Raw genomic sequence first — 72,089 nt, 5'->3', positions numbered from 1 at the left:
AAATAATTTATTTTCTGTTACTAATGGACTAGAGCAGTGAGGAGCAAAGAAAATAAAATATCTTTCCTCCATCCACTCTCTTCCACCTCCTGTCCTCAAGAGGCACAGCAGAACAGGGGGATGGGGGCTGCAGTCAGTCTATAGCACCTGTCAGTCTATAGCACCTCTGCAGCTCCTTCATGGTCGCTCTCTGCCCCTGCTCCATATGTGGTCCCTCCCACGGGATGCCATCATTCCCAAAATGAGCCTGTGGGGGCTGCCTACAGTCAGCAGCTCTTCAAGAACTGCTCCAACATGGGTCTGTACCATGGGGTCCATCTGTCTGGAGCAAACTGCTCCAACATTGTATGCCACAAGCTGCAGCTGTGGCCCAGGGCCTGCTCCTGCAGGGGCTCTCCATGGGCCAGAGCCTCATCCAAGCCACATCCACCTGCTCCACCCAGGGCTCCTCCACGCAAGCTGCAGTGTGGAGATCTGCTCCATGGGGGACCCGTGTGCTTCATGGGGACAGCCTGCTGCACCAAGGTCCTCTTCACAGGCTGCAAGGGAACTTTTGCTCCGTGCCTGGAGTACTTCCTGCCTTCCTTCTTCAATAACCTTGTTGTCTGCAGGGCTGTTTCTCACTCCTATCTCTTCCAGCTGCTGTTTTGCAGCATTTTTTTTTTCCTCTTTCTTAAATACGCCCTCACAGAGGGCAAAAACAATATCACTTAGTGGCTCAGCACTGGCCAGGAGCAGGTCCCTTTGGAGCCAGCTACAAATTGCTGTTATCTAAAATGGGGCACCTTCTAGATTCTTCTCACAGAGGTCATGTCTACAGTCCCCCCACTACCAAAACCTTGCCACAGGGAATCAGATTATTATTTAAAACAATTCTACTTCTATACAACCAACACCCAAATAATATACTAAATGACATTAGCAGTCAAAAAGCAAATACTATTGTTAGCAAGCAATAAAAGGAAAATTTCTCTCTATCACCAACACACTCGAGGTTGTTTGCAGAACAGGATTCTTCCTATTAGTATGTTATGACATTATCACAGACTAGCAACAGTCTTTTCGTCAGTTAATAGACTTGAGTTTAGAATGACTCATTCATTCCACAAATATCCCATAATGAACCCAAAAAAATCACCACATTGAAATACAATTATGTTTGAGAGTTTATGCATTAATTTCAGCACGTATCTTTAGAACCTGAAGTATGTTCACACTACAAATATAGCTACCTAAATTAATCACCTCACTCAGATACCTTGCTGTTCTAAGCTTCTGCTATAATCACTGAAGAAAGAGATCAGTCTTCTGATCTCTGCCAGTGACTAATTTAATCTCTTGCTACTTCTGGAGTCTAAAATGCATATTGAAAACACTTTTATCTGTTTTTCTTTATGGTACAAATTTCACAAACACTTACATAGCTTGACTTGAATATGAAACCTACAGGCATGGAGTGTTGCTCTAATCCCACTAACAACTCCTGGATCTCCTAGTATCTCCCAGGATTTAGCCTCCAGTGTGGAAAACATATTTCCCAGAATTTTAGAAGTCAGATTTATCTGGTGAGAATTCTTTATGGCCAACTGCAAGGTGACTGACAATAATGGGTGAATGCTTGGCTGTTATAAATTAGTGTAATTCTTTTATGTTCAGTGGAATTTATTTAACTGAGCCTGTAGTGGTAACAGGGTAATAAGGATACTGAAACATGACGTGGTAATTCTGTGACTTTCATGTAGAAGAGAAAGAACATTTTCCATCATATCACTTTGTAAGAAATGCGTTTCCCAAAAATCAGATTTTAATCTGCATTACTGCATAGCCCAAAGAAATATATCTAACTTGGTTTTGAAAAATAATACATATTGAAACCCTACAATCTAAGAAGCATTTTTATTAAAAGCAAAATATAATCACATATTATCACAAATAACACTAAAATTTCAAGAAACAATGTTCAGATTATTCCAAAATTCAGTTCCAATTAAGACATCCCCTAATGTAATTTTATTACAAATACAGATATTTGTAAAAAAAAAAAAAAAAAAGCCCATTTTGTTGCAATAATCATAAAAATAAATCATTGCAAAATTCCCCTTTGAAAATGAAAAAAAAATGTGCTACAGAATACAATATGATGATAGACATTAATTCTGTTTTGAGCAAGGAATCATTTCTATGTGGTGCAGAGTAGTACCATGCATGCTTTTTTATGATTCAGTCCCAGTAATACTATATCCCTGTTTGCATGATTAATCAGGCCAAACAGAATACTGCTTGGATTTAACTACCCTGCTGGTTGCTACAAACCTGAATCAGTCAGGGCCAGTTAAGGAAATCTGCACTTTCTTCTGTTTCACAGTATGGGCATGACCTGCAACTCTCTGCTACGATGCTATAATATTATTTCCAAGACACTATCTAATTACCTTTCACACAGACCATTTTTTTGTTCACAGCAGAGGGTGTTGCAATGTAAGAATGTGTAGTGCATATCTGTTGGTTTTACTGTTGCTCCAGCTCACCAACTGAAATCCAGATGTTTTTGATGATAATAGTTTTCTTTCTGAATACCTGTTCTAGACAAGCAACAGACATAGATAGACAGACCTCTGGGGTCTTTTGTCATCACAAACTGTCTGAGAGTATTTGCTTTTAAACATAATATTTAAACAAATTACTCTAGGCCTAATACAAGAAAGAGCTGTGGGGGTTGCTTTGTTTTGATTTTCCTTTGTTTTGATTAACAATATCTGTGGGACTTGAACAGGTATGTAATCCTGGAGAAAAAGAGGCTCAGGGGCGACCTTATCACTCTCTACAGGTACCTCAAAGGAGGCTGTAGCGAGGTGGGGGTTGGCCTGTTCTCCCACGTGCCTGGTGACAGGACAAGGGGGAATGGGCTTAAGTTGCGCCAGGGGAGTTTTAGGCTGGATTTTAGGAAGAACTTCTTTACCGAAAGGGTTGTTAGACATTGGAACAGGCTGCCCAGGGAAGCGGTTGAGTCACCATCCCTGGAAGTCCTTAAAAGACTGTCCTGGTTTCAGTTAGAACAGAGTTTTTTCCAATTATGCCTATTTTTCTATCTTGCAGGCATCAAATATAATCTGCATATAATATATTAAGGAATAGAACATAGAACATCTATTCCAGTATCTCTGACTGTCACACATGCCTATTATATGTGGGCCGGCCATGCATTGTCTAGTAGCCAAGATTAACATGAAGAGTACTTAGAGATGAGAGTTAAGAGGCAGGATTCCAAGAGAAATTGTCTGAAACTCCCTGTGTTTAATGTTAATTGTCTACATAGCAATCTCATAATATATTTCTACATGCTCTAAGTTAAAGCAAACACAAAGTAGTATTAAAGCTCTTTTTAATTTTTCCGTACTTAACATGACAGATCAGGAAGTGTTGATTTAAATAGGTTTTCTCAATATAAATGTCTTCAAATTCAGCTGTATCTCCCCTTTAAAACAGTGGAACTGAAGTATTTTGATTTTTTTTTGTAAATGTCTGAATGTTATATCCACCTGTAGATTTGTAGATTTCTATTTCCTTTTTTTTTTTTTTTTCTCTTTAACATTCGTGAGCTGTTCTTTAACACCAGCATCTGAGTTTAAGATCAGTTAACACCAAATTCATTGTCATTCTGATGTCATTTGTTTTTGTTAAGATTAGCCATGTGAAATTATGTGAGAAACACTTCGTAGCCAATAATTTAGGCTCAGGCAAGGATCTCAGTGAAGTAGTAATTTATTCACGATTGCAATGGCGGACGCCCCACAAGCAGGAGAGAGCACATCTACTAGTTCCAAAACACAGTTTATATACTTTTTGATGACAGGACCCTCCCCTGTTTCCCCACTGAGTGGGTAATCCAAGTTCACAATCTATCTGATGCTTCACAAACAATGCATGGCCTTCAGTTGCCGGCCTGTTAAATTTCAAATTTCTTTTGACATTTTTACTGTTTGAAGTGGTAATGTTTCTTCACTTATCTGACTTGACTTAACACTGTGATTTTCACCTAATTGTCCTAAGGAGTCTGGTTGTCTGCATTTTACAAGGTCACCTGCTTAAGCTTTCTTATCACTGTAAGCATATCTCAGCACCACATTCCTTCCTTCTAAACAACGTAACTCTGCAAAAACAACATTTCTATTCCCACAATTAGTAAACTGTATGTGTTATTCTCCTCTGAGTTTTTGAACAAAATGTAATTGTCCGTGCTTTTGTATTAAATACTTGTTCAGTCTATAAGGAGTTACATATTGAGAATTAAATATCAATCTCTGATTGCATGAACAGCAACATTAGTAGAAGACATGTTTGAAGAGACCAAGTGTTAGGCCAATACATAAAGTTATATTTACTGTTCAGGTAGGAGATGGATCTGCCAAATATAGTTGGAGGAGATCCTGTGTAGTAGCAGTCAATATTTCCTTAGAAGATATGACAAAAACAAATAGCTTGATTAAGTATCAAACATATGAATAATGCAAGACCTTCAGAGAGAAGCGTCAATAGTGTTTATTCCACATGTGATTTAAGGCTACCTGGAAAGTCACAGGCTCTCTCTCCATTTCCAAGGTTCCACAAAACCATGAGAACCAGTCTCCTCTCACAAGGGCTGCAGATCCAACAAAAAATTGCTGAGGCAATGGTAGGTTCCCAGCAATACCTCACACAGATTAATCCTAGGAGGAAATGTGTAATGTCAGTTTACTAAGATGTTTCTTCACAATGACTATTATTAGAATATTTTTGATATACACTGCAAGGGTGAAGAACTACCCAAAATTATTTCCTCCTGAATTTTATAACTATATACATTCCTAACTCAATTGTTTAGATAGCATTTCTTTTTATTTAGTAGCTCATAAATATTTAATGTCCTTGTATGGTTTGCCCCCAAATATTATGTTAGTGCATCTTTATAAATAGAGAATGCACTGAGTGTCACTTCAAAAGACACACATGCTTCTTTCTAAAGGAAAGCCATTCTGATGATAAATCATAAATTTTCTTGTATTAGTTCAGGGGGCTGTTCTAGATTATAACTACTAGGGTTTCTGTTACTGAAGATCAGAATTTATTTAGGAAGAAATATAAAAGCCTTTTTGCATAAAATAATATAAAAAGTCAAAAGAAATATAAAGGTCTTTTTGCATATTTTTGCGTAAAATAATTACAGACAACCCAGTCAGCTGCACAGTCTGCCTACATCTCCAGCATGCTCCAAATATGACTTGACCGTGAAAGGGGGCAACAGAGAGTTTCTGTGTCCTTTATATTATCTATACTCTGATTTTATATAAATTCCCTTTAGTTGATACAATGGTTTAAAGGAATGACAAGGCTATGTGATGTATAACATCTGATTTCATTGCCATTTCTTCCAGAAAGCATCTGTAAATCACCTGGCTGGAAAGCTCCCCAGGTATCCTAGAAAGGCAAACACTTTGATTAGAGTGTAATAGGAGATGTGATACAAGAAAAGAAATTACACTGTTTACAAGTTACAAGACTCTATTTACATAGCAAGGATATAATGAGTTATGACTTAATATAAGTACAATTGTTAGCCATCTGTTAATGCTAGTACTTTTATTTAAAATACAAAAAAAAAAAGTTTAAATTATAACTTCAGCCCTCTTTTCCTCTTTTAAACCATTCTGTCACATCCTCATACATTTTGTTCAACCATATAAATGACTTACTCTTCTAACATTGCTTCCAATATTTACCAAAAGCCTGTTGATCATTTTTTGCTTCTCCAACTTAATATACTTGCAAATATTTTATATTTGTCAGCCTGTATATAGCAAGTAAAATCACAAAGTGTATCCACTTCAGGAGCTTTCTCTCCATGGACAGGTCCATGATGTCTCACAGTTCATCATTTACAAATTCTGTCATTACAATGGTATATAAATTCACTGAGGGTAAAGCTTTCAGGATCTTTATGGACTGCCTGTGAAAGGCACAATGTACAACCAAATACCCATGTATCATTAGTATTTTTCGAAAAAATAATTCCCTGCATGGAACAGGAGCTAGGAGGCAAGGATTATCTTTAGCTGACAATCTCCCAGAACTATCAGTGTGAAATGGTGGAAGAACTGAAGTTAGGTAAAACTGATGTGAATGCCAATATCTTGTTTCATGACTGAAGTGCTGCTGATTGTCAGAAGACCTCTATAACCACCTTAACATGCATTGCATACCTTCTGCTGAATGAGTGTTAAAGGATGGAAGACAAATCACAGAATCACAGAATTGTCTAGGTTGGAAGAGACCTCAAGATCATCAAGTCCAACCTCTGACCTAACACTAACAAGTCCTCCACTAAACCATATTGCTAAGTTCAACATCTAAACGTCTTTTAAAGACCTCCAGGGATGGTGACTCCACCACATCCCTGGGCAGCCTTTTCCAATGTCCAAGAACCCTTTCCATAAAGAAGTTCTTCCTAATATCCAACCTAAAATAACCCTGGCGCAATTTTAGCCCTTTCCCCCTCGTTCTGTCACCAGGCACGTGGGAGAGTAGACCAACCTCCACCTCTCTAAAGCCTCCTTTAAGGTACCTATAGAGAGCGATAAGGTTGCCCCTGAGCCTCTTTTTCTCAAGGCTGAACAATCCCAGCTCCCTCAGCCGCTCCTCATAAGACTTGTTCTCCAGACCCCTCACCAGCTTTGTTGCCCTTCTCTGGACTCTTTTGAGAACCTCCATGTTCTTCTTGTAGCGAGGGGCCCAAAACTGAACACAGTACTTGAGGTGTGGCCAAGTACTAGAGCCATGTACAGAGTGACAATCACTTCCCTAGCCCTGCTGGTCACACTGTTTCTGATACAAACCAGGATGCTGTTGGTCTTCTTGGCCACCTGAGCACACTGCTGGCTCATATTCAGCTGACTATCCACCAATACTCCCAGGTCGTTCTCCACCTGGCAGCTTTCCAACCACTCATCAGCCCATCAGTCTAGCCTATCGAGATCCTCCTGCAGAGCCTTTCTACCCTCAAGCATATTGATATATGCACCTAACTTGGTGTCATCTGCAAACTTAATGAGGGTGCACTTGATCCACTCATCCAGATCATTGATAAAGATATTAAAGAGGACTGGCCCCAGTACTGAGCCCTGAGGAACACGACTAGTGACCGGCCTCCAACTGGATTTAAAAGTGACATTGGAATTCCCAACTCTTTTTAATATTGTCTTTCAAAGGAGCAGGAATAGTTGGGGGAAATCATGGATATCAATAATGGAAATCAGGAATTTGAAAATATATATGTATAATTGATACTTATATAAGACACTAATTGTTTTTGAGTATCTTAATAAAACTTAGAAATAAGTAGACTTTGCAGCACTTTAAAATAAATATCTAAATGGTCTTTTTGAGAGTGGCAGGCCCAAAGAAAAAGACTTTTTTTCTCTTTTAATTGGTTTTCTTTTTTTCTCAAGAGAAAAGAAAACCAATTAAAAATACTTTTAATTAGTTAAATTTACTATACTAGAAGAAAATCTATATAGTTCCTTTTATACCAAAATAGATGTTTTCAGTGGACTGATAGATGCAGTTTCACTTCAACATAAAAAGAAAAAAAAAATGTAATAGCTGAAATTAAAAAAATAAATAAATAAAATATTTATTAGTGTATTCTCCAGAGGTGGTAAATTACTCAAGCATAAAGCACTTGAACAAAGGCTTTTATCCCATTAGGTTGAGTCAAGCCATTATCACTTAAAGTGAATATATGAAAAATAACATTTTCTCTATATCATCTGCAAACCTATTTCATAAAAAGATTAAATAATTTATGGTTTAAAAATAAAAATAAATAAACAATAGTCCCCCAAATCTTTGTTTGTTCACTTTGAGAAACTAACAAACAAACAAAACTGCCTTTCAGTATGATTGTCCATTTGTCTGCTTCCATTTGTTGTGAAGCTCAAAGACTAAATGGTTTGCTTTCAGAATTTATTACCTAGATATTTTGTAGTTTTTCTTCAGGTCTCTCCTTAGTTACACTGTTAGGACCATAATGGAGATGAATTAAACTATTTTATCAAAAATGCAAGCTGCTGCTCAACTGAATCTGTGTTAAAAGGTAAGAAGAATTAGTGAATGATGGTTATAAGCAAGAGTTGTGCTAAAAATATATCCTTTTCTGTCGAAAAAGAAAAAATAATATTTTGGAACTGTAGAGATTTGTGTGCATTATATGTATATACACATATACATGCTCACATTTGGATGCCTGTTTTAAATGTACATATGTAAATGTACGTATGTATGTTTTAAATACAAATTTATGTATCTTTATGATATAGAAACTCTGTTAGGCAGCTAAACACCAACTTAGTTGCTCACTTACTCTCTCCTTCCTCTTGGTGTGATGAGGGAGATAATAGGAAGAGTGAAAGTGGAAAAACAACAACAACAAAACTATGGGTTGAGATAAAGACAGTTAAAGACAAGGGTGATGCAATGATAATCACTCACCACCACAAGCAGATTTATGCCCTGCAGTTTTCTGAACAATAGCTACCTTGGAAGACATTCACCCCTCACATTTTTTATTGCTGAGCATGGCAATATCCATTTGGCTAATTCAGTGACCTATCTTGGCTCTGTCCTCTCAACTTCTTGCCTACATACTGTAGGGTGACTACAGTGGGAAAAAGAGAAAGCCTTGACGTTGTGGAAGTGCAGTTCAGCAACAGACAAAACATTGGTGTGTTATCACCACTGTCTTATTCACATGTCCAAAACACAGCACCATAGGTGCTGCAATGAAAAAAGTTATCTGCATCCCAGTCAGATCCAATAAAACTGTGGTTGATAGAAAAATATTATTTAGACGAAAAATACTTGGGCCATAAAGTGGAAGAAAGAGCTTTCCCTGAGTACATGAAAATGAATGACATCAAATATAGAATCATAGAATCATAGAATATCCTGAGTTGGAAGGGACCCTTAAGGATCATCAAGTCCAACTCTTGACACAGCACAAGTCTACCCAAAAGTTCAGACCATGTGACTAAGTGCACAGTCCAATCTCTTCTTGAATTCAGACAGGCTCGGTGCAGTGACCACTTCCCTGGGGAGCCTGTTCCAGTGTGCAACCACCCTCTCTGTGAAGAACCCCCTCCTGATGTCAAGCCTAAATTTCCCCTGCCTCAGCTTAACCCCGTTCCCGCGGGTCCTGTCACTGGTGTTAATGGAGAAAAGGTCTCCTGCCTCTTGACACCCCCTTAGGAGGAAGTTGTAGACTGTGATGAGGTCTCCCCTCAGCCTCCTCTTTCCCAGGCTGAACAGGCATAGTGACCTCAGCTGCTCATTGTACATCTTCCCCTCTACGCCCTTCACCATCTTAGTAGCCCTTGTCTGGACACTTTCCAACAGTTTCATGTCCTTTTTGCACTGTGGTGCCTAGAATTGCACACAGTACTCGAGGTGAGGCCGCACCAGTGCAGAGTAGAGCGGGACAATCACCTCCCTTGACCTACTAGCGATGCCGTGCTTGATGCACCCCAGGACACGGTTGGCCCTCCTGGCTGCCAGGGCACACTGCTGGCTCATATTCAACTTGCTGTCTATCACGACCCCCAGATCCCTCTCTTCTAGGCTGCTCTCCAGCGTCTCATCGCCCAGTCTGTACGTGCAGCCAGGGTTTCCCAGTCCCAGGTGCAGGACCCTGCACTTGCTCTTATTGAACTTCATGCGGTTGGTGATCGCCCAGCTCTCCAACCTATCCAGATCCCTCTGCAAGGCCTTTCCACCGTCATTCGAGTCCACAACTCCTCCAAGTTTGGTGTCATCAGCAAACTTGCTCAAAATACCTTCTATTCCTACATCCAGATCGTTTATAAAAATATTGAAAAGTACCGGCCCTAAAATGGAGCCTTGAGGGACCCCACTGGTGACCGCCCGCCAGCCTGACACAGCCCCATTTACCATAACCCTTTGGGCCCTGCCCGTTAGCCAATTGCTCACCCATCGTATGATGTTTTTATTTAGCTGTATGGTGGACATTTTGTCCAGTAGGATCCTATGGGAAACCGTGTCAAAAGTGTCAGTGTCGTATGAAAAGATGTATGATAGGCAGTTCTTCAAGAGTAAATCTTGTGACTAATCTTGTTGAGTAACCTAGTAACAGTCTTGAAACACATAAAGATTGACAATCTTTCAGAAGGATGAATATAAGACAAAAAATAAATAAATAAAATCCAACTATTTTTGAGAAGGGTTCTGTAAATTTCAGCAAAGACTGCATAATGTGCATAATTTTAACAACTGAGGAACAGCAAATGGTTAGAAGTCTTCTTCCAGAACCCTATTCACAAATATTACAAATAAATATGTTAGGTAATGTTAACTAACATACATAAATTGCTGTGTAAATCAAAGGAACTACTTGCAGTGCCTACATCAACAAAATGTGATGAAAGATAGCTTTATTAATGAAAAGAAAGCTGAAAAATCACCCTTCCAAAAATCTGCTTTTCTTTTTTTTTTGCTCATTGAGGTTGAAACAGTGATCATTTCCTGCTGTTTAGAATCTGACTGCATCAGTATCACTACACGTTTCAGTTCCTAATTGAGTTCATTTATTTTTTGCTCTTAAAACAGCAGAGTGCTCACATTGCTTAATATAGCAACTGATTTCCTGGATGATTTTGTTCTGGCTGCAAGCACAAATTCTTTATCAATGGCATCTACAATACTATAACTCCATATGGGAAGATCTTCACATTGTAAACGAGAAATTAATTTAAGTCAGCTTGTTTTGTATCATTTTTACCAGTTTTTGTTCCTTAACTGAGACATATCACTTTTTTATTGTGCTCATGTAATAATATTAATGCTGTTAGGTGTGATAAAACAAATATACTGCATTGCATGTAATTTATGATCAAGAAAGTATAAATAAATATTTCTGTAACAAACAAACAAACAACAACAAACCATTTAGCTACAAGAAGTGGTTATAACATCTGACTAAATATGCTGGCAAAATATCACTATTTGTTTAAAACAATTTGTTACTATTTATGATTAGTAGAAGTTCATCGATCAAGTTTAAATAAATGCTTAGAGATTAAATTGTTTCTTAATCTGATCCAGCTCTTCAGAGAGTCTACTCATTTGGTGCTTCACTGTCTGCAAAAGCCACAAAGGTATTAAGACTGATATAAAACTTCTCCTGTTCTGTTAGATACAGATCAAAATAGCAGCAGTACTGAGGTTTTGTTTTGTGAGAAACAATCTCCAGCCAATAACACAGGCTTGGGAGAGGATCTCAGAGAAGCAGCATTTTAATTTGTGATTGCAATGGCAGGCATTCTGCAAGCAGGAGCGCACAGCAAAAGTATATCATAACTATATATTCCCTATTACCGACACTTAATTCCTCTCATTTCCATATTGGCTGAGTACTACAGATTCACAAACTTATTACTATGTAGAATTTTTAGAATTATTCTATTCTATGTAGAATTATTGCATGTAGAATTTTATTTGACCAACTATTAATATCTTTTTTTTTTTTTTGTCTTCTCTCATGACTAGGGGGACTGTGATTTTTTGTTTTTTACTGACTTTACACTGCTTGTCTTGTTTTTCTTAGCTATCCTCATTATTTTGGGACAGTGGGACTATCTGCTTAATACATTCCCCACTGTTATGCTACTGTATGCTTGCACAATCACTTTTGAATATGCAAGGTTAGTGGAATTTTCCACTGCAAAAAACATAACTTTATTTCTCACAGTTTGGTAAACAAAAAGTGATTTTCTCTAAAGTAAATCTGTTCCAATATTTTTATTTATGAAGTTATACCTTGAAAACATTTACAATCATACATACATTTCATTATTCTTAGATTTTCTTAAAAAAAAAAAAAAAAAAAAAGTGACAATTAAAAATATTTCAGAAAGTACTAACATTAAAATAATGTGATTAATTATGTGAAATGCCTAAACAAATTGCAAAACTCACTAAGGATTTGTGCAGTGTTGCAGCTGAACAACAAGCTTCGTAAAACATACAAACCACTGAAATAAGTAAATGAGAGTAAGCATTTTTTCCTGATAATAATTTATGTCAAATCAGATTCAAAAAATGTGGAGCCCTGACTAATGTTGGATGGGTTAGAAATCTAGCAAGAGCATTAACTAATTTTTCTGTTAACTTACATGAAACATAAATATAGGAGTTAATAAAAAAGTTTCTCCATGCTCTCTGTAGGCTTCAGATCTACTCTTCTCCTATGTCATATGATTTTTACACTAAAATCAAGTGAAGATAAGTTTATCTGTGAAGATAAGTTTACCTCATTTTTCTGTTCTCTATATGAAACATTTTAAAATATATTTTTAATTACTGTTTCATTTGTTACATTTTTTATTCTTGTTATTATTATATATTTGTTAGAGAATATTAATTATATCATTCATTTAAAACACTTTTTCAGTGAATTTAATTCACAGTCTAATCAAATCAGGACCTAAATCTTCAAAATAGTTCCAACTTTAAAATCCATGGACTACCAGTTTTGACAAATGTAATCATCTGTTTATTGCTACATAGAATCAAGTGTTAAAGAGTAGTAACTATCTAAAACAAAAAAGCTATGAAAAGATATTTGTCTTTCAAGCAAACATTAGACAGTCTTCACAATATTTTCAGAAATTGAATATAATTAGATGAAATTGTCCCTTTTGTGTCAGAAAGAAACATTATGTCAATTATGTCAAGATATTCATCAATTCACCTTGCTTCTAAATGCATGTGCTATGTGAAGCTAAGTTTTTTCTAATACTTTATTAGAATTTATTAGAATTGCTTTGGACCTAAAAGATGTAGAACAACATGTTCATTAGCTTACTTCATCATTCAAATGTCATTCATCTGAGATACCCTATTTTTGGTTAAATTCTGTTAAATCTTTTGAATAGTTGGTATGTAGCTTATTTCATTTGTAGGAAATACCTATAGAATGTGATCTGTTCTTTTGAACTCACATCCTAAGTCTTTAAAACCTTCCTAATTGTCCTCCATCTCTTAACTCTTTTAACTCTTTTTTTTTTTTTTTAATAAAAAATAAATAAATAAAACACAAATAATAATAAAAAAAACTAGATTGTTTCTTTGATGGCTATTTATATTGTGCCAGTCTTGCTTGAGACTTTAGCCCTGTACAGTAGAGGAGTGTTTGGTGGATAATTCCTTGCCTGAACCTGATAATTACACTGAATAAAATAAGTATTTGAACTCTATATTTTGACACATTAAATTCAAGTAGGCTCAATCTAATTACTTTGAGTATTATACTGTCAAATTTATTTCATCACTTAATCTTTAAAAAATAAACATATAGATAAAATATGCATACATGTACGCATACACATATATATACATACATACATGTTTGTTTTTATTATATACATATGTTTGTATTTTGATCCTGCCTGTCTTTTCATAAATACCTGATCCATGTACCCCCCATCCTTATTTTTCTGTATTGTTTCTCTTCTATTAATGAATTAGTTTTCCTTGTTTGTATCTCTCATTTTTAAGTAGCTCATTAAATAATTTATCTGTGATTGCATACCTTGGAAGATAAAATATTTCCTCTTTAAATATATGTATATAATCAGTATAATGGAACTCTTTGCTGTATTCATAGTTCCTCTACTGCTTCCAGCGGAATATTGCTATCATGAAGTATTTTCTTAACAGAACTACAGAACTACTCTCTTTAGTGCTGTGTATATTTTATCTCATTACCTAGCATGAAAAAAAAAAATCTTCTTTGCTGATAGCAAATAACATGCATTATACGTATAATCAAAGAGTTGTTATTAGTTTGTTTATTTATTTATTTATCAGTTTTCAACAATTGATCCTAATTTTTACCTTTTTATCATTTGTGGTGTATTTCAGTATGTCCCTGATCCAGATTAGATGAACAGAGGCAACAGCCTCAATAGATTGCTCAGAGAGGTCATGGAGTTTCCATCCTCAGAGGTACTCAAAAGCTGTCTGTACATGGTCCTGGGAAACCCGCTGTAGGTGTCCCTGCTGGAGTAGAGGGGTTGGACCAGATGACCTGCAGAAGCCCCTTCCAACCTTAACCATTCAGTGATTCTGTGAACAGCATGTTACAGATGCAGAAATTGTCTTCTCTAGTACTGCAGTTATCTGGATCAATGCTGAAAACACATTTTAGAAACCTAGCACATGCAGCTTCTTCACAGTGCACCTTGTATTTTTGCTTCCACATTTTCACTGTGAGAACACAAGGAAAAAAAAATATGTCTACTTATCTCCAGAGAATAATAATTGAGATCATTTTAACCTAAACAAATACTTTATTTACCCCAAATTATTTGATGTCAAATACACTGTTATGGTACATTTACTTATAGGATAGTCTGGATAATGACAACAAAGCAATCAAAATTTAAGATAAATTACATTAGCATGTAGTGCCTTAGTTAAGGCTAGTGTTATGTGCTAAGTCTTAGTTTTTAATCTTAGAAGTCTCAGCGCTTTTATACTTGTTTTAAATTTGTATCTATCTCATCGCTGTCCCTGTTTACATCTGAAAGGAGGTGAAATTTGAAGCATCTCATTCAAGTCTTTTTGTCTGTTATACAGATCGGTTATGTTCAAATATCCAAAAGGATATGAATAATGTTTTCCTAGGGAATAGAAGGTATTTTGTTGTTCATCTAGATCTCTGTATTTCCTGTTAAATAAAAGTTAAATCCCAAGAAAATACCAGTTGATTTCAGATCACTTTACAAAGCCTAAGTGTGTTTGCTTTTCCTAGGCTGTATCTTTGAAGAGGTAGAAGAGGTAAACTTTAAATTAGATCAAACAGATCTCAATAAAGATTGTGCTCAAGAAGTTATTGTATGCTCAATCAGATTTGCAAGTTACTAAAGCACATAATTTTATAAAGCAAAGACTCTAAACAAAGAATATTTAAAGAGCTAGAGGAAAGAATGGCATTTCAATACAGGTGAAGAAACAACTGGAATCACTTATCTCCATTAACCATAGGACCACAGCCTCTTAAAGTTGTAGAGGTACCCAAGATGACTGCGTGAAAGCAAGCATGAATCAATATGGGCTGATTTCATATTTCCATATGTATTGATGTGTTGATTCCAGTGTGATTCCTATGTTCCTAAACCTTCATAATATGTGATTCATTTTCCCAGTTCTACAAGCAAACAAACATGCAAAGGAAACAAAAAATAATCTTTATAAAATTGTAATTTTAAGTTTTTGTCAGCACACTGACAAAGGTAACTCTTTTCCACTCTCAATCCCAAAATGATTCAGTAATAGCTATGTGCCTAGCCCTACTATATTATATTATGCAATATTGAGGAACAAGGTTTTCTTTGTTGTTCCTAGAAGTCTTTAAGTTAAAGGTTAAAACACAGAGATTAGGAAATCAGAAAATAATAAATTTGTACTTTTAGTGGGTTCTCAAGTTTTATTTCAATATTGCTATGGTAGTTATTGCATTATGTATGTGTTTCTTTCTTTTTGATGTTATACTACTCATAACTGAAATAAATTATTACCAGTCAAAACTTTAGAGGCTTAGAGATTATATTTATTAAAGGGACAGGGGGTACAGACTTTGCTGGAGCTTGCTTCTTTTGTTTTAAAATGTCACCTGCTGTTTTTAAGTTACAGTTTCACAAATGCACTACATTGTATGTTCTCTGGTCAAACAAATTGAAAGGACTATGGGTTGCTATAGAAACAACATCAGGGCACGTCAGTGATCATGTTAAAAGAAAGCAATAGCTGAAAAAATCAGATAGTGCTTGAATCACAAAAACAGATGAAATGCTGAAGAATTCATTCACTTTAGAAAGGGCAAGTGTTTAAGGATTAGTCAGTGAGCTGCTCATCAGAGATTCATACTGTGGCAAATAGGTCCCTTCAGACTCTCTCACAAAGCTTCCAAGCACATGCCAAAATTTATTTGTAAGGTACACAGAGGTCTAGACTGGAAAGAATACATTCCAAGGTATTGACTCTGCATGGTGGGGCAAGTAAGTTAAAGGGTGAAAAAAAAGCGTACAGTAGCCTAAGTCATGACTGCAAAAACAGAATGGGCATAACAAAAAAGAGAAAAGGAATCATGAGACTGATGAAACTGAAAAAGGGAATAAAAATTGATACATTTGTAGAATATGGTCAGATGAGAAAATGAAGCAAGACTGTTGTCCAAATATTTAATAGCATTCCTACTTCAGAAAAGATTGGGGAGAAATGATGGAGAAGACTTATCCATCGGAATATATCCTATAATATGTAAATTGTGAATTAGGTAAAACAAACAGTAAAGGAAAGCAACTGAAGGAAAAGGGAAGGGGATTGGGAAAAGGAAGGAAAAAGAGGAAGGGGGAAGAGGAAAAGCAAAAATGACTTATTCTACTCTTAGTAGTCTTCAAAGGAAAGCATAATTGGAATTAAGAACTATTTCTCAGCTTCTTTTTCAAGTATGAGTTGATCTGCCCTCACTGTAACCTCTACTATAGACAGAAGAAGGATCAGCACAGTGCAGAAGGCCTGAGACTGCATTCAGTAAAATATTACTAATAATAATCAAAAAAGCTCCAAAATATTCATGTCTATTTTATTTGACTGAACACATGGGCACTTAGAATACTCTTGAGAGCTGCATGTAAGTTTGTTTATAGGTCAGTATATAACCTTTAAAGTTTCTTCCATGTGTGAATCTGAATAAATCATTTATTAAGTATAAATTTGCTATCCCGCAACAAAAAAAAATGTTTTGTAATATCAGAAGCTGTAACGATATATCAGGCTCTGTACATGCTAAGAAGTGTTCACTCACGGTGATAGTCTGACATTCTCACTTATCTTTCTTTTTAGCTTTAATGTACCCAGAGTCCACATTGGTTTCTGATGTTCTTTGGACAAGATGTTGTGATTACTCCTGACATGAAAAGTTTTCTGTGTGTTATTCTTCAAAGTGATACTCTTACAAAAAAGGAAGTAATAAACTGCTTTAAGGAAGATGAAGGTTAACATCAAATAGATGACTACATTGATACCACCTCTTCAAATTTTCCTAAATTATTGTTATAAAATATATGTCAAAATACTTCATACATGTTTAAAATATTCAGAATTTCTATTTAGATGACCACTGTATGGTATCTCCATGGCCTTCTCTTCTCTAGGCTAAACAACCCCAACATCTGTCAGCCTGTTTTCACAGGAGAAATATTTCCGTCATCTTCACGGCACTCCTCTGGACCTGGTGTAATAGGTCTAGGTCTCTCTTATGTTGGGGGGGCCCTCAGAGCTAGATTCAGTACTCCAGGTGGGGTTTAATGGCAGGGGAGTAGAGGGAAAGAGCCATTTCCTCAAACAGCTGGCCATGCTTATTTTGATATAGTCCAGGATACAATTATTTTTCTGGGCTGCAAGGACACATTGCAAACTCATAAATAGCTTTTCATCTAGCAGTATCAAGTCTTTCTCCACAGGGTTTCTCTCAATCTGTTCATTGCCCAGTCTATATTGGTGTTTGGAATTGTCCTGACCCAGGTGCAAGACTTTGCACCTGGCCTTGTTGAACTTCATGAGGTTTGCATAGACCTGCCTCTTAAGCCTTCATGGTATCCCTTCTCTCCAAAGTCAACCAACTCTCCAAACTCTCAGAGAGAGTCAACTCTCTCTAAACTCAATCCCACAGTCCATATCACCAATGAAGATATTAAACAGTACTGCTCCCAGTACGGATCTCTGAGGGACGATTCATAACTGGCCTCCATCTGGACATTCATCCATTGACCACAACTTTTTGGATGTAAAACACCAGCCAATCCCTTATCCACCAAGCAGTCCATCCATCAACTCCGTATTTCTCCAATTTACAGACAAGGATGTTGTGTGGGATTATCCAAAGGCTTTGCACAAGTAAAGGCAGATGACATCAGTTGCTCTTTCCTTGACCACAAATGGTGCTACTCTGTCATAGAAGGCCACCAAGTTAGTCAGGCATGGTTGTCTTTTGCAAAGTCATATTGACTCTCTCCAGTCACCTTTCTGTCTTCTGTGTGCCTTAACATGGTTTCCTCTCCTGATCTTATCAGTCACAGAGTTGAGGTCAATTGGTCTGTAGTTTGCCAGGTCCTATTTTTAATCATTTTAAGAAATGAGTTGTATTTTCCCTTTTCCAGTAACTGGGGACTTAATCTCACTTCCATGCCTTTTCAAATATAATGGATAGTAAAAATATATAAACCTGATGTAAATATGTATTTTTTCCTGTCCCATGGAGAAGCCTAAAAAATAGTTTTTAGCCTTTGAAGGAAGGAATTAAATATATATATATATATATATAAAATAAATATTTATGTGGGAGAAACATCTCTTCATTAGATTTCTATTTCAAAGGAAGGATTTCTTTAAATGATGTCTTTGGTCAGATACATAAATAGCTATACTTTAAAAGTTTCTGAAAATAAAGAGCGTATTATCCAACAAAACAACTTAAATTATTAAAAGAGGATGTAATAATTTACTATATTGCTAACGCATAATCCTAAATTAAAGCATCTGCTTCCACTTCAGTTAACATTAAATGTTTAGAATTAATTTGTAAAAAGTAGGTAGCAGTCTAAGTGTCTCATCATCAAGAACCTGATTACTATTTCTTTCTAACACTGATATTAAAAGACTCATTTGCAATTCCTGTGGTGATCTCATTTATTTTTACTGTTCTTCAGTCTAAAAGCTTCCATGGTGTAATATATATTTGTAATTTTGCAACATTCTTTAATAATGCAACTCAATAATATTGGTACTATTCCCTGATTGTCTTCAGATTCTGCTTAGAGAAACAACATGTTGCCTATGCACCAGATTCTTATCTGTAAAATGGAAAAGGTTTGTTTTGAGGACTGTTTTTTTGTTGTTGTTGTTGCTGTTCTTCTTTGTTTGTTTTTAATATATATTAGCTAAGGATTGACCTATATAATTGCATCAATCTGTATACTTTTTTATACCATTCAATAAGAATGAAACAATTAAAAGATAACTTTACTGGAAAATGGAAACAAATAAACAAGCAAACAAATAAGTGGGTTATTAAAATGTATGCTTTCACTCCGCAGTCTAGGTGCGGCATTGTAAGAAGAAAGAGGAGGGATGTGTCTCTTGTAGGAGAGATTCATTAGATTAAAAAAACAAACAAACAAACAAACACTATACGCTAAAGCTTATAGGTTACATATTGTTGCATACAAACTAAAACCAGGTTTTAAAAATAGAATATAAGTAGAATATAAGAACACAAGATCAGGTGCAAGCAATAGATGTAAATGTCCTTTTAATGATAACATAGCAACTCTTACATACATAGTGCTCCAATATAAAGTTTACAAGAGATCACTTCTACCCATTTGTAAATAATCTGCCAATTTCATTCTGAAGAAAAGAGAGAAACTGCACATCTCTGCATGGTTAGCTACATACAGTCTTATATACCTGAGGCAGCTCCATCTGTGTTAAGTTACAGCCAACTTTGTGGCTCCTCTATGTTCTAAAAACATATGGTCCCTAAACAAAGTTAACTGGTCTTTCCCCTGAACACTCCTGCTTTCTTAAATTTGGTAACATATACATTCTGATAACATTATGATAACCTGTTTATTTCTGAGTAATATATATATATATATATATATTTTATTTTTTTTTCTAGCTAGCATGCTTATCTGTGGACTGCAGAAATAATCAGTCTTAAACCACGAGGCAAGATAGTGTTTTTCCAAGTGTTCAATACAGCTGTAGCACATTTTTAAATACATTCTTACTTTACGTTCTTACTTTAATATTTTCAGATTTCCAAGGAGGAGGCCTTCAAAGTCAGTTTACACACCCATACTAAGAAAATAAAAAAAAAATACATGTTTATATATGTACATACAAAACATTGTTCTATTACTTACACCTGAATGTTTGCCTGATTGGTCTGCAAACTCTTTACTTTTAAGCCCATTTAATTCTCTTCAGGCTACAGTAGTACTCTTGAACACCTTTTGTTTAAACATGCTAGAACCTAGTATTTATTTTGACACCTAGCACATTCATACTAATCCACAATTTTCACAGTGTGTTATACAGTGCTAAAGAATTCAGCATTATACTCAAACCATGTTGGAATGAAGGCTAGTATAACGTCTGTTAGGACTAAGTTACTTCTAACCCTTTTGTTTCAGACCAAAGTTACAATATTCTCTGATACCCAGTTTAGGTCTTTGAAATACCTTGATTATCTAAACAATTCAGTTGACAGTGTGGCACCAACAGAACTGAAGAGGTGATGATTTGCAGAATGTGTAAAAAGATGGAAGACGTTGAATCTTAATAGAATTCAGGATTTTGGTAATGAAGACAGAGGGAGGGCAAGAAACAACAGTGATGAATACTTTACAGAAGTTGATTCCCCTACCCAGTATTGTATTTGCATAAACATTCCTCTGACTGCATCCTGGACTATATGTTAGATTTAGGTTGTTTTGTAGTTGTCACTGCAGAAGTAAGACTCTGCAGTGACAGATCTGAAGGTTCAACTCCTGGGTAGATCTGAAGCTTTGACTCATCCCAGAGAAATCTTACCTTTGAGAAAACCTGGGGAGCAAATGGCATCTGGTCCCAAGATGGCAATGACACAGAAAAGAGAATTTTAGGCACTACCTTGAAGTAAAGTTTACACTTCTAAGAGAATACCCACTATTACAGTCTCTCTGTGCATAAAGGCAACAATAGCCTTTCTTTTGTTAATATTCATAAAGCTACTTTCACGAATAATATTCTAAACCACTTTCATTACTTTTAACAAAGCATCTGATTTTAAATTACAATTCTGAAACACCACATCTGAAAACCAACCAAGAAATTTCACTCATATTCTGTGTACTAAGCTGAAGGGCTAGAATAAGGTCTATAATGTTCCTCTTTTGAAAAATAAATTAATAAATCTAAATTATTTGAATCATCAGTGGTTAGATTCTTTTTTTTATATATTGAAGTATTCTTTCTGAATTCTTAACTGCTTTATTTTCCATTATATTTATTTTCAATTTTTTAATTTCTTGACAAATGCATTCTGTTAATATTTTTCAGGGTTGTTATGTTTAAAGAACTAAAGCCTTTGCTGGTGTGCTGAACCTGCCATACATACTTACAGTTTCTCATGGAAGGATGGAAGTGATCATTGGATCTGTGCCACATTTCAATCTGAACAAACACTGTATGTAGGAGTTCAATCAAAGAGATAAGCTTTTATGTTAATAATCTGTGCATGGATAGCTTATAATGTTTACTACATACATTCCACATTGACATTTATGCTCTAAGCTAACTACAGCAGTAGTAACCTGTCTTTGGATTAGTTTGTAGGCATAGCGAGTGTTAGATGATCTGAACTAAAACTGTGTTCTAGTTTTGATTGAATGCATAGGTAGTTTCTTCTACAGTATAACTGCATAAATTTATTTATTTATTTATTTATTTCTCAGACCTAGATTTCCTATGTAAATGCTGCAATGAGTAAAAATTCACTTCCATTAATATTTGCTTTTGTGGAAACCTCATCTCCAGTTGACACATTCAATATAATATCCACTGAAAGCCACTAGATCTGGTACATAAAAACAGTAAAGCAAACTGAAAATTTTATTTCAGGAAATGTTTGTCTAACATTTGTTTAAAGCCTCACTTAATCCCACAAAGACCAAATTTATCTTTCCACAAAGTTATAAAATACCAGCGATGCTCATTGACTTACTTATATTGACTTTGGCAAGTCTGCTTTCTCACACTTATTCCACAGCATTCCAGAGCCCCTATTTTTACATGCAGCAATATTCCCTTAAAGCAAGCAAGCAAACAAACAAACAAACAAGCTTTGTTCTGTTTTGCTCTCCAGCGAATCTGTTCAGGAGTTAGTACAGCCTTAGTTTCTCATACAGTGGTAAGTATAATTTAGTCTTTAGTCTTTTAAAGGTTTTGATTTGCCTGATAGCCAAATCAGTCTAATAGCTATAAGCACATACATAGGTTTATTGCAAAACTGAAGAGGCTTTAGTCTTCCTCTTAGCACTGCCTTCTGCGTCCATGGTCCAAGTAGTTCTTGGTATTTGTGGATGATGTGGGAATGGCATCATTCATCTAGGGGTTTTGGATTGTACCTCTATGGAACCTATGTACCTCTGCTGGAACAGGAACTCCAGCTGTCTGCCTGGTGCCCAGAAAGCCCAAAGAGCCAGTGTACAAGCACAGCTCACGTTTGACTCTGACCTACCCACAACATGCTCTGTATACACTGACCAAATGCTCCCTTATTCAGCTGTCATATTACTGTGGACATCAATAGTAGATAGTGGGTGTTACAGATCTGCCCACAACAAATACAAATGCCACACACCTGTGTAGAGTATGTACCTGAATTTATTGTAAATGGAGCCATGCAACACAGCAGCCTCTCTCTTTATTTTGAGAGACCATCTTTGATAATCATCTCTGGGGTGATTATGAGCCAAAATGGTGCCTGTCTACCACAGGTTACTCATTCTGTCACAGTGCCCGTGATACTTACTGTCTTCAATCTGTTCGTCTTCTAAGAGAGACGATTGGCTCCAGAGCAGACACATTTTGCAGCGGAATGGAGGATTGTGGCATGAAGGGGTTTCCTGCACTGAGGCACCTTGAAGCAGCTGAGAGAGCCACCAGGGGCTGACAGCCCACATCAGAGCAGCTGACAAGGCTTGAGCAAGCCAGGAGTGGCCACCCCACCCTTCACATTCAAAGGCAGCCCCTACAGAGCATGGCAACAAGAAGTGCAGGGATCAGAGCAAACAAAGAAAGCATGGTGTGGTAATTCACATGACAGTTTGCACAGGAGGGCATGCACAGAGAGTGTGGAAGCTTGGCCAGCTTGATCAGGGAGCAATGGTTTCCAGTAGGCAGAAGGCCATGGACTCTTGGAGCTTGGCATCCCCCACAGGAAATACAGCTTCCCAGAGCTCTGAGGGAACATGCTACTACCCAGGCATCAGGCTGCAATATGTGCCCTGGTCTTATGCAACCACAGGCTGGCAGGAGTGAGCACACCTGTGGGAGATACACCCAGATGGAGGCACTCCTCCACTTAGTGACAGAGCTCCGGGTAGAGGTCAGAGAATCAAAGAATCATAGAATATCCCAAGTTGGAAGGGACCCACAAGGACCGAGTCCAACTCCTGGCACCACACATGTCTACCCAAAAATTCATACCATATGACTATGAGCATAGTCCAAGTGCTTCTTAAACTCTGACAGGCTTGGTGCTGTGACTACGTCCCTGGGGAGCCTGCTCGAGTGCGAGACAACCCTCTAGGTGAAGAACCTCTTCCTGATATCCAGCCCAAACCTTCCCTGTTGCAGTCTGACACCATTCCCTCGGGTCCTGTCACTGGTCATTAAAGAGAATAGATCAGTGCCTGCCCCTTCACTTCCCCTCGTGAGGAAGCTGTAGACTGCGATGAGGTCTCCCTTAGCCTCCTCTTTCCCAGGCTGAACAGGCCCAGTGACCTCAGCTGCTCATTGTACATCTTCCCATCTACGCCCTTCACCATCTTAGTAGCCCTTGTCTGGACACTCTCCAACAGTTTCATGTCCTTTTTGTACTGTGGTGCCTAGAATTGCACACAGTACTCGAGGTGAGGCCACACCAGCGCAGAGTAAAGCAGGACAACCACTTCCCTTGACTGACTAGCAATACCATGCTTGATGTACCCCAGGATACAGTTGGCCCTCCTAGCTTCCACAGCATGTTGCTGGCTCATATTCAGCTTGTTATTAACTCGCTATCAAATCAGCTTGCTAGGTGAATAGTCTGAGTATCAAGGAGTCAGAGAGGGAGATAAGACTCCTGGAGTCATTCCCTACCTTCCTTGGGACAAGCTCAACAGGCTAAAGGGACACACAATATGGAGGACTCCTCATCCTCTCTCCACTCAGTTAAATATATTATCCTAGTGGAAAAGAGGCAGGGGCAAAAAGTCCCTGCCCAGCATAGCATGTGGATCCGCTCACATACTTCCTCACATTCCCAGGTTCCTGTGCATAATAGGTATGAAGCTTTGAAGGCTGATCTCAATAATATTGAGGAGCACAGTACATCTGGCTAAGAGGTGTCACTGAGGTCATGTCAACCTCCACCCTGCATTAAAACAGCTCCCACCAAAAATAAAAGATGGGTTGTTGTTGTGGGATACTCCCTTCTGAAGGCCCAACATGCAGACCAGACCCACTTCATAGGGAGGTCTGCTGCCTCCCTTGGGCCTGGGTTAGGAACATGAAGAGAAAGCTTCCTGCCCTGGTTTGGTCCTTGGATTAGTACCTGGGTTTGTTTTTTTCAACTAGGCAGTGATGAGGCCAAAGACAATCAAAAGAGGCTTAAGGTCCCTTTCAGGGACAACTGGGAAAGGGATCAGGAGCACAAGTAGTGTTCTCATCTATCCCTCTGTGAAAACTATGACATAGTTGCCATCACAGAAACTTTGTGGGATAGTTTGCACAACTGGAGTGCTGCAATGGATGTCTATATCCCTTCAGAAGGGATAGGGAGGTGGGAAGGAGAGGTGGTGAATCTTTAGCAGCAGGACCTGTTTTTCTCCGGGTACCCAGACTCCTGAGCTGGTAGATAGAGACAAGAAGCAGAATGAATCCCTCATAATTCACAAGAAATTGTTTAGTGACCTGCTAGACAACTTAAATATATGCAAGTTTATGCATGTATCATCTGGATGGGATCCACCCAAGAGTACCGAGGGAGTTGGCAGAAGTGCTTATCAAGTAACTTTTCATCATTTATCAGCAGTCCTGGTTATCAGGGAAGGTGCCAGCCAACTGGAGGCTAACAGATGTGATGCCCATCTACAAGAAGGGCAAGAAGGAGGAACCAGGAAACTACAGGCCTGTCAGTTTGACTTTAGCAACAGGCAAGCTCATAGGGCAGATTACCTTGAGTGCCATCATGTGGCACCTACAGGAGAACCAGGTAATTAGGCCCAGTCAACCAAAGTAAACTTGAGATAATTTCTTGAATATTTTTTTGGCCAAGTTTTATGTTTTAAAAGTTCCCTTGAAAATTGCAGTTTTTGAGAATTACTTTCTGGATGCCTCTTCTAAGAAAAGATGAAGCTTTCCGTTTAGCCAACAGTAGGCTGCTTCCAGCTCCAAAGAGGTGATTTACTTCTGGCAGGCAGTAAGTCCAGTTTTGGTTTTGTGTTTCAGGTACATAGCATGGTTACTGAGACAAAATGTGAGGCTGGTGTTCTTGATAGAATGTAAAGTACCTGGCTTGTTTTTTTTTTTTTTGTTTTGTTTTGTTTTGTTTTTTTAAAAAAAAAAGTTCATTTTAATGTACCAATTATATGGTCTTAAAATATTTGTACTGTCTCAAAGTTAATCACTTTCAGTAAAATCAATATTTTCTGTCTGCATGTAATGGCAGCCAGTTTACCCTGAAAACTCTTATTTCCAAAGAATCAGTAAATGTTCCTGTACAATGGATATTTATAAACAGCTTTGTCTGCTTTATACACTGTTTGCTTTACTCACTCAAAAATAAAACAAATGTTAAGAGTAAGCACACCATGATCTTTTAATTCTCAAAAGCGGAACACTTTTCCCATTTCTGTCTGTCTATTTGTTTATTTATCTATCTACCCATTGACAAGAAAGACAATACTGTGACAGTCCAAAAACCTACAGATATTTATTGTGTGAAGTTTTTCCCATTTCTTTCCTCAAGATACAGATGCCTTATCAATCTATTCTTTTCCATTGCTGCTTCTTGTGCCTAGTCCAAATCCTCTGCTTTCAGGCAGTTATTCTCCTTCCCATCTCCTCTCTTCATGTCTTGTTAGCTTTCAGTGCTGTATGAAGAACATAAGGACAGTATTTCATCAGTTTATGAATTCATCTGAGATTACAGGCTCTTCATGCACAGTCATGTGATAGGATTAAATTGCAGCTATATTAAGATAAATGCTTAATGATAGATTCATAAAAACACACACTCTGATCTGAATATTTATGATCCCTGCAGACACTTTCTTTCAAGTCTGGGAAAGTAACTGTGTGTTCTTGTTTACTAATTCCAGTTGTTGTTATTATTGTATGTTTTTTTGCATGCATTTGCCAACTTAATTTAGAAGTTGCTTATATGATTAATAGCCAACCCTAGGGACAGAGCACTTAACCACCATCTCATTAAAGCCTGCTCACATAAGAGCTCTTCAGTTGTTCCAGTCTTTGGAATAATCTAATCTACAACTATCCAAATTGTGAAATATAATAAATAATTTGAAGGAAGAAAGAAATCTCTATAAATTAAAAACAATATTTAGTGGAAAGAATTTAGTGTTTTTTAAACAATCTCATTTATACTTTATAGTAACTTCAGATCATTAGTGATATTTAAGTGATATTTAGTGATTTATTTAATGATATTAAAGATATTAATATAAATAAATATATTAATAATTATTCAGAATAAGTAAAAAAAATATATAGACCATTATCTTACTTGATAACAGTGTTTTCCCTTTCCCTATGTTCCTGTCAAAATGAAGTATTCACTCAACCTGAACAAGCAAATGGATTTTCCAGTAGTTTCCAGAGTTTTCTGGTGTCTTTTGCTATTCACAACAGCAATAAATCTGGAGAGTGCTCTCTGTGGATCTACCCTTGTGTAACTGAGACTGAGGGAATACCTCTTTATGGCCCGATGCTGTTTTTATTTATTCATTTATTTATTTGTTTAAACTGCTCCCCTTCTTATCTCTTGCCAGCCCAGTGAAATATTTGGTGTGAATCACCCTTTAAACAGAGGTGTTGGTACTTACGAATTTTCGCCTAGCTCTTCTCTGCTCCATTCACTGCTCCTTGGGGAAGTACTGTGGTGCAGATAATGCTTCTACCAAAATATTGGTACTGTGTCACAGTAGTTTCATGACACATGACAGCTGCCAACATATATGAATTTTCTGGGTTCAGACTACTCCTTAAATTGAGAATATACTGTTTCCTCATTATCTGTACTACAGTTTAATATTCATCCTTCACTGTTGACAGTTTTTGTCTTTAGTGATTAAAATACAAGGCACTATTACCATGTGGTCCTGTAATATGGTGTTGCCATAACTAGTAACATGCTTTGCACTGAATTTACAAGGCCCACGGACTGAATTTTGTCAGTTTTGTCCTGTCTGAACCTTACTTTACCTGCCTGAAGCTTTGTTTTACTTGGTTTAACTGTAACAGCAATTTCTCTACTTTATCAGGTGCCTATGGCTCATATGTTTTACTCTTGTTTATCTTTGAAAGGTACAACCACAGTTTTATACATATAGCAGCAGTAAGCAGTTATTCTTCTGCTTGCTTATTCTACATAGAATGAGGTATTTACCACTCTAACACACTGATGCAGTGAAGAGGAAAACAGTCCTGGTATGACAGTGGGGGCCTCGACAAGCAGAGACACAGGATGCAGAGTGGAGAGGTACCTGCATGGGTAAGGTCGTGCCTTTGGGGATCACCAAATATAAGTAAATGACTCACGGTCAGCTAAAGAAATACAGACCTGGAGCCGAGCAAAACTGTTTTGGGGGTAACAAAGGAAACAAAAAAAAAGTATCTAAAAACACACATAAAAGACACCACATATAATCAGCTTGGATGTAACAGTGAGCTGAAGATGAGTGATGAAAGAGAAAGGCATAACTGTACTAACAAACATACCAAAATAATCCCCAAAATGATCCCCAAAATGATCTTCTCCCTACAATAAAGAAACTATTGATGTGAACATCATATTCCACCCAGTGAAGGAATTCAGATACCAAAAATTGTCTGTAACACAACATGTTATGACCCATAACTGTCAAACCTACCCTAACACTAGAATACAACAAGAGGAGCCAGAGGAGCAAGAAAAATACATGCATAACATGAGGAAAAGGGGTAGAAAACTAATATTGTGTCTGTTACAATTTTAAGTGTATTGTTAGTATTGTTGAGTTTTTTCTATATTGAAGTATTGTTTTATTGGTCTTTCTTTCCTTTGTCTGTAATACTTTGATTTGTATTAGTAATGACTCTTGAACTAGACTTTTAAGATTTTAGTTATTCTATCAATTAATAGTTGGCTTTATACATTTGTGTGTGATATGAATATGCATATATGTGTATATATGTGAATGAATATATATATATGCATGTATGCATATATTCATCTAAGGTGTGCTTCATCTCTGACCCCAAAAAAAGATTTTAAGCATAAAAACATAGATTCACAGAAGGAAATGTACATACAAGATTTTTTCTTAGGCAAGGTATTTTGAGATGTTTTTCTTTAGGTACAAACATGACAGCATGCATCTCTTATATTTCTATCACTGAATTCTGGGAATATGCTTTAAAAAGAAAGGCCTAGACTTTATTAATGTTCCTATTGTAAAATATCAGGTTCACAGCAATATGATGTAGCACTTAAATTTTGTCCAAGATCCTCCATCTGCTTCATATTTCTATATGTTGATCGTTTTTTTGCATGCTTAAAGCACTATCTGTCCCATGAGCACGCTTAGGTTAGCATATTTTCTTTACCTCTGTCATAGGGAATAATGTCTCTGAGATACCCTTTTTAGGATATTCTTCCTCATACTCCCTTCCCTGGCAAGTATATTTGGTACCCAGGAAATAGAAAGTTCAAAATGAGAATAATTACAATGAACATGGGATCAGTTGCTGGTATGTTGAGATATAAGAACACTCTAGATTCAGTTTTACACAAAAGAAGACTTGTTATGCTAAGTTATTGTTGGTAAGATATACAAGCAATAATATATATATATATTTTTAATTATTATTATTTTTATTATTTTTTTTGAGGCTTCTGCTTTAAGCTATATGGTCAAGAACTGGAAATGTCAGTAGAGTAAAAAAAGTCTGATGTGTTAACTGATGATAAGGAAAAAACTGAAATAGGGTATGTGTGTAGGTTATTTATCTTCTGGTCATTCTAGAACAAATTTGCCCTCATTTCACTTAGGGTATATACCACATTGCACATCCTTTTGTTTACTTCAGGATGAGAATGTGCAAAAAGGCTGTTGCTAATACACAATAATTTGTTATCCCAGGATATCTTGTTTATAGCCACAACCTCAATTAGCTGTTCCACAAATCTAAGTCACGTCTACCTAATTACTATTGTAATGTGAGTAAAGTTCTGCAACCATTGGGACACATTTAAGTACTCTTGTATAATACTTCACTCTCTGAACAAACCCATTGGTTTCACTGTAAAGGCTCTCAAAGACTTCAATGAGCTGTGAAATTAAGCTCTACCCTTGTACTCTGTTCAATCTGAATTTCATCACAGACATTTGTGCAGCTGTTTTGTTGTATGAATGTTTGTGGAAGAGCTTTTAATTTACCTGAATCCCTGATATTCACACATGAATGACAATATTCAGAATACCACCGTATAAACATGAAATTACTAGAAGAGCTAGATGAGGCAAAGTTGAATGAAGGTTGTGCAGGAAATACAGATGTCATGATTAACTTTCACTATTTTTTAGTTTATTAGAATATTTATATCTGATATATATCAGAATGTCATGTTTTTGTCTTTATAAATAATGAATATTTTGGAAATATTGCTGAAATTAATGAAGTTGTGTTAGTTTATTGTGGTTTAGAATTTTCTCCAGGTTAAGGAAATGAACACTATTTGAATGGATTTAACCTAAAAACTAGAAAATCCAGGAAATAAACATTGAATATTGAAGAAATTCCTTCTGGAGAAATACCTTATTTTAGGTCAGTATTACGAATTTCATGGGACCTAGTTGTGATTTTCAATGATTCTTAGTAACAATGCAGAATTTGAAGGCTGGGGACTGGCACTGCAGCACTTTATGATGTTCACCTCACCATCTCAGTGTCCTTCTGGGTAGTAATCAACAGCCCTGCAGAGGAAAGTGGGTATTAGTTCTTTAAAGAAATAATGGATTTAAACCCAACAGGATTTGCAATAGAAACATATGGGTGAGGGAAGAGGAAAGAGGAGTAGGTTGTGTTAATGTTATGAAAAAACAGTGAAGAAGAAACCTCTGTAATAGCAGGTTCTTTCTTTCCATATTCTCCACAATCTACTACTTACAGCTATTGTGCTCAAGGAGGGTTACTGGATTACATCCAGAAAGATAGTCTTACCATGTGACTAAACAGCAGTACACATGAGGTGACCCAGTTTGATACAATAATAAATCCTCTCAGTCTGTGTTGTGTATATTAGATACCCTTTGAGCAATTACAGACAATGAGAAAATAATTACAGATCACAACTGCCCCATAAGGAAAATGAACAGGGAGAAAAAAGGAACACCTATAATAAATAGATTCTTTGGTCAACTAAGAGACGTGATGCTCTTAGAATCACCTGTCCCTGTTAAAATGCGAGATTCTTCATGAAAGTGAACAAAAGAAAATCTAAGATGCAAGGAATTTCTCTTGAAAATTCTGATAAAGATAGATTTCTGTAGACAGAAATAGCAAATTTTGACTGCCATAGATCTGTCTGGTGATCCATATAACTTTTTAGCATGTATGCCTGAACAAAGATTAGGCTAAAGTATGAAGGTTGATGAAAAAGCTACATAAGTTTCTTTCAGCTAATTTTTGCCTCATTGGAGCCAGAATTCTCTGCCCCTCCCCTCCCCCCACCCCCCCCCCAAGATGTAAAACTCTTCAGAACAAGGTCAGTAGAGTTCAGTAGAGTTGCTAATAATCTTGACAGAAGTGGATGATTCTTACAGCCATACTTAAAAGAACATTTTTTATGGGAACTTGATGATCCTTTTCTAGTGTCTTCACAGTCTATAACAAAGACTGAACCTGAACAGAACATAGTTTTACAGTATATGCTCATTACGGTACCTTTTATTTGTCTCAGTTTCAGATTCAATGCTCTATGTTGCACATGTTCTATCATCTGGTATGACACAGGATGCAGGCATTGCTGAACTCAAAATAATTGTACTGAAACACTGAGTGACTTTTCTGAGGAAGACATATTCAAAAAACAATATGACATTTGAACATTAAGCTTTTTCATATTGGCAAACTGTGGATGAGGACATCAGTTATAAAACAGAATATTGGAGATATTTGTGCTGAATATTCAATTTATCATTAGGTGATATTGATGGTTAATACTTTTCCTCGTTGAATTGCTAAATATATGTGTGTATATATATATATAATAACAACCAAAAATATCAGTTTATTATTAGGAAGCATCATCTGAAATTATGAGAAAGTGACTTATCTGTTGTGAATGCATTGCTCCCTGTAATCTGAGGAGCCAAACTGTCATCACAATTCTTTGCTGCGTCTCATTCTTGAATACAGATTTGAAGGGGTGATCCTAGAATGTTTGTCCATCTGCCTATCTGTGCATGAACATTATAAAATATATGAAGGCATTTTTTACAACTGTTAAATTTAATTAAATACTCTCAGAACACCAGGAGATAATACATGCATGTCACTTGTCCTAAAATATTGGCTGGCTTTTCCTAGCAGCATGCATGACTACAGTGGGTATTAACAACACTGCCAGCCTGACACCTGCACTAAGCTACAAACTCTTAATGTAATTTAATAAGATGTCTTTTGTTAATAAACAAAGAATTGAATGTTGCCAGCTAAGGAGGAAGATAGGTCCCAGAGGTTGTTCTCCCTTATTCCATCTGCAGTTATATTTAGGGAGCTTTAATATTTAAAAGTCTATTACTAATTTCAGTGTTGCCCGCACAGACTTGCTTTGTAGTTCTATTGCCAAATTATCCCTTGAAGGCAAGTGCTGTAAATAATTCCTCAGTTCTGTTCCTAGACACTTGCCAAGGTCATTATCTAGTTTTCCCACAATTCCTCTATTCTGATTTTGATTGTGAGTGGTAACTAAGAAACAGTTATGAGATGCAATCACAAGCTGTGGCAGTCTTATCAAAAGCTGAAGATGGTCCCAGAGCACTCTGATGAAGCCAGTGGCTCAGCTGTTCTTGCTTTTTTAATACTTCATTTATCTTTCCATTTGGTCAACAAACAGAGCAACAAGAGTAAACATAAAACAGTCTCTGTGAAGCAGACATGACAGGTAGAGAGAAAGGAGACTCCAGAAAAACAGCTGGCTGAAAATGATTATAAAATTTCAACATTTAACTTGTGACTGTCAATAATGCATTCGTATGTTCCCACACTTTCCTTCCCTTCTCTCTCACTTTGTCATGACATCATCTTTTAAAATCTAAATAATTATTCCATGAAGAGTTTTTCTTGAGGTGTAGAAACTGGCTGGGTAGCCGGGCCAAAAGAGTCGTGGTGAATGGAATTAAATCCAGTCAGAGGCTGGTCACTAGTGGAGTCTGCCAGGGATCAGTACTAGGGCCACTTAATATCTTTATGGATGATCTGGATGAGGGCATGGAGTGCACCCTCAGTAAGTTTGCAGATGACACCAAATTAGGTGCGTGTGTCAATCTGCTTGAGGGTAGGAAGGCTCTGCAGGAGGATCTGGATAGGCTGCACTGATGGGCTGAGGCCAACTGCATGAAGTTCAACAAGGTCAAGTGCTGGGTCCTGCACCTGGGGCGCAATAACCCCAAGCAGAGCTACAGACTGGGAGATGAGTGGTTGGAAATCTGCCTGGCAGAGAAAGACCTGGGAGTATTGGTTGATAGTCGGCTGAATATGAGCCAGCAGTGTGCTCAGGTGGCCAAGGCCAACAGCTTCCTGGCTTGTATAAGAAGCAGTGTGGCCAGCAGGATGAGGGAACTGATTGTCCCCCCTGTACTCGGCTCTGGTGAGGCCGCACCTTGAGTACTATATTTAGATTTGGGCCCCTCGCTACAAGAAGGACAGGGAGGCGCTCGAGAGAATCCAGAGAAGGGCAATGAAGCCAGTGAGGGGCCTGGAGGACAAGTCTTACGAGGAGCGGCTGAGGGAGCTGGGCTTGTTCAGCCTGGAGAAAAGGAGGCTCAGGGGTGACCTTATTGCTCTTTACAGATACCTTAAAGGAGGCTGTAGCGAGGTGGAGGTTGGTCTGTTCTCCCACGTGCCTGGTGACAGGACGAGGGTAATGGGCTGAAGTTGCACCAGGGGAGTTTTAGGTTGGATCTTAGGAAGAACTTCTTTACCGAAAGGGTTGTTAAAGCATTGGAATAGGCTGCTCAGGGAAGTGGTTGAGTCACCATCCCTGGAGGTCTTTAAAAGACATTTAGATGTAGAACTTAGTGATATGGTTTAGTGGAGGACTTGTTAGTGTTAGGTCAGGGGCTGGACTAGGTGATCTTGGAGGTCTCTTCCAACCTAGATGATTCTGTTGCAGTCTCCAAGCTCAGAGCCAGTCCCCTATTAGTCTGGCACAACGGATTTTTGTGTTCCTTGAACTAGATGTTCCTTTACCTCCTCTTCAGATACAAGGAAGAGAAGGGGCAATTGACAAGGGGCTGACAAGGGGCTTAGTAGTTAGAGTTGACCTAATGAATTGGCTGCAAAAGGTGCATTAAGGGTCATATTTCTGTTAGTCATTCTGTGAGGAAAATTAGTACAGAGCCTGTTAAAATAAGATAAATTAACATAAATAAAAGAAAAAAGAAAATGACCTTAAAGGCAAAATTGCTGTCATAGATTTTCATCTGTCTAGTCATGACCGATAAACAATATAGCAATCAGAATGACTTTTCTTGACATTAATGTTATTTAAATTTTCTTTTCTGAGATCTCTTCTTTATGTAGGACTTTTCAGAATCTAGCACCATGACCTCTGACTGCAGTATTTACTTTGGCTGCATATAAACTACTATGTATTAATGACAGGATCCGAATCCTCACTCCCTATTTAGGTCAAAAACTGGGCTGAAAGTTTTGGCTTTAATTTGGTTACATGACTACATTGTTGTTGTGGTGGTTTCCCCCGGCTGGCAGCTAAGCACCACAAAGCCGTTTGCTCACCCTCTCCCCTCCCTGTATGGGATGGAGGAGAGAAATAGGAAAATGAAGCCTGTGGGTTGAGACAGAGACAGCTTATTAAGACAGGTAAAAAAAAATAATAACAACAATAGTACTGCTACTACTAATGTGTACGGAATAAGTAATGCACAATACAATTGTTCACCACCCACTGACTGATGCCCAGCCTATCCCCGAGCAGACGGCTCCCCCATCCCAGCTAGCCACCTCTACCTATTGTTTAACATGACATCAGATGGTATGGAATAACACCCTTTGGCCAGTTGGGATCAGCTGTCCTGGGTCTGTCCCCTCCCAGTTCCTGCTGCACCCCTAGCCTGCCTGCTGGCAGGACAGAGTGAGAAGCTGACCATCCCTGGAGGTTTTTAAACGACATTTAGATGTAGAGCATAGTGGTGTGTTTTAGTGGAGGACTTGTTAGTGTTAGGTCAGAGGTTGGTTAGGTGATCTTGGAGGTCTCTTCCAACCTAGATAGTTCTGTGATTCTGTGATTTTGTGATAAGTACTGCAATGCAAAGTTCTCATTTTGTACAGCCCTATGATAAAAAATGAAATGAAATAAAATAAAATAAAAATAGAATTGCAGTATGACAAATTGTTTATTTGTGAAAGTCACAGGTTTACGTGTGTTAAACATAGGACAAAAACAAAAACAAAACAAAACAAAAAAAGCTAGGTTGATGTGCAGATACAGACATAGTTTTATATGGAAATATAATCTTAAATGCTCTTGTGCAGTTTAGGTCTTTAAGTTTATGAACCACATGAAGACTGCAGTTCATAGAATCATAGAATCAAGTTCACGTAGTAACTAAATGGTAGAAACTTTAGTAGAATCCAGCTTCCACATCTTGGCATTACTCAACCTCTCTGACTTTGAGTAATACTATTTTTTCTAACACTAGGCATTTGGCCTCCACAGATTGACAAGCTGAAAATTAAAATGCTTTACAAGCTCCTGGCATTTCAGGGTGAAATCTAGTCCCAGCAGAGTTAAAAATAGGAAGAATGTTTACCACACTTCAACTTTTCACTTCAAGGAGAGATGAAAAGAAAGGGAAAAAAAAAAAAAAAAAAGAGGAGATCAAGAGGACATCAAGAGAAAGAGAAAAAGAAAGGAAGGAAGGAAGGAAGGAAGGAAGGAAGGAAGGAAGGAAGGAAGGAAGGAAGGAAGGAAGGAAGGAAGGAAGGAAGGAAGGAAGGAAGGAAGGAGGGAAGAAAAAGAAAGAAAGAAAGAAAGAAAGAAAGAAAGAAAGAAAGAAAGAAAGAAAGAAAGAAAGAAAGAAAGAAAGAAAGAAAGAAAGAAAGAAGAAAAGAATGAAAGAAAAATGGAAAAAATAAATCTGTTAGGCTTTGAAAGTTTCAATTCTGACACGAAATGCATTTCTTTCTCTTACATTTTCAGTGAATTAATTATGTATATAGTATTTTAGTCATAGGCTTCTTTAAATTCAAATGCTATATCTCTACTAGTAAATTAAATACAGTAAGGTTCCTAGGGTGGAACTCGAATGTGCATATTGTAAGGTAGTGCCTTAAACAGTTTTTGTCTAGAATTATTTTCATGCATCTAAGCATGTCCTGGCCAAAGTCTGATATTTTCTGTGGTAAAGAGGGCTCTCTACCTCCCAGTAAGCATTTTTAATGAAAACAACACCTTTAGGAGATGAGAGAGATTCACAGGATGAAAGCAGTATGTTTGTATTGATTGAATGCTAGACAATAATCCTAACCAGTTTTAATTTGTTTAGATAGGCACAACAACACTGCATTATTTTAAATACAGAATGCAATTACATTACATAAATTAAATTATTCTATGCAATAAGGTTGTATTCAGTCTTAATTACTATATTTTTGAGAATTTCATTCTGAATAAAAAATAATCTAAAGTTTTCTTTTAGTTTAAGCCATGCAAAACAAGAAGAGAATCTTTCACAGAATTTCACAGAATTTCTACGTTGGAAGAGACCTCAAGATCATCGAGTCCAACCTCTGACTTAACACTAACAAGTCCTCCACTAAACCATATCCCTAAGCTCTACATCTAAACGTCTTTTAAAGACCTCCAGGGATGGTGACTCCACCACTTCCCTGGGCAGCCTGTTCCAGTGTCTAACAACCCTTTCGGTAAAGAAGTTCTTCCTAAGATCCAACCTAAAACTCCCCTGGCGCAACTTAAGCCCATTCCCCCTCGTCCTGTCACCAGGCACATGGGAGAACAGACCAACCCCCACCTCTCTACAGCCTCCTTTAAGGTACCTGTAGAGAGTGATAAGGTTCCCCTGAGCCTCCTTTTCTCCAGGCTGAACAAGCCCAGCTCCCTCAGCCGCTCCTCGTAGGACTTGTTCTCCAGGCCCCTCACCAGCTTCGTCGCCCTTCTCTGCACCCGCTCAAGCACCTCCATGTCCTTCTTGTAGCGAGGGGCCCAAAACTGAACACAGTACTCGAGGTGCGGCCTCACCAGAGCCGAGTACAGAGGGATGATCACCTCCCTAGCCCTGCTTGCCACACTGCTTCTTATACAAGCCAGGATGCTGTTGGCCTTCTTGGCTACCTGAGCACACTGCTGGCTCATATTCAGCCGACTATCAACCAATACTCCCAGGTCCTTCTTTGCCTGGCAGCTCTCCAACCACTCATCTCCCAGCCTGTAGCTCTGCTTGGGGTTATTGCACCCCAGGTGGAGGACCCGACACTTGGCCTTGTTGAACTTCATGCAGTTGACCTCAGCCCATCGGTGCAGCCTATCCAGACCCTCCTGCAGAGCCTTCCTACCCTCAAGCAGATTGACACACGCACCTAACTTGGTGTCATCTGCAAACTTACTGAGGGTGCACTCCATGCCCTCGTCCAGATCATCGATGAAGATATTAAAGAGGACTGGCCCCAGCACTGAGCCCTGGGGAATGCCACTAGTGACTGGCCTCCAACTGGATTTGACTCTGTTTACCACAACTCTTTGGGCCCGGCTATCCAGCCAGTTTCTAACCCAACCAAGCGTGTGCCAGTCCAAGCCAAGAGCAGCCAGTTCTGCATAGGTTTTGGTCATACTAACTTACCCCTAAAAAAATATAGTTCTTTTAATGACAATTTTTGTTGTTCAGACCAGAATAAAAGATAAGAAAATAGATTGTACTTTCTGCTTCAGTTTGTATCTTCTGCTTCATGACCTGGACTCTCACCGTTATATTATTGCATAGGTTCAGTCTTTAACTCCATTGCTAGTAATTCAGCAAACTTTCAGATGCCTCAGTGGTTGTATCAGGATGAGAAAATCAGTGTTCCTTCAACTCTGATAACTCCATCTTGTCACTGCGATACCTTCTTCCTAAGATATGCCTATACTTGTACCATGCCTTTAGCTGAGGCATAACAGCCTCAGCCTCAAAGGCATTAGACTGCATTGAACAATATTAATGATCTGTTTTCACTAGGGATTAATTTCACGGAGAGTGTTGAGTTTTCTTTGACATGCAGTATTCTAAAGCAATAATGGCTCCCAGTTCTGTACTCAAAGATCCCATGTCTGTTTCCATCTGTTTCCATCTCCCAGACGAATGATAGTGTTGGTGAATGTCCTAAACCCAAAGCTCCCGAAAGAAAAACTTGCTTTTGCTATTCTGTAATAACACAAAATTAGTGTCTAGCACAAAAGCAAAAAATCAAAAAGCCCAAAAGCACTCTAGCAAAAGTATAGCCAGAAAACTGTTTCAATGAATGATTCAAATTTTTGCCTGAAGCAAGAAAGAATAACGTTTTGTGATTCCACAAAAGCGGTAAAACAAGAATACAACACTATAACAGAGATATTTGTGGTAAGTTGCAAGATAAGTCTGACTAGATATCACTTTAGGAACAAGATAAAATCCTCAGTGGATGTATGAAAGAGGATAAAATTCAGAATGTACACATACCCATTTTATGAAGAGCTGGACTGCTTACACTGAACAGTTCAATGAATGCAAATGCCTGTATGAAGCATGTTATTACCTTTATTCCCCAAACATAGTAGGTAGAATATAAAATTATCAGCTGTGAAAAATTATCTCATAGAAAGCATGACCCATATCATAACATTTCTTTGGCAATTGTCTGCACAATAGAGAGAATCACAGAAAAAAAAAAAAAAAAAAAAAAAAAAAAGTAATAATTCTAGAAATTTGCATAGCATATAGAGTGCTTATAAAAAATTATAAACATTTCAGCAAAAACCCTAAGAATCTTTACCACAAAATGCCTGGAACTATGAAACTATCACATGCCCTCTCCACAGAATAATGACCACTTGGTTAGAAACCTTTTTATTATTTATTTTATTTTATTTTATTTTATTTTATTTTATTTTATTTTATTTTATTTTATTTTATTTTATTTTATTTTATTTTATTTTATTTTATTTTTTAATTGATTTTTTTTTTTTCCAGGAGCAATAAGATGGAGTGCTGTTTCCTAAGGAATCCCAAGGTACTTGTACCTACATTCCTCCTTACACACTCTTAAGATACATTTTCTAGCCCTTTTCCAATATATGATACAAAAAGAGTTTTTTCTCTTATAGCCAGAAAAACAAACAAATAATCAAACAACAACAACTAAAAAGTAGGATCTGCAATATGATTTCATTACCTGAAAGCCATACAGGCCAGTTTGAAAGTAAGTCTCACTGCTATTCTGTTCCTTCAGTAGAAGAACATATGGAAAAAACAAACAAACAAACAAACAAAAAAAAAAACAGTGACAATTTATGTAAATGTGGCTCAACATGGTTTTTAAAGAAATATTCTTGAACTAAAGATGGGATTTATCAGATGTAAAATCTGCCTCTTATAGGAAATATATGAGAATTTTTATACATGTTAAAGTTTTAAAGGCAAATTTTACCTAAGTTTGTACATAAATGACATGAACTTATGATGTTATTCAGAACATTGAAATAGCTTGCCTTTTTTAGAGCAGTTCTTGACAGTATGGTAAAAACCTGAAAAGCATGTTATGTATTTTTCTATGTTTTTAGCTGTGGAACTTTTATAAGCCAAGCTGTACAGACATTATTTGCTCCCAATCTGTGGATGAGTGGAGACCTATCTACACAACTAGATACTTTTTTTTATTATTATTATTATTTTTTTTCCCATGGCACAATTGAAATTTGCACCTCTATTTAACATGCTAGAAAACCAAATATAATCTTTTCAGAAGTGGCCTGAAGTAGCTACATACTCTTTTACTTTAATCCTGAAGCAGGCACCTAATATTTGTCTACCACTATTATGATCAGTTCCTACTTTAGCTTGACTCTACTGTTCTCTCCACAACCTCTTTATAAAATTTCAGGAGTGTCTTGTTCTGAGAACAAGTATGTCATCTCTTTGGGTGTCCAATTTCTGCCATCTTCATCCTAATTACAGCAAGAGCTACCTCTGCATTTGCATTTCATCTGTTATATTCTTTATTGGATGTGAACATCTGTAAGAATGTCCATTGGCCATTGTCCAATTAATTTTAACTTTTCATTGTGAATTCATTTTATTTGTCATCTTCCCATATCTTTCTAACTTTACACATATGCAGAAGTATACATGCACAGACACACTTGTATTCACACACATGCACATATGTTTACTCACAGCTTCTTCTCTTCAATTATGTTTGACTTTTCTGAAAAGACTTACAGTCACAAGACCATGAAAATACTCTTATGTATTGTCCTTCCCACTTGTCCCTCCCATGCAGCTTTTCTGTTTGTTAAGTGCCAGTAAAACTTAACATATTTTTCTTTCTACAATGTCAATAAAACTACATGGGACAGAAAGCAGATAGCTTTCTGAGTGTGTGACAGCACACACTCAGCTCCTGTTCACAATGGCTGTGTGAATGGACTGTTGGGTAAATTATGCTGTAGCCAGCTATCTGCTCCTTGAAAAGAAGAAAATCAGATGGCAAGAAAAGAGCTGGTTGTTCATTTAAACACTCCTGCAATAGCTGGAGACCTAGTTCAAGAGATATAAATCTATCTGGAACATGATGGAATTAGAGAAGCAGAGTGCAGAAAAATGGAAAGAGAGCCAGAAAGAAATTATCACTCTTTTGATAAGAGCCAAAAATAGCCATCAGAGAAGATTCTCACTGTGTGATACAACTGTACAAACCTTCCTAGAAAGGTTTTGAATTCACCTAGAAAATATTTATCACAAGATTTGGCACATCTGAATTGAGCAACCATATTACTTATATATATATTACTTATATATTACTGATATTACTTAGCATCTGAAAAGATACAGAAGTATGCACAAACTCTGCCAGCCACTCCCTAAACAAAATTTTTAGTAGGAAAAAATATAATATCTGGAGACTCCATATTAAACTCCAGCAGTTGTATAGAGAATATTTCTTCTTCTTCTATTTATTTATTTATTTATTTTTAATTAAGACTTTTCATCTTTTTTTTTTTTCATCTTTTTATCTTTTTTTTTTTTTTTAAAGGAAGTTGGGAATTTTTAAGTAGGCACTCTCGAAACGTACTTATTATCAGTCTTTTTCTAGAACATTGCTTCTTCTAGATGTCAGAATCTAGTGGACCTCAAAGTCCTTCATTTCAAATATTTCTTCAATGCCACACACATAGCAGAAGGGGCAAAATCTCCAAATTGGCAAGCTGAAGAGAGACTATTTGAGCAGCTATAAAAAATACAAGATATTAAATTTTCAATCAAAACATCTGGACAATTAATTTTTAAGGAAGTGTGTCCTAGTAAATCAAGACATCTGGTAGCCTGAGTCCCAAATGAAACTTTAGTAAATCTTCAGGGTGTTTATGATCTCACATAGCAACAAGAGAAGTGAATCTTAATTTCCTAGACAACTTTTGCTTTCTACATGGAAACTTCTGCCGATGAGTTGGCACTGCTAGAAATATTCACAGATGTATTAGAAATTTTACTTGTGCAAAAACAGAGACATGAGTGCCGTACAGTAATTGCAAATGTTTTGTAAATTGTTCCACTGGAAAACAAAGTACTAAAGTAATAAAATATAACAAATAATATATCATAATAATATATAATATAGAAAATAATATATATAATATATACATATAAGATAAAATATTTTTTCAGCAACTATTAGCATTATAAAAAAACAGTGTTGGCTTTATGTGGATATATGGTGTGAGATGAAAACAATACTCTGCTGTTCTAAAATTATTAGAGGAAGCACCTTCCATTTTCTGTCACAACAAAATAATAAAACAAAACAAAACAAAACAAAACAAAACAAAGCAAAACAAAACAAAACAAAACAAAACAAAATAAAATAAAATAAATAAAATATGTTGAGTAATATAAAATAAAATAAAACAAAAAAAAAAAAACATAAATCTAAATCAATGCCAAACTTCCCATATTTGAGATTGTTATGTTATGTTGTTATGTAACCATTGAGATGGTTATGTTGCAAAGAGGTAACAGCATCCAGATTTTAAGGCAAAATCTTTATTCTTAAATACATTTACAAAGCAATATTTTTCATGAGTTTTTAAGGATGGAATTAAGAATACTGCATCTCCCAGTTCCTACTGATCAGGGAATAAAGTTTAGGGAAAAACAAAAACAAATTTACAAATTTCAACTAAAACAAAGTTCTAGCATATCCAGATGTTGCAGTCATCAGTGAAAATAAACTCTAGTTCTGTCAACTGGTTGATCCAATGTGAGTTTGATTTAAAACAGGTACAATAAGGAAACAACCTTTTTAAGGTCTCCTTCAAATATTTACTGAACCCTGTGTATGTGGCACTAAGGGACGTGGTTAACAATGGGACTCAGTATGTCAGGCTGATGGCTGGACTTGATCATCTTGAAGGTCTTTTCAGATGATTCAGGTGATTCTGTGACTCTATGGCTGTGACTATCAACTCAGAGGAGAATATTTTTCAGACCTTAAATAGAAAAGTATATATATTTACCACATCTCAGAAGCAGGTCAATTTGCTGCCCATTCTCCCTCTGTCTCACTCTGTATTTTCCAGCAGCTGGGTAGAAGACTGAAGTCTTCATGCTGTGATGTCTCTCCTTACTACCTATGATCCAAATGGCATGAAGGTAACTTTAAAATAATAACAGATAATAATATAATAGATAATAACAACAACATGCTATTGTTCCAACAGATAACCATTGACAAAATGCAACAGCATGTTACAACATTAATTTTTTTTTATTATTATTATTTATTTATTTAATTATTTATTTATTTATTAATGAAGCTTAAACTCATTACAGCTTTTTAGTTGGTTGGTTTTTAATTAAGTGCCCATGCATAACCCCCAAGCTCACAAAAGGGTATTCAGGCTAAGCATGGAAGGGATGCAGAAGAGAAAAATACAGTCATTTACAAAGTAATGGCCATTTTTTACTTTCCAGTGTACAACAATTATATAGTCTCATTTCATTAGTATTGCCTAGAAAATTAATCTCTCTCTGTATATACATTATAATGTTCTCTTAACCCCTTGTAGGTACTACATGACTGCTTGTCACTATTAAAATACAATGTCAAAGAAGAATTTCACCGAACAGTAGAAAACTGTGATAGGAATGACCCCACGCTCCCCAAGGAAGAATATGCTTCTGAATCAGGGAAAGTAATACAATAGAGTGAAAGATAAGAGTGACTTATGAGCAATTATGAACAATATTATTAGAACATGTTGACTGAGAGGTTGTTTTATTTTTTCCTGAAATTTCTCTTCCAGTAACTGCTAGGAGCCAAGGATTTCTTTTTTTTCTTTCTTTCTTATCTTTATCTATCTTTATCTTTATCTTTATCTTTATCTTTATCTTTATCTTTATCTTTATCTTTATCTTTATCTTTATCTTTATCTTTATCTTTATCTTTATCTATCTTTATCTTTATCTTTATCTTTATCTTTATCTTATCTTTATCTCTTTTCTTCTTTTCCTTTTCCTTTTCCTTTTCCTTTCTTTTTTCTTTCTCCTTTGTTTTTATTAGCAGAGTTTAGCTCTAGTGGAATTAAGGAATAACTTTTTTTGAACACAAATTTAAAATTTATAATTAATACATGAAAAATAGGAAAAAAAAAATAGGATAAACCTGTTATTGACAGGTTTAGTTGCCACAAAGGGCAAATTCTGTGCCATGTGAAATATTGTCATATCCCACCCATCTATGAAGTCCCAAAAGGTGCAGAAGGGTACACATTTCTCAAAGGTCCTGCACCAGCTTCGTGTGAATATTTAGTTTAGGCATATTAATTAATATTACATGCAAAAATGTATTGAGGGAAATCTTAATCTGCATTCCAGTGTTGATTAGAATTTAATTTATTTAACTAGCATTTACTTGTAAATGTAAACATTTGACTGTAGATGCTTAAGTTTACATGTAAGTACTTCAGACTACCTCCAACAGCTTGGGCTCTGTTCAGTTTCAAAAGCAAGTGTAGGCAACTGGTGTCATTTGAAGTGGTTTTGGACAGAGGTTGATAGGTATGCCATGGGTTGTACATGAGACCTGTACTTTTCAAGACTGGCTGAAGGAAGATGGGCAGAATTTGCTAGGGCATCTCAAATGACATGAGTGTGCTACCAGATGGATCCTTTTGTGCTTGTATGTGTGTGCACTTCCCTAGGAACACTGAAAAATGCAAAGCTGTACTAGTAAAGCTCAAATTCTTTCTCCCATCCTGAATCTGTCTATAACTTTATTCCACATGTAGTTGAACTGATTTCAGTGGGACTATTTGTTAACTAAGTTGGGGTGAGAAAAAGTCACTGAATGCTTACCTATGCCATATGAAACACTTCAGATTTTCTTTCCAAATATTGAATGAAAAAGATTGCTTAGGTCTCTAAAAATAAAACCTTGAAAAATGAGTTCCTCCTTACTATTATTATTCATAATACTTTTAAAATGTAAAAGACTAATCCCATCTTACTTTGTATAATGTCCTAAAATTCTAAAATTTCTTAATTTGCATTTGGTACTTTATTTTTTATTTAGCTATGGATTCATTATGATAGCCTTTTTTTTTTTTTTCCAAATTTTTACAAAATATTTGAAAGGCAGTGTAATCTTTTAATGGATCTGAGGAACATGGTCTGTTTTGTTTATTTCTGCTGTGAGTGTATGGGATTCAGTACCCTGTAGAACTATACATTTTGAATTTAATTTCTCACATCTTGTAAACTTACAAGTTTAATTCCTGATGTTCCTTTTAAAAGATCCTTGTAGATCTGCACCCTCAGTAAGTTTGCAGATGACACCAAGCTATGCGCATGTGTCGATCTGCTTGAGGGTAGGAAAGCTCTGCAGGAGGATCTGGATAGGCTGCACCGATGGGCTGAGGTCAACTGCATGAAGTTCAACAAGGCCAAGTGCCGGGTCCTCCACCTGGGGCGCAATAACCCCAAGCAGAGCTATAGGCTGGGAGAGGAATGGTTGGAGAGCTGCCAGGCAGAGAAGGACCTGGGAGTGATGGTGGATAGTCAGCTGAATATGAGCCAGCAGTGTGCTCAGGTGGCCAAGAAGGCCAACAGCATCCTGGCTTGTATCAGGAACAGTGTGACCAGCAGGGCTAGGGAGGTGATCGTCCCCCTGTACTCAGCTCTGGTGAGGCCGCACCTCGAGTACTGTGTTCAGTTTTGGGCCCCTCGCTACAAGAAGGACATGGAGGTGCTTGAGCGGGTGCAGAGAAGGGTGATGAAGCTGGTGAGGGGCCTGGAGAACAAGTCCTACGAGGAGCGGCTGAGGGAGCTGGGCTTGTTCAGCCTGGAGAAGAGGAGGCTCAGGGGTGACCTTATCGCTCTTTATAGGTACCTCAAGGGAGGCTGTAGCGAGGTGGGGGTTGGCCTGTTCTCCCACGTGCCTGGTGACAGGACGAGGGGGAATGGGCTTAAGTTGAGCCAGGGGAGTTTTAGGTTAGATGTTAGGAAGAACTTCTTCACTGAAAGGGTTGTTAGACACTGGAACAGGCTGCCCAGGGAAGTGGTGGAGTCACAATCCCTGGAAGTCTTCAAAAGACGTTTAGATGTAGAGCTTAGGGATATGGTTTAGTGGGGACTGCTAGCGTTAGGTCAGAGGTTGGACTCGATGATCTTGAGGTCTCTTCCAACCTAGAAATTCTGTGATTCTGTGATTCTGTGATCTCCTCCAGGATCGAATTATTTGAAGGTAGAGAGTACATTTTTTAAACATATTTCCTGTTTCCAACTACATCCCAGTAACTTGTCTGTTTTGTCCTTTATTAATTGCTCACATGAAATGGTTTGGTTTCACTCCTAAATAAGTGTCTGGTGACACTTATTTATTAACTGATGGAAAGTCTGGGAAAGATCAGCATTTCATCATCAACAAGGCCTTCTGCGACATTTCTGAACCCTTCAATGTTCATCTTCAAGACAGATAAATAAGCATGTTACAAACTAGCCTCTCCAAGCAACACAGGGCTATGGTAAAATTGTTGTCCTTAAATACACCATACTGCTAAAATTGAGCTTTCTGGAAAGCAGTACATACAGATCACAGAATTATATTCCAAGTTGGAAGGAACCAACAAGAATCACTGAGTCCAACTCCTGGCTCCAGACAGGACAACCCAAAACTGAGACTGTGTCTGATAGCATTGTCCAACAGTTCCTTGTTGAACAACTCCGTCACGCTCATTGCCATGACCACTATCCTGGGGAGCTTGTTCCAGTGCCTGACCATCCTCTCAGTGAAGAACTGATAATCAGCCTGAACCTGCCCTAACACAGCTCCCTGTGTTCATATTCAAAGTGTTTTATTGAATAATTGCCCTTTAAATTCCATGGCTTATTTTACAAAAAAATCATACTATTTTATAAGACAATAAATATTAATTAAATAGGTCTTACAACTATTATTTTATTTTATTTTATTTTATTTTATTTTATTTTATTTTATTTTATTTTATTTTATTTTATTTTATTTATTTTATTTAGATAATAGATTGCATATCATTAAGAGCATAACAATAATTTTGTCTAACTAAATTCTATAGCCTCTATTTTTTCCTTTTTGACCAAAGACCATACAAACTTATATTTATGGCACAGTAATAGATGATTCACAGTTAGAGAGAAAGATGGACCCAGGGCATTTTTTACCTTCCTGTGACTTCTTAGGTGTACTTCTTATCTTTAAATGTATTCAGTATTACTACAACTAGCTTAAGCAGTAATAGTTGTAGCAGCAGCAGCAGCAGCAGCAGCAATAGCAGTAGAAGCAGTATTATTATTTTTCTTAAGTCAGCACTGATGCAACCCAAAGTGTCTGTATTTTAATATAATAATGTCATGCTTTTGGCCGCTGATAAAATCCAGATGCCTGTGCTGACTTTTGGAAATTTGGTATTTGCATTACCAAATTATTTTAAATTGGTCATTTCTAGGGTAAGCTGAAGGGAAGACGTAATTTCTCCATTCTTCAATACATGTATGTATATTTCTTATAGTACTTTCAGTAATCATGTGTACTGCAACAACAACCTGACAGTTGATAGAAGCATAAAAATCTATCTTCTGGGTTAGTAAAATTCTGTAAATATTAACAATACATTATTAACTTGTTAATTATCTGGACACAGTTTTTCTATCAAGAATGAATCCTTACAACTTTGTTTGCTGTCATAATTACCTAGAATACAGTGGCTTTCTCTTGAGCTAATTAGTGAGATAGGGAAATGAAAGATTTCAGTTCTGTCATAGCTCATTTGCACTGAAAGAAAAGTGAGGAAATCTCAAAAGTAATATAAACAGTTGTGTCCACAGTTTTATGTGACATGCCTTGAGGATGAAGCAGTTATTTGAGAATGTGGCCCACAGCCATACATACTGTTTTGACAGTATCTTATGTAAAGCTTTACTTGCACAGAATACTTGATTTTTTAATTATTATTCTTTGTCTAAGAAAAATCTTAGATGTTGTTGAGTTTATTTTTACATTTCACATGTATAAACAATATTCATATTTATTTCATTTTTATTAGCTTGTTACCGAAGATTGTAAACCTTATTTAAACAATTAAATTAAACTTACTATTTACAGTATGAATTTGTTAACATAGATGATATATAGATGATCTCTGCAGGAAGGTCACATAGACAATTCACTCTTTTGTGCACAAGACATCTACAGGGAAAAAAAAGAAAAGAAAAAAAAAAAAAAGTGGAGTGTTGTCTTTGGAAAAATTAAGCCCTCTGACACGAATTATTTTTCTAAAACTGAAACACTAATGTAAAGGCTGTTCTGAGAAACTGTGATATCAGCTATAAAAATAAATTTCTAATGGAAGTTCTGGCCATGAAATAGGCCATGCATAGGCCTATTCTCTGTTTCTAGAGATTTTGAATGTTAACAGTATTTGGAAGATTTAAAGCTGTTTTGTCCCATAAGTAAAGAGTATATGCCAACAGAACGTGGCAAGCTCTGCTATGGCTGTATCAAAATTAATATTCACTGAAAGAGCCAGAAGCTGCTGGCAAAAATGTTATCTGATTGTGTATGCAAAGACTGTATCAAATTGTATTTGCACAGGCAGCCAGATCAAAAATGCTGCCATCCTTAATTCTCAAATCCCTAACTTTTGAATATGCTTTTAACATATTTTTTCACTACAGTGTGTAATGTATCATACATATATGCAGAAAAGCTGGTTTTGACAGTAGCAAATTCTCACTTTATCTGCTTTTAGCTACTCTTTTCTAGGAAAACTAGCCAAACTCAGTAACATTTCGTAATTTGCAACAGAATTGACTTCTTGTTATTTTGTGTGTGTTTTTTTGTGTGTGTGTGTTTTTTTTTCTTTTTTTTTTTCTTTTTTTTTTTTTTTCATTAATTCAAGCTGGCATAGCTAGGTTTTCTTTTGCTGTTAATTTTACTTTGACATTAATTTATATACTATATTCCTGTTTTGAATTGTCTGAAAGGAAAGAGAAATCAAATACATAAAAGTGTTCTGTCATTCTCTGTCTATTCTGGGCTCACAGATATGGTAAAAAGGTAATGCTTTTAAAAGATCTTTTCCTCCTACCAAGGTAATCTATACTATCAGGACAAAACTGTGCTAAATATAACACATAATAAATATATAATAAATATATATAATAATATATATATAATATATAAAATACATATAATAAAATATATAATAAATAAGTAACTAACTAAATAAAGCAACCTCTAGGAGTAACAATCAGCATTGCCACTTAATCTGTATTCCATCAGATTTCAACATGTCATTTTATTTTAGCAAGCAGATGGTGCAATCTTCAGCTGTTGGGAATGTTGATGGACTCATGCTCTTTGGCATAGTTTGTGCTGTACTTTTTAAAGAATAACACTTTACACTGATTGACAGCAATTATACATTTCAGTTATGCATATAATACTCAGCACAGAGTGATTGTAAAAATTTGATGTTTCACCGATTATAGAATGGTAGGAGGAGGTAAGAGGCTGTCTCATATCTTTGTCTCATAAACTTTAGCTATAACTTCGATTTTCTGACAGTCTGGGAGCTTTCAGGTTACAGTAAAGAGAAGCTATTAGTCATTTCATGGACTTGATTTACTTGACCTTTGCCTGTTTAACACTAAAAAGTCTGAAATTTTTAAAATATCTAAGATGTGAAGAGTGGTCAGGCAGATTTGGGAATTTACCTTCCCTAAGGGAGTACTAGAGTTTGATATACAGATCAATAAGAACATATTGTAGTTTTAGAAAAAAAAAAAAAAAAAAAAGTAATTTACTGTGTCTTTAGTAAGAGTGATTTTAGAAACTGTAGAAATGGTAAGTTACAAAAGAACTGTTTTTTTTTTTTTTATAACCCCACTTTTGAGACTTTAGGTCCCATTTTATCGTTTCTTCGATTCAATTGTCCATGACATCTCATATTTGTAGTTTTCATTATAAAAAAAAAAAAAAAAAAAAAAAAAAAAGAATCTTGCTCAAAGTACAGCATGAACCACTTCCAATGGAAAAACCTTCTCAATGGTAAATTAAATCCTACTTTCTTCAAACTACATGCCTGAAGAATACAATTTGGTATAAAAGGGGTTTAAATCACTTGTCCAGAAAGAGTCACAGGTAAGGTCTATTTTAAAAAATGTTGATTTTGCATACAAGATTTTCAGCTGAGACAGCAGAGTTGAAATACTAATCCTTAAAATACAAAATTGTACTAAACAAAATGAGAAAAATGGTGATAAAATGAGGTTATGTTACTGCTTTGTGACATGCAAAGATTCACTGACTCAGAAAGATGATGTAGGGTACAATGTCAAGATCTTTGTAAGTGAAAATTTAGTTTTGAAGGGAGTAACTATCTATTGGAAGTTAACTCTGAGGGTTCTTATTGAACAGTTCAAACCATGTTGCATTACCTGCTCATCATGTAACAATTTAGATACATTTTTTAAATTATTATTGTTATTTTTTTTATATATACATATGCACTTAACTATAGGATAGATCTGTGTTCATTTCAGTGGAAGTGTCTTTACTGGAAATAATAGGCTGAATATTAACTCTTCAGCATGTAACTTCTAGACCTGTATCAATTAGTCTTTACAAATCTAAGATACTTATTCTGCAGCAATAGACATAAGTTTTGGCCAAAAAATAGAATAAAATATTATCTGAAAATCTATGTGTCTTCTTCAGGAGATGATCTATATTGAATACTGTGAAAGTTCTCACTGAAAAGGAACATTGTGCTTAGGTTGCCAGGTTTTCAGCCACCTGAATGGTATTTTAATTTTATTTTTTTTAAGAAGAGGTATTTGGTAAGTCAAATCTAATCAGGCTAGAAAAAAAAAGATCTGGAAGAAACAACAACAAAAAAGCCCTTTGAGATTCAAAACTATTTCCACCAAATTTAAAAAAAAAAAAAAAAAAAAAAAGCATTTTTTTCTATGTAGATAGACTGCTAGGGAGAACACAGCTACTCCTTTACAACCTCTTCCTAAACTTTTTTTTTTTTCTTTTGTGTGTGTGTGTGTGTGTGTGTAGCATTACTGCTTCTAAATGGCTACCACGTTTATAATTCAAAGAAATGCAGATGTTGTTGGAATTCAACAATGTAGTGAAGCAGACCCTCCACTCACCCTGCTGCTGCTGCAAATGAAAGGTTCTTCATAAATGGAAGGTAATATTCCAGGTGGTATTTGACGTGGGTTTGCATAATGAACTATTTAAATATGGTAACAAAAACTGGAGACAAAAATTTGCTTTGCAATACCTATCGAGGAATATTGCAAAACATTTAGTCAACATTAAAGATGTATCTTCCTACAGTTATATTATAGAAAAAGATGCCTTAAAATGTCTTTCTACTTGCTAAGTCACTAAGAGTGTATCAAATACACCTCTCTCTCTATGCTTAAATCAAAAATTGGACCTGGTAGAGTTCAGGATCCTCCAGAGAGAGCACAGCTAAAAGCAGGATTATTCTCCAGGCTTCAGGAGAGAAGACTTTGATCCTTTCAGCAGTCTGCTTGGAATAATCCTGTGGACACAACCCTGAAGAGAAAAGGGTCCAAGAAGTCTGGATGATATTCATGGATCACCTTCTCCAAGCTCAAGGACCATCCATCTCAAAGACCACGAAGTCAAGCTAAGGCAGCAGGAGGCGTGTATGGACAAGGAGTTGCTGACTGGACTCAGGCGTGAAAAGGAAGTACACAGGAGGTGGAAGCAGGGTCAGACAACCTAGGATGAATATATAAGCATTGTCTGAGTGTGCAGAAATTGAGTCAGGAAAGCCAAAGCCCTGAATCTCTCCCTATCAAAGCCCTGAATGGAGCTGAATCTGGCAAGGGATGGGAAGTGCAACAAGAATAGCTTCAAGCTTCAAGAGGCAGATCAGCTCCCAACTAAATAAAGCAAAACAACACCAAACGAAACAAACAAAAAACCCACACACATACCCCTCCTCCGTCTCCCCTCCTCTAATAAACAACCAACCAAACAAACAAACACCAAGAAAACAAATAAACACAAAAGTAATTTAGGGAAACATGGGCCTACTGCTGAACACGGAAGAGCTTTGGTGACAGAGGACACAGAAAAGGCCAATGTACTCTGTCTTCTTTGCCTCAGTCTCTCCTCATAACACCTGCCCTTCAAGAATCTCAAGCCTCAGAGATCAGAGAGAAAGTCTAGAGCAAAGAAGACTTAGTTTATAGAGAAAGATCAGCTTAGGGAATATCCAAACAAGCTGGGCATAAACAAGTCTCATGGACTTGACAGGATGCACCCAAGAATGCTGAGGATAATGGTGATTTCATTGTGAGTCCACTCTCAATTGTTTTTGAAAGGTCATGGTGATTTTAAAAGGTTCCTGAAAACTCGTATAAAGCAAACTGATCTTCAAGAAGAAGGATCTGGGAATCTCACAGCGACACGCTCCAGGATACCCAACCCCAACCGAACGGATCACCGGCCTATACTTACTCACTCCTGAGTCTTCGTTTGGTCTTTGTGCACAAAGATTACTAGGGGTTGCCGGCTTTATTTGCTTGCTGCCGAATTTAGGGTTCGTCGGTGAAGGATTTGAATGAAAGCAGTCCTACCGAAGGCTGCTGAAATCAGCGGAGCGCCCCCTCCGAAGGTCTTTCAATCAGATTGCCTTCATCCGAGTCACGGCACCAAATTTGTTATAAGTTGCCCCCTTAATTAATTTTCAGAGAGCATTGCATTAATAATAGAAAGGAATTTATTGAGTAAGCAACAGCAAGCAAAACAGCGCTGGGCGGCCGGGGAGTCTCGGCTCCGCCAACAGCGCGCACCTCACCCCTGCCAAGGTCCCTTTTTTATATCTTGGTAATTCTGGGATTACACAGCACATCCTGGGATTACACAGCACATTCTGCGACTGCGCGCACTGTTGCTAGGGGGTCGTCTCTGTCCCTCTGGTGGTCGTGAAGATGAAGGCAGTAGTCTTCCTCAGTGTTGTGGTTCAACTTCTTTTTTTATTTGGTCATGTTGGCCCAGCGTGAGACAGGAAGGCAGGATGTTGATACACTAGTTTAGCAACTTATCAGGAGATGGTTACATGAGCTTTGCAGCAGTGTCTTTGAACAAAAGAGGCAACTGAGATGCAGAAGGAGAGAAGGGGAGGGAATTCTCTTTTTTGTTACATTAAGCAAAAGAATTTTCGTAGTGTCTAGCCAAGTATTATACAGCTCCTTACTTCAGCAGGGAGCTTCCGCAACTCCCGCTCCTCAGACGGAACTCCTTGTTTTTATAATACAAAAGACAATGAACAAACATTTATTGTGTATTACAGCTGACAGCAGAGCTTAGTGGGTGAGGACAGAGCCATAGACATAGTTTATCTCAACTTTAGCAAGGATTTGACTCTCTCTCCCATAGTATCCTCACAGACAAATTGATGAAATGTGGTTTAGATACGAGAGCTTATCTAAGTACAAGGAGAGCTTGGACTGTTCAGCCTGGAGAGAAGGAGGCTCAGGGTGTTCTTATCCATGTGTGTAAAAAACTATGGAGTGTTGTAGAGAAGATGGAGCCAGACTCTTCTCAGTGGCGCTTATGACAGGATGAAAGGCAATGGTCATACATTGAAATTCTACTTGAACATAGGTGTGGTTCACCCATACATGAGGGTGGTTGAAAACTGTAACAGGTTGCCCAAAGAGGTTGTGGAGTCTCTGTCCTTGGTGATGTTCTCGGAACTTGACTGGGCATAGTCGTGGCCAACCTGCTTTATCTGACTCTGCTGTAAGCAGGGTTGAATGGTCTAGGTGATTTCCAGAGGCGCCTTCCAGTTTCAGACATTCTGTGGTTCTGTGACTCCGAACATTGAAGTTGACTCTGCTTTGAGCAGTAGGTTCAATCAGATGAACTGTAGAGATCCTTTTCTGCCACCTTTATTTTGTGATTCTCGAAACACATTTGTTCAACAATAATTTTGATAATAAATAATTACAAAATGAATAAAAATAATAGATCAAATATACTTACATTTTAGTTAGGAGGTTTCATTTGTTTGTTTGTTTGCTTGCTTTTGTGTGATTGTTCATTTCTTCTCTCTGTTTTTGAATCCTGGAATTGTGTAAAATAATCTGTGCTTTTTTGAGATTTTTATTTTAACATATTGGCTATCAGTCATTTCCAAATGGAGCTTGAAGAGGTCAGTCACTGTTCCAAGTACCAAATGGGATAAGACTCCATTATACATTGGAAAGCTTATTTCTTCTAATGGTTAATAATTCATTTTAATGATTACTTTCTCATATATTATCCAACACTTTATTCTTTTTTTTTTTTTTTTTTTCCCTTTGGCTGCAGGAGCCACCTTCAGAGTAAATACTAATGTAAAACAAAACAAAACAAACAAAAAAAAAAAAAAAAAAAAACAAAAAAAAAACATTCTTAGCATGTTCCATACATTTAGTTATATTATTTGACCTTGAAATCATTTTTTTGTCTTTATTTTCATAGTGTCCTAAGAATATTAATTTGATGTTTTAATGCATTTTAAATTGAAAACATTAAATAATTTACTATTCTGATACTGAATTCTGTGATTCTGTGATTCTGTGACAGCATTTATTGCATTCTGATCTTGTACTAGATTTTAAGTGTCTCAAAAAAAGCAAAAATAAGAAGTCTTTACAAGGGAAAAAAATCACAAAACCAACAGGTGCTTCAAATTTTGCAGACACAAATTACATTCTGCAAAGGATGATTAGAAACCTAAGTGTTCTCTGAAAGACTCTTTCCTAGAATGTTTTTTGTTTCAACTAAGAGTTTTAATTTCTTCTATTTTTTTTTTCTGCTGTAATGTTAGTGCTTGAGGTTATCTTCATTTATTTATTTATTCCTTTATTAACTAATAACCTAACAGATCCCTCTTCTCTCTCCTCCCAGCCTGCTGTTCCACAGATTAATTAATTTTAGGCTATAACTGTATAAAGACATATAATCTCTCTCATTATTCATCAATTGTTTGATGAGCTTTCACAACCAGATACTTAAAGGAGTAGCTAATGTTCACGTAACTATTCCTTATGACCTCCAAAGCCCTTTTAAAGTCACAGGTTTCCACAATTAACTGACAACAATGTCTTTATTTATTTATTTATTTATTTATTTATTTATTTATTTATTTAACTTATTAATAGGTATATTGAATAACTCTGAACTAAAAAGTGATTGTTGTATGACCCCAGCCACAGGACAGAAGTTTTTATATTTAAATAGCCTAACCAAAGAAGCCTAAACTTTTGCCAATGAGGAATTTGTAAAACAGCATTTACTGTCTCAAAATCTGTATTTCCTGGGAGCACTGTGTGATTGCTACTGATGATTACTAATGATAAAATTATATATAGATACATTAACTTCCTCGTTACAAAACACAGTTTTAACCATGCAGCTACACAGTAGATTTGGGCTACCTCTAGTCTAGTTTTACCTCTAGTAAAAATACCCCTACTTCTATTCTATTTTACCTCTAGTCTGTATTTTATTTTTATTTATTACTTTTTTCCCAGATTTAAAAGCTGTATCTTGGCATCTATAATGTCCATATGAAAGTAATAAGGTTATATGCACCGAATGGTACTTGGAAGAAGAATATCTAAGTATATCTGGAAATTTGTATGTAGCAGTAAATATCATCAGTGCTTCAGTTATGTTGTTCAGAATTCATATTAATTAAAACCAAAGAAAAAATATTGGTTATTATGAAAAACAAAATAATTTTCACATATATAGGATTCTGGTGCCATGGCTACCCTGGTGTCCCCAATTGCCTGGTGGTAGGATGGACCTGGCTGTGAGGGCCTCCCCTGATCTCCAGGGAGCTGCTGCATGGCACTCTGAGAGTTAGCTTGGGCTGTACTGAGACCTGACTCAAGCACTACAGGGCAGTGCCCACAGCCATGCAGGGCTTTGTCACTTTGACTCCTAATAGAATGGCCTGGCCCTGAGATCTTACCTCCCCACAGTGCCCAGTCTCAGGTTTCTGAGTGACTCCCATCATGTCAGAGCTGCCTGGTCAGTCTCTGGAGGCCCCGTCAGACCCTAAAGAGGTCCAGCCACCCAGGAGCCATGGCTTGTCAGGGCAAGATTTATGCTTGTCCTTTCCTTAAGCATGTCCTGCTTCCAAGTATTTATATGCTATAGATAGTTTAATAGGAAAGAAAAAGGAGAAATAATTAAAAATAATAATAAAAAAAAAACCACCATCAGCAAAAGAAAACAGACAAAAACAGTATGACGCTATATGGTATGGAATATTTCTTTGGCCAATCTGGGTCACCTGTCCAGCTTCTTGTGTACCCAGAGCATCCTTGCTAGCAGGGCGGCATGAGAAGCTGAAAAGTCCTTGATTTTCCTTTAATGAATACTGCAGAGCAACAACTAAAACATCAGTGTGTTATCAGCATTATTCTTATCCTGAATCCAAAACACAGCACCATACCAGCTACTAGGAAGAAAATTATCCCAGCCAAAACCATGACAGATATTAAGGAAGAATGCAGAAACAAGATACAACATTTCAAACAGTTGACATTTAAATTAGGAAAATCATTAATTTGTGTTTTGCAATTTGTTGTGGGAAAAAAAAAGAAAAAAAAAAGAAAAAGTGAAAACTTCTAAAAAGTCATATTCCTACTCTCTCCCCCCCACCCCTATCTAATTCATGTTATTATTAAATAAGATTTATTTAATATAACTCTAATGTATACTTCAGGAAGGACCAACAGTGTCCCTTCCTGTGAGTTGTGGGATCCACTGTGATAATATTTTTCCCTTACATTTACCAATGTGACTATCAATTTAATGTAAAAGAAGCAGAATTACCATGATACCTCTTGTACTTCATGTTTCTGCAAATGCAACCATAGACAGTATTATAATCATATCCTGTTGCACTCACGTTCATAAATACTAAGGTCCCATTTTATGGGTAAGTGGAACAGGTTAAAATTTTCTGTGTACCCAAGGGCAAAGAAAATGCTTATTGTTGAAAAAGAAGAAGAGTTTTGAAGATGTGTGATCAATTCAAGCTTTTAGAAAAAGAGAACAAGTGGAATACATTTTTTGTTCTTTGTTTGTTTCGTGGTTTGCAGTTCTCACTATAGATAAGTTTCATTAGAAGTTACAACTATTTTGCATGTATGTTTTTTGAGTATGATTTTCTTCAATGTACAAAGTCCCTGTTTGTATCAATGAGAAGGCATCAATGACATACAGGATTTTTGGCTTCTTAGATGCTAGAAGATCTGCCCAGTTCAAGCTTGTAGATGTAATGAGGTACTTTTCCTGCAATTAAGATGGAGCACATCTCCTTTAACAGTGGTTGGAAGTTGAAAGTAATTGTTTTTATGGATTTTTCCCAGTTTTATGAGACATAATTTAGCCCCTAAAGTGCATTACAGTTTTCATAGTTTCATATTCTTCTTGTTCAGCATGACAAGTTCTGACAGTATGACATTTTGGATATTAATCTATCTTATTTCTTTATATGATTTGCAATGTGCGGAAGCCATAAATCTCTGCTTTCCACATTTACAAACTTTTTTCAGGCAGTGTTTTTCAGCCCACATCTATTTAAGTATTGCTCAGAGTTTTATTAAAAAAAAAAAAAAAAAAAAGATATGCATGTATAATAAATCAAAAATGCCATATTTCTTCTGTGCATTTGGTGTAGTAATAATGAATAATAATAAGAGTTACGGGTATAATTCAATTTGTAAATATTGTCATATATAACATATTAGGTTGTACAAATTGATTAACACAAATACTCCAGTCTTACAAATATATTTAGGACTGAAAGAAGTCTTGCAAGCCTCCAATACAAACAAGAGCAATGTAAGAGAGCTGGCTAAAACCCACACAGGCCTGGAAATCTGCCTGACATAATTTTTAAATTGCTTTGCCAAGGATTGTTGGATCACTGGCAAAATTGCCCCATTTCTGCTAAATGTCATAACTTCATAATAAATAATTATTTCTTGTAACACAAATGACACTCCCTAAGTTAATTAGAATTAAATTTTAGCAAATTTTGTAAGAATACAGTGCTTATCCAATAACATTTTTTGCTTTTAGATTCCTCTTTCATTTATAAGATTTTTCATCTGTAAGACGAGCTGAAGTTTTAAAGAGAATTAAATTTCTACAATCTGTGTCTAAAGACACAGGTTGGTGCTTCCACTGAAGGAAAAATAAATAAATAAAAGAACAAATGAAATTTATATGTATTCTTTCTGGCAATGTCTAAAGGACAAATTCATTGCCCTGGATAGCCAAATGCCACAACTCTGGCCAAGATGATTCATCTGTTGTCTTTTCTTTGGTGGAAAAATTAATTGGTGACATGAGTAGGAAGAAATAGTGTTAACCTTGTTGTGAGAAAATGTGACAGGAGCAAATGTGACAGTCTGGTTGGTGTGTTGAAATTTGCTGACTAGGTCAGCAAATTGGACTTGTCTGCAGCACAGGAAGTAGAAATTCAAGTAGTCTAATAATTCAAATCACACCATTATGACTACTTTCAGTCCTTCTCTTTCTTATAAATGAAAAATGAAATGTTCAGTGACTTTGCACCTTTTACAGCCAGTGAAAGATCTCTCTGAGTCCTTAGTCTCGGGCTATGCTGAGCAGATGGAAAGATCTTTCTTTGTTTTTGGTCAAAAGTGGTCTTGTGAAAACTAACATGTTATGTTTTTGTGAAATGTTATTATTTGGACATCAAAGGCCATGATCCTGGACCACTACTTGTTAAGATTTCTAGATAAAGAATGAATTGCATAAATTCATATAGTATACTGACATTGGGTTAGTGTTGAAGTCACTCCCACTCCAGCTAATTAACCTTTTGTGAATTTCTTGTAAACTGTTTTTTTTTGTTTGTTTGTTTGTTTGTTTTTTCTGAAACAACAATAGAGAGAAATGGCTGATGTGTTTTTCCCTCTATTTCTTCCAGAAATTAAAATGAACTTTTGTTTTGCAGTGAAAGTCTCATTTGACTTGATAGATTCTTGTTACCCTGTACATTTTCTCTTCTCAGGAGAATGTATTCATACACAAGACTTCAGTAATGTAACATGTCATGTGGGGGGGAAAAGCCACTTTTTCAGGAAAAAAAAAAAAAAAAAAAAAGCCTGAGCTTAGCTGTGGAGGGAATTCTTTTCAGTACTATTGCTTCATAAAATATATTGACTATATTGACTTCAGAGCTGCAATCTATTCCAAGGAGAATACTTCACAGGATCTTGTTCTGCTTCTGTCCTCCCCAGTGCCACTAGCAGAATGTGTTACATTTGTTCATGGCACATAGTCAAGGAAAGAAAGAAAGAGGAAATAGACAGCTAGTAAAATTCATTGCTACTGCAAATCACTCTGCAACAAAGGAGAAGCAGTGAATGGGGAATAGAGAACCAGCAAACATAAAATGATTTGTAAACAGAATTCAACAGACATAACAACTGAAATCAAAGCTGAGACTTCTGGGGAAAGATTGTTTAAAATATCTGGATTACACCTGCTGGAAAAGGTATGTTTAGGGATCAAATTAGGCTACAGTAAAACATTACTCACGTTAGCAAGATGAGAGCAAAAGTATGTTGCTACCTCACGGTTACATTTTTGTTTGTTTTTTAAAGACCATCCTCAGTGTCCACAATACAGAAGCCTACATCTCAGTCAGGCCCTTTGCATTTATGCTCAATAGGCACCAACCATGGATTAATCTTGACTATTTCAGACATCTACTTCAGTGTAAAATGAATGGAGTTTGCCAATTACTTCCTTTTCTTTAATATCCAGAAAAAAAAATCTTAGCATATGTAGTTCTGGTATGTGTATGTGGTTTTGGTCAAATTATTCTCTGACTCCAAGCAACAGGAACCGACTTTCTTGTTGTGGTTTTCCTTACCCTAGGGATACTGTAAGCAGCTTCCTGTAAAGATGGAGGAATACAGAGGAACACAAAGATGTATTAAATAACTAGTTTAATAAACTGCATCTTACTGTCCTACAACTTTGAGAGTAGATGTCCAGGTTTCAGCTACAATAATTTTCCTCCTAGTAGCTGGTATGGTGCTATGTTTGGGATTTAAGATTTTACTGGGATTTAGGTTTTACTCGGGTGGGTGGCTGAGCTCCACCTCAGCCGCTCTCACTCCCTCTCCTCAAAGGGAAAGGGGGAGAAAATACGATGCAAAGGGCTCAAGGGTTGAGATAAGAGAATTTCATTTCTTCACCAGTTCCATGAAGATTATCCATGAAGAACTGGTTGGTGACCTACTACGGCACTTAGATGTGCACAAGTCGATGGGGCCAGATGGGATCCACCCAAGGGTACTGAGGGAACTGGCAGAGGAGCTGGCCAAGCCGCTGTCCATCATTTATCAACAGTCCTGGCTATCGGGGGAGGTCCCAATCGACTGGCGGCTAGCAAACGTGACGCCCATCTACAAGAAGGGCCGGAGGGCAGACCCAGGAAACTACAGGCCTGTCAGTTTGACCTCAGTGCCAGGAAAGCTCATGGAGCAGATCCTCCTGAGAGTCATCATGCAGCACTTGAAGGGGAAGCAGGCGATCAGGCCCAGTCAGCACGGCTTTATGAAAGGCAGGTCATGCCTGACGAACCTGATCTCCTTCTATGACAGAGTGACGCGCTGGGTGGATGAGGGAAAGGCTGTGGATGTGGTCTACCTTGACTTCAGCAAGGCTTTTGACACCGTCTCCCACAGCATTCTCCTCAAGAAACTGGCTGCTCTTGGCTTGGACTGGCGCACGCTTCGTTGGGTTAGAAACTGGCTGGATAGCCGGGCCCAAAGAGTCGTGGTGAATGGAGCCAAGTCCAGTTGGAGGCCAGTCACTAGTGGCGTCCCCCAGGGCTCGGTGCTGGGGCCGGTCCTCTTTAATATCTTCATCGATGATCTGGACGAGGGCATCGAGTGCACCCTCAGTAAGTTCGCAGATGACACCGAGTTAGGTGCGTGTGTCGATCTGCTTGAGGGTAGGAAAGCTCTGCAGGAGGATCTGGATAGGCTGCACCGATGGGCTGAGGTCAACTGCATGAAGTTTAACAAGGCCAAGTGCCGGGTCCTGCACCTGGGGCGCAATAACCCCAAGCAGAGCTACAGGCTGGGAGAGGAATGGTTGGAAAGCTGCCAGGCAGAGAAGGACCTGGGAGTGATGGTGGACAGTCGGCTGAATATGAGCCAGCAGTGTGCTCAGGTGGCCAAGAAGGCCAACGGCATCCTGGCTTGTATCAGGAACAGTGTGACCAGCAGGGCTAGGGAGGTGATCGTCCCCCTGTACTCAGCTCTGGTGAGGCCGCACCTCGAGTACTGTGTTCAGTTTTGGGCCCCTCGCTACAAGAAGGACATCGAGGTGCTTGAGCGGGTGCAGAGAAGGGCGACGAAGCTGGTGAGGGGCCTGGAGAACAAGTCCTACGAGGAGCGGCTGAGGGAGCTGGGCTTGTTCAGCCTGGAGAAGAGGAGGCTCAGGGGTGACCTTATTGCTCTTTACAGATACCTTAAAGGAGGCTGTAGAGAGGTGGGGGTTGGCCTGTTCTCCCACGTGCCTGGTGACAGGACGAGGGGGAATGGGCTTAAGTTGAGCCAGGGGAGTTTTAGGTTAGATGTTAGGAAGAACTTCTTTACAGAAAGGGTTGTGAGGCATTGGAACAGGCTGCCCAGGGAAGTGGTGGAGTCACCATCCCTGGAAGTCTTCAAAAGACGCTTAGATGTAGAGCTTAGGGATATGGTTTAGTGGAGGGCTGTTAGCGTTAGGTTGGAGGTTGGACTCGATGACCTTGAGGTCTCTTCCAACCTAGAAAATTCTGTGATTCTGTGTGATTCTGTGATAAGGACTGGAAGATCGCTCAACAACTATTGTGATGGGCAAAACAGACTCAGAGTAGGGAGACAGTAAGATTCATTGCCTATTACTAACAAGCTACAGAAGTGAGAAACAAAGGAAAGAAACGAAAAACAATCTCCCAATCTGCCCTCTTCCACTTCCTTCCCCTGATCAGTGCAGGGGAATGGGGGAATGAGGGCTGCAGTCAGTCCCTAATGTTTCACCTCTGGCAGTGCTCCTTCATGGTCACTCTCTGCCCCTGCTCCACATGGGGTCCCTCCCAAGGGATGCCGTTCTTCCCGAACTGATCCTGTGGGGGCTGCCCACAGGCAGCAGCTCTTCAAGCACTGCTCCCACACGGCTCCGTACCACGGGGTCCATCCATCCCCCAGGAGCAAACTGCTCCAGCACGGGTCCCCCACGGGTGGGCGGCAGCTCCCCCCAGACCCCTGCTCCTGTGTGGGCTCCTCTCCACGGGCTGCAGCCGTGGCCTGGGACCTGCTCCTGCAGGGGCTCTCCATGGGCCGCAGCCTCCTCCAGGCCACATCCCCCTGCTCCACCAGGGGCTCCTCCACAGGCTGCAGCATGGAGATCTGCTCCATGTGGGACCCATGGACTGCAGGGGGACAGCCTGCTCCACCAGGGGCCTCACCACAGACTTCTCTCCAGCACCTGGAGCACCTCCTGCCCTCCTTCTGCACTGACTTTGGTACCTGCAAGGCTGTTTCTCACTCCTCACACTCTCCCAGATGCAACAGTTTTTTTTCCCCCTTTCTTAAATATGCTCTCACAGAGCTGCAAACAACATCACTTATTGGCTCGGCTCTGGGTAGTGACAGGGCCCGTATCTATCCAGATTCTTTTCTAAGAAGTCATCCCTATGGCCCCCTGCTACCAAAACCTTGCCATGTGTTATAAATGAGGTCTGAATTCAATCTGAATTTTGTAATATTTATAAAACAAATATTTCTAAAACGTATAAAAGGCAAGTAAACAGCGCTGGGTGTGCGGGGAGTCTATGCTCCACCAACACGCACACACGAACATCAAACATTCTAAATATACAGAACATTGCTTTACATACTAAAATCGAATATGCCTGTCCATATGTAAAATCAGAAAAGGTAACAAACAATCCTTTAAGTTCCATGACTTAACAGTGTCCATTTTCCATTCCTTTTCTTGATTACTAATGTTATAAATGAGATCTCAACTCAATCTGAATTTTGTAATATTTATAAAGCAAATATTTCTAAAAGGTATAAAAGCTATAAAAGCTATAAAAGGCAAGTAGACAGCGCTGGGTGTGCGGGGAGTCTACGCTCCACCAACACGCAAACACCAATCATTATAAATATACAGAACATTGCTTTACATACTAAACCCGATTATGCCTATACATACGTACAATCAGGAAAGGTAACAAACAATCCTTTAAGTTCCATAACTTACTAAAATCGAGTACGCCTATATATATTCACTATCAGAAAAGGTAACAAACAATCCTTTAAGTTCCATGACTTAACAGTCTCCATTTTCCATTCCTTTTCTTGCCAATTGTTAATAAGGAGAATAAGCTGTAAGGTTATCAGGACAGTCTTTGTTCCTAAGGACGTATGATTCCCCATAATGCGCAACTGCTTACCAGCGAGAGGCAGTTGTGTGCACGGCTCTGCTTGTCTCAGCTCAAGCTTCTCTCCAGCTCCAGTGCGCCTATTCCCAGCAACTTTCTGTACGAGCTTCTCTGAGCGATTTGCTGAGTCTGTCCGAACCTATCTTCATGAGGCAATCAAAGTGCCTGTTCCTGTCCTGGTCTCCGTTCTGCCGGCTTGTTCCTCTTAACTTCTTTTTCCTGCTTCTTTATTGATGTAACTTCATCGTGTTGCCTTTTTTATCTTGAGGGCAGGCTCCCCTCTTATACCCTTCTCTCCACAGCAGTTCTTTTCAAAACAACTTTTCATTGGTCAAACAACTTTGAATGTAACAACAACAGCAAACACCCGGAAACATCCATGCCTTAACGGCTGGAGAACAAGAGAACCAGCTGGAGAACAAGCAACCAGAGACTGCATGGAGTCTCCTGAATCACCCTTCTTTGTTCCCTCTAAACTCTTTTACATTCCTGATGGCCTCGTCGTTAAGAGTCTAATGTTATCTCAATCATGGGGCTTTCCAACGGCCCACATTCCCAAATCTCCCCCTTCTTTATTAATATCAACCATTTTCTCGACACGAATTACCACTCCATCTATAACACCATGTAAACCCACTACAGAATACTGTTGATAACACACTGAAGTTTTGGTTGTTGCAGAGCAGTGCTTACACAAAGCCAAGGACTTTTCAGCTTCTCACACTGTCCTGCCAGCAGGCTGGCTTGGGGTGGAACAGGAGCTGGGAGGGGACAGATCCCAGCTGACCCCAACTGGCCAAAGGGGTATTCCATACTGTATGGAGTCATGCTGAACAATTAATCTGGGGGGGGGGTGACGGCCGGGGTGGGGGGACCGGCTGCTCGGAGATAGGCTGGGCATCGGTCATCGGGTGGTGAGCAAGTGCATTGTGCATCACTTGTTTTGTACACATTATTAGTTGTAGTACTATTATCATTATTATTATTTTCCTTTATTTTCTGTCCTAATAAACTGTCATTATCTCAACCCGCAGGCTTTCATTTCTCTGATTCTCTCCCACATCCCAGAGAGGGAGGGGTGAGGGTCAGCAAACAGCTGTGTGGTGCTTAGCTGCCAGCCAGGTTAGACCACAACAAAGGCTTTCTGGTTTTGACAAAAAATGTAAATAATCCACTTGAAATTAAACTTCAGGATGATTTAAAATAGCTTCTATGTTCTGTGCAATATCTTTAATATCTTTTTATTTTTTTTTCTTCTTCTTTTTTTTTTTTTTCGTTTTAATGCAACAATATTTATTTAGTAATAATTTATTCATAATTTTAAACTGTGCAACTAATGTTATTGCCTCTTTGTATAATAAACATCAACTATTCTTTGAAAAAAAAAATAATTTATTAGACATAAAACAAGAGATTAAAAAGAAAATTCACATATTTCTGTGCAGAGCCTGTCTCAGCTTGGGACCAGGAGACTGAAGTTCATTCCAGCACAGATTGCCATAAGCAGCATTGAAAGACACTTTGAAAGAAAATAAAGAGAAGTATTAAATATGAAGCTAATGAACAATCTGTCCTCACAAAACATTAGAGTGTCATCCTTTGAGGTACTATTTTTCTTTTCCTTTATTTTTTGATTATTTTTGTGCTCTGAAAAGTAACTGATTTACCCCCCCCCCATCCAAACAAAAGAAAAAGAAAAAATATGAGAAAAGAAAAAGTCAACACCTTCTGTATCTAGAAATACATAAGCTAAAACAAAAAAGGAATGTGCTCATGAGAGCTACACAACATAACATTTTACATCAGTAACGATTATGAATTAAAATTGTGTCACTACATTTTGTGCTATATTCTTGTCTCATAATTGACATTACAAGGAAGGGATTTTCTGGTTCTTCATGCATTCTGGCAGTGACAAGGCTATAAACATGCACACTGGTGAAGTACAATGAGATTCCTGGCAGAAAATTGCTAATGCAATACTTTACTATGAACACATGCAATAAATATGAAGCAACATAATAAGTTTTTAAATACATAAGTTCATTTAGTTCCAAAACAACAGTGTTCCTGAGTGTAACAGAAAAAAAAATAATAATAATCCTATTTTAATTAATGGCTTTAATTGCTCTTTATTTCAGCTATATGACACTTTTTATTATGTAATCGTCTGTGGAAATATTTAATGAATTGCAGTTGCTTACCACGTCCACAGAATGTTTTTTTTCATACCAGTTTTAAAAATACCTTTTGTCCCAGGGAGTTTATGATTTGCATATGAAACAGGGCACACACTTATAATGACAGGCAGCTAGATGGGGTATCTCACTAGCAAACAGTCCTATGTTATGCTCTTATGGCACTTCTGAACTTTCATGCTCATCTTAATACACTGTATTTATATAATTCATTTCAGTATATGGAATCTGTACTTATGAAGTAGTTTGATTATCCTCTGTTGTGTCTTATAAGAAAATAGAAGAGTTTGAGAGAATGTTGCTGGAAAAATAAATGCCTTAAATATTTTTGTAATTCCTTCATTTCTCTTAATATAATTGAATAACAAAAACACATTTTCACAAAAGCAAGTGTCACCTTTACAGAATCTCTTATTTTATTCTCTGTTCTACTGGTTGGTTATTTAAGTACTAGTGAAAAAATATTATAAATATGCTGTTTGATGAATATCTTATTGACCGACAACATGTTGAATTTTTAATATAACAGCCTAAACTCTCAGCAATCAATTGTCCAACAAAAATACCAATATTTCAGATAATTGCATTGAAGTTCAAATAACTACACTGACACAGACAAGTGATGAGCATCTCAGAAGACAAATCTGTGTGAGCAAAGAGCTTAAATTTAGATATCGAAGAACATATCTTTATTCATATCTATGTTCTGTTTTCCAAGTTTTCTACAGGTGTCCTGTGCTCTGAATGGAAGAAACTCATACAACCATAAAAAACATTAGAGATTATCTCACAGGTAATGTGCTCAGTCAAGCTACCAAGACTAGCCAAAATGACTACCAAAAAAACACTTTGATCCCCAGCACTTAATTTGTGCCTGTAATTTTACCATTCAGCTTTTCAAGGCAATTATGTAGAAACCATAATTTACAGGGTGTTAGAAAAACAAACAAACAAGCCACCTTGTAATAGAAAAAAAAATAAATACGGTATTATGAGCATAACTTTCCAATACATTATGATGTCTTGATATGATGGTCCAATATTTAAAAATTTTCAAAGTCGTAAGCCAAAGCTGTGTATTATTAGCAAGGACAATTTAATAGTCTTCACTCATATAAAACACTGTCCTACTCTACACACAATTCCATATGCAAAGCAACAAAATTGAAATCAAAGGAAAACTTTTACAAATGTAAAAAATTGAAAAGTTTTGTACATTTGAAAAAATGTAAAAAATTGTAAAATCACTATAATTGGAATGCATACCTGGATACATGTGACAAATATGGATTTGATATTGAAAGGCTATTCTACTGTGAATCCAACCTCTTTCACTCAAATTTCCTGAAGACCAGATTTTCCCAAGTATTTTATGGATTTAGCTCTATCCATGCCCTGGGTGGTATGTAGACTTTCAGTTGTCTTAAAGCTAATAACTTAAAATATTTTTAAGCTAAGCAATTCATTGTGCACTTCAAATTTCATCACAACATCAATATTGTTTTTGTATGTTATATCCTAGAATGAGTTTTAAAAATGAAATCAAAGTTTCAAGTTACATAAGGATAAAACCAGATGCCTTTACAGAGGAAAGATATTTCTTCACACCCATCTGTTTTCTGAATAAAATTTGCAGCAAAGTGCTAAACTTTAATGTGTTTAAAGTATATACTTCTCTTTCTATAATGGATGGGAAAAATAGAAATAGTATTAAAAATTAAAGAAACTGTTTGTTTGGTTGACTGGTTTGGTTAAATAGTAGTTTTAGAGGAAATTACACCTTATTGTTGTAGCACTGAAAACTGAGTGGTGTAAGGGAGCCTCTATAATAATGTACTTGAGCTTTTTAATTTGTATAAATCTTCATGGGACTGGGATCCAAGTTCAAATGAAATAAAACACATAATTCTAAAACTAATAATTCAGACTTAATTACAACTGCAACTACTATTCCATAAAATGAACAAACAAACAAACAAAACAAACAAAAATATGGCTAAATGAAAGAAAATATATATATTGCAGATTTAGTTTTATATGTTCTGGGGATAAATTCTTTGGTGCTAAAATTACATACCGTAAGGAGATCCATGTTTTCTTCCACTCTGATAAGGAAAGAGAATATTGGCTGTGTCACTTTTTGTCAGTTCCTTACTGTTTGTCATGTACCAAGGAAGTTGTAGACAATATGGATACAGGCTGGGGGTTGACATGCTGGAGAGCAGCTCTGCAGAGAGACCTGGGCGTCCTGGTGGACAGCAGGCTGACCATGAGCTAGTAATGTGCCCTTGTGGCCAAGAAGGCCAACAGTATCCTGGGCTATATTTGGAAGAGTGTTGCCAGCAGTACAAGGGAGGTGATCCTCCCTCGCTACTCAGCCCTGGTGAGGTAACACCTGGATTGCTGTGTCCAGTTCTGGGCTCCCCAGTACAAGAGGGACATCACTGGAGTGAGTCCAGAGGAGGGCTATGAAGATGATTCATAGGACTGGAGCAGAGGACTGGAGCACCTGTCATACGAGGACAGTCTGAGAGATCTGGGCCTGTTTAGCCTGGAAAAGAGAAGACTGAAGGGATACCTCCTCAATTTGTATAAATATCTGAGGGAAGGGTGTCTAGAGGGTGGAGATGGTCTCTTTTCAGTTGTGCCCAGTGACAGCATGAGAGGAAATAGGCACAAATATGAGAGGACATTTCTTTACTGTGAGGATGACAGAGTACTGGAACAGGTGGCCCAGACAGATTCTCTGGAGGCAGTCAAAACCTGCCTGGAGACCATCCTGCACAATGTGCTCTAAATGATCCTGCTTGGCAGAGGGTTTGGACTAGATGATTTTCAGAGCTCCCTTCCAATCTGAACCATTCTGTGATTCCGTGTTTCTGTGAAATGTAGCAAATGTAGCAAATAAGGCCATAACGCTACACCTGTGCATAGTTCTGCCCACCCCCCAGCCCTCCCCCTCCCCACCCCCCAGTACAAGAGAGACAAGGACATACTGGAAGGAGTCCAGCTTGGGGGCCACCAAGATGATCAAGAGCGTGAAACACCTCTCCACTGACTCTGAGGAGGGGCTGAGAGAGCTGGGATTATTCAGCCTGGAGAAGAGTAGGAGTGGGGGGACCTTATCAATGTGTAGAAACACTCAAAATAAGTTTGCAAAGAGGATTTATCCATGCTATTTTCAGTGGCGACCAGTGCCAGGACAAGAGGCAATGGGCACAAACTGGAACACAGGAGGTTTTGTGTAAACATCAGAAAACACATTGTACTGTGCTGACATTGTACTGTACTGTACTGTGGTGACTGAGCACTGGCACAGATTGTCCAAAGAGGTTGTGGAGTCTCCCTCCTAGAAGAGCCATCAAGACACGGTCCTCCGTGTGCAGGGTTGTAGGACCACATGGCCTCCAGAGGTTCCTTCCAACCTTGACCATTCTGTGATTCTGTGAATGCTATCATAGCATTGTCTCTCTGTTTTAGAGTAGCTCTTGTTACAAATTTGATACACCTTCACCACTGAAGAGTTTAGAAATAACTTTGATAAATATATCTAAGACAGTCAACACCACAACAACATTCAGTTAAATGAGAGAAAAATTCCCCCAAATATGCAGAAAAATCACAGTTCAGAAGAGCAGGGAACTAAGGTCACAAAAGATAATTCAGCCATGCAATTGCTTCTGTGAGTACAGCTGTAGTTAAAATGTAATTAAAAAGATGGTCTTGAGAGTGCGTTAACCTCCTCAATGATGTATGAAGAACTTGGTTTAAAGAGGAGCAATAATTCTGCTTAACTATCTACAGCCTTATTTTTTATCTTTATATTTATTTTAAAACTATCTAGCTCCATAATAATAGTGATCAAAACCTTTCTCAACAACTCATCAGCAACGTCTATAGGTTTTACCTGGTCTTTCAAACTCTGGATAGCAACTGCTGTCTGCATACACATTTTATTATTTATAAACAGATATCAACAACCCTATTCAGAAATAGTCTGCATATATGGAGAAATAAACCCGAGGGATGGACAAGATCAGATCTTGGAGAAATGATTTTTGCTGAACTTGTATAACATGGAAAAGATAGTTCTATAGTGTATGATCTATAGGGTCTGTAATTTATACCTCTGTACTTAGTGTAGTTGAGTGCTGCAGGAATCCATGATGTTCATAATGCATAGCACTAAAAAAAACATGCACAGGAAGTTTATAACCATTCAGATATAACTAAGTGAAATAAAGGTGTCTCAGAGGTAAACCAACATATTAATTTTGTTGGAAGGACAATTTTTAAAGGATTAGTTTGGGGAGGGAGATGGGTATATTCCAATTCAATTAAGTACTGGAAGCATAGATTTAACCTCTACGTTTCAAACAAAAAGCCTGAGTAAGCAGAATGTGTCCATTATTACAACAATGATAAAATTAATGTACAGAAAATGTTGACAATCTTTTGAATTCTGGACCTAGTATGTAAAGAATATTGTCACATAAAGGTTATGCTCATTTTTATGTGTTAATGTGTTTTATAAACATGCTAAATGAACTACATATTTTTGTTATGTAATCTGAAAGGAAAAGAGCAGAAAAATATCACACAAAAATATTAATAATAAAATCTGAGAGGTTAGCTACTATTCCAAATGCATTCCTCTAAAGAAAATTATGTAACATTATCCACATATTCTTTTAGTCCTCCAGTTTAGGAAAATTTCAGGGTTTAAATTCCCTAATGTATTTTCACTGCTGTTATGATCTTCCCTATTTATGGAATTGGAGAAATACAAGATAACAACTAGGTTACAGTTATATTTAAATTGTCAGGAGAATAGATTAGGCTCATAGGATTTTCTGTTCTCATTAAAGTCATTGTCATAAGAATGTAGAATCAGAATTTTAATGCCTCGTATATTTTAGTAAACATGAATGTAAAATATACTTCTGTGACCTTCCCAGTGTTTATTCTCTGATTTATTAACCCATTTTATGATTCCCTGCCTAGAGCTTCCGAAATACATCAGGAAATGTCCGAGTGGTCCACCTATGTAAGTACTGCAGTATTTAAAGGCTTATGTATTATAAGCAGTTTATAGCAGAGGGTATCATAGAATCATTAAGGCTAGTAAAGACTTTTAAGATTATCTGGGCCAACCGTCCCCCTACCACCAATATTATCCAGCAAACCATGTCCCTGAGTACCACATGCAACCTTTCCTTAAACATCCCCAGGGACAGTGACTCCACCATCTCCCTGGGCAACATATTCCAATGCCTAACCCCTCTTCCTGAGAAGAAATTTCTCCTAGTTTCCAACCTAAGCAGGCTAGCACATCACTTAACATGAGGATGATGCTCATTTGAGGTGTAACCTCAATAAGATATTATCTCATTAAATAAGGTTCTCTCATCTAAAATATGTCACATAGTATAACAATAGTTATATATATATTATATATATTCTATATTTTCGAGAGGCAGGAGACCTTTTCTCCATTAACACCAGTGACAGGACCCGCGGGAATGGGGTTAAGCTGAGGCAGGGGAAATTTAGGCTTGACATCAGGAGGGGGTTCTTCACAGAGAGGGTGGTTGCACACTGGAACAGGCTCCCCAGGGAAGTGGTCACTGCACCGAGCCTGTCTGAATTTAAGAAGAGATTGGACTGTGAACTTAGTCACATGGTCTAAACTTTTGGGTAGACCTGTGTGGTGTCAAGAGTTGGACTTGATGATCCTTAAGGGTCCCTTCCAACTCAGGATATTCTATGATTCTATGATTCTATAATAGTGTTAATTTTAATTCAGTGCACTTATTTTTTGAAACATAAACATTTTATAACATAATCTTATATTAATAAATTTATGTGTAACTAATTGAGGTATTAAATTCTAAATGCAGAAATCTACACTAAAAACTTTAAAGAAAAATGTTTATAAAACATGACTTTATTTTGCATTGATTTAAAAACAAATAAGCAAATAAAGAAATCTCATATCTCAAATGGCCATATACATATACTTTTGTTTACTATGACTAATAATTACATGTAGAAATTAACACCAAGATGCAAAACATCTTAATAAATTTTTTTTTAGTATTGGTCTAGAACCAATTTAAAAATAATGAGAATACACTGATGAATTTTCATTTTACTCACTAGCACACACAATTTCGTTATTGTTGCAATCTACAGATGACATTAACAACAAGGAACACATTGGAGAGATACATCTCTCTCGGTGTCAGACTATGAAGAATATTTAAATGAAATTAAGTAAGATTAAAAATGGTAAATTTTGTAGTTACTTAGCAATTTTTGCTTCACAATGATATCTTGAAACTATATGACAAATAGATACAAATAGTATCATAAGTATAGTATCAAGGTTTAAACAAATTCTGCATTTGATTACATCAGTATTTCATGTCATATCTTCAATATTTTTAAATTAAATTAGTATAACCAAACTTCAGGTAAGGTAGAAAAAAATGTTTTATCAATACAAAATTTTAACAGAACAATGAGGAAAAAAAACAGTGCAAAATACTCAATATTTTGGTTACTGTCTGACTGTATTGGAGGAGGAGTAAGCTTAAAAATATCCTAGCAGTCTCTACATTTAGAATTTCAAAACATTACCTAGAACTTTTGTTTTGATGGATAATTTTGTCCTTTATTTTGAGAGAAAAGAAAAAAAAAAGTAAAAAAAAAAAAAAAAAGTAAAAAAAAAAAGTTCTCTTTTCATGGCCAAATTAAAGATAGAGAAGGGAAAATATTTATAATGTGAATCTTCCGAAGTCTGACAGCAGAGTGAATAACCCCAAGTTATAGAGTGGGATAAGAATTCTTTAATCTGTACTAGGAATTTCTAAATGAAGAACAACTGTGTGCAAGGACATTTTGAAGATGAGATTATGTTTTAGGCACAAGTGCAACGAAGACAATTAAAACTTTGTTTAACAAAGACTTCATCATTAGTGCATATTACATAATAGACTGTGTTTTTATACACACTGCAGTCTGGAGGAAGGCTCCAAAGTTCATGAAGCTAGCTAAAAAATAACAAGCACTATCTTTTGTTGAGAAATTGTCTGGAAGGAAATTTGATCAATGCAGTTAGAGGTAGTTGAAACACAGTATTAAAAAAATGGTTTTGTTATTATTATTATTTC

General features: G+C 37.1%; 1 long non-coding RNA gene across 1 annotated transcript; it reads right to left on the bottom strand.

Annotated features, from left to right (window-relative positions):
- Positions 1-25,716: 25,716 nt before the first annotated feature.
- Positions 25,717-63,083, bottom strand: LOC311429740. Its single transcript, XR_014688372.1, has 7 exons — positions 62,729-63,083; positions 47,269-47,361; positions 42,155-42,268; positions 38,815-38,865; positions 29,961-30,119; positions 26,988-27,107; positions 25,717-26,015 (listed from the first exon to the last, which is right to left on the bottom strand). It is a non-coding gene; the product is annotated as an uncharacterized lncRNA (long non-coding RNA).
- Positions 63,084-72,089: the final 9,006 nt, after the last annotated feature.

The sequence above is a fragment of the Aythya ferina genome (assembly GCF_964211825.1).
Source record: "Aythya ferina genome assembly, chromosome: 1".
Classification (NCBI taxonomy): domain Eukaryota; kingdom Metazoa; phylum Chordata; class Aves; order Anseriformes; family Anatidae; genus Aythya; species Aythya ferina.
The sequence above is the reverse complement of the archived record's forward strand: the minus strand, read 5'-3'. Positions and strand labels throughout refer to the sequence as shown.